General features: G+C 38.2%; 4 protein-coding genes across 5 annotated transcripts in view; 3 read left to right on the forward strand and 1 right to left on the reverse strand.

Moving 5' to 3' along the window:
- Positions 1-462: 462 nt before the first annotated feature.
- LOC121529282 (transmembrane protease serine 9-like) lies at positions 463-15,941 on the forward strand. Of its 2 annotated transcripts, none has more exons than XM_041817078.1 (14): positions 463-524; positions 4,728-4,748; positions 5,945-6,116; positions 6,726-6,994; positions 8,631-8,776; positions 8,861-9,131; positions 9,360-9,531; positions 9,881-10,134; positions 10,263-10,360; positions 11,150-11,579; positions 11,885-12,056; positions 13,337-13,590; positions 13,737-13,834; positions 14,304-15,941. In XM_041817078.1, exons 1-14 carry the CDS (start codon positions 470-472, stop codon positions 14,640-14,642), a joined length of 2,751 nt encoding a protein of 916 aa, XP_041673012.1. In that variant the 5' UTR covers positions 463-469; the 3' UTR covers positions 14,643-15,941. The 2 variants fall into 2 exon arrangements, with proteins under 2 accessions (XP_041673012.1, XP_041673013.1); XM_041817079.1 differs by lacking the exon at positions 463-524 and adding an exon at positions 4,498-4,592.
- A 2,435-nt stretch (positions 15,942-18,376) lies between these two features.
- Positions 18,377-40,567, forward strand: fus (FUS RNA binding protein). Its single transcript, XM_041778031.1, has 15 exons — positions 18,377-18,531; positions 19,319-19,343; positions 20,314-20,483; positions 20,581-20,773; positions 21,043-21,266; positions 21,549-21,744; positions 26,835-26,869; positions 29,997-30,038; positions 31,855-31,964; positions 32,066-32,195; positions 32,717-32,815; positions 32,986-33,133; positions 34,001-34,098; positions 34,524-34,656; positions 36,153-40,567. Exons 1-15 carry the CDS (start codon positions 18,519-18,521, stop codon positions 36,190-36,192), a joined length of 1,656 nt encoding a protein of 551 aa, XP_041633965.1. The 5' UTR covers positions 18,377-18,518; the 3' UTR covers positions 36,193-40,567.
- Positions 40,568-50,375: 9,808 nt separating this feature from the next.
- Positions 50,376-66,744, forward strand: LOC121529562 (transmembrane protease serine 9-like). The gene is made up of 9 exons (XM_041817500.1): positions 50,376-50,430; positions 60,215-60,389; positions 60,911-61,179; positions 64,307-64,452; positions 64,538-64,802; positions 65,248-65,419; positions 65,588-65,841; positions 66,008-66,105; positions 66,340-66,744. Exons 1-9 carry the CDS (start codon positions 50,376-50,378, stop codon positions 66,664-66,666), a joined length of 1,761 nt encoding a protein of 586 aa, XP_041673434.1. The 3' UTR covers positions 66,667-66,744.
- Positions 66,745-70,174: 3,430 nt separating this feature from the next.
- si:ch211-198p11.6 overlaps positions 70,175-72,089 on the reverse strand; it is a 5,012-nt gene continuing 3,097 nt past the window's right edge. Inside the window, exon 5 of the mRNA XM_041778082.1 lies at positions 70,175-71,393. Coding sequence (XP_041634016.1) covers positions 71,301-71,393 — 93 coding nt within the window. The 3' untranslated portion in view covers positions 70,175-71,300. The remainder of the gene's footprint in view (positions 71,394-72,089) is intronic.

Genomic DNA, 72,089 nt, shown 5'->3' on the forward strand with positions numbered 1-72,089 from the left:
TGGCATAAATGAGCACACCCCTAGATTTAGCCTCATCACAGCATTCTTCCTTTCTGGGTAGAGTCCTTCAGTGTAACCTATCTCAATTTAGCAAAATTTGCTCACTCTTCCTTGCAAAAGTTCTCACAATCTGTCAGATGGCAAGTCGACTTCCTGTGCAGCGCCCTCGGGTTAACCAACAGATTTTCTGCAGGATTCAGGGCTGGAATCTGGCCAGGCCAGTCAAAAACATCTTTCTGCTTGTGATGGTGGCATTGTTTTGCAGATTTAGTTTATGACTTTGGTTGCTGTTAAGCGAGTAGATGATATTTGTCTTCGTCAGCTGTTTAACAGATGCCAGACAATTATGTGGTAAAATCCCCCCCCCCCTCCAACTTAACCTGAGAGGTGTGTTTGTGTTACAGGCAGAGAGGGAGGGGAGAGGAGGCTTATTTATGCCTGAGCAGACCCGGCCATATAGACTTCAGTTATGGCTGTGCACAAAGTGATCCTCACGACGATCCTGCTGGCTTTCCTAACAAAAGGTAAGGATTGCTGCCCTCACTAAACACACCTGAACAAATCTTGTTTGGGGCTGTTGTATGCTGGAGGACCTCTCACAAGGAAGAAAATAAGAGAAGCTTGGTGTTGCACAACTGTGACTCGTGAAACTCTGAGCTCAGAATTCAACTTTCTAAAGAATTTCACGGATTTAAAGTACAAAAGAAAAGAAATGAGTGTAACCTATGAAGAGTAAAACTAACAAAAAAAATGTTAGAAGTGGAGCTGATACAAAGTCATTAATTATAGAGTGATAAAAATGCATTTGAATTAAAAATGAAGTGATAAATTATTATTTGATTTGATTAATCTGAGGTCGATGCAATGAAAGTTGTTACAACAGATGAAAAAAGTTGCAAATTTCACCACTTTGTTTTTTCATACATGATTTATCATTTAGAGCTCAAACATTTTCATTTATCATTTAAGGAAAGAGGCCTGGTGGACGATAGTCATGATAAGTAGTAAAAATGTTTGTGAAGTGAAAATAAAAGTGATACTCCAGTAATTAAATAATCATTTTTATGCTAACGTGAAATTTTTGAGTTTCATTTTGAACAAAAAAAAACAGTGATGGAGAGTTTTTAAAGACTTTTGGGTATTACTTTGCACTAAACTAACTTTTGGGAATTTTTGAGGAGAGAAATTGATGTTGGTGATTGTTAATATTTACAACTGCACGAGTTTTGACCTTCAACTGGAAATGTATTCCGTCGTTTTCAGAGTTAAGAAGCTCTGGGTTCAGCCAGGTGACTGCAGGGCATTTCCAATCCATTAATGCCTGTAAAACTGAAGAAATTAATGGGCAAAAATGTCAATATCTTACCTAAAAATATGAACCAAGGTCTGAGTGATGAAATAATAACTAAGCTTTATACCAGCACTTTGATATATTTACAGTTCTTGTGACGAAAGCAGTAATGTTTTTACCAGGGATGTGAATCTCTCCTTGTCAACATGATTCAAATCTTGACTCTCGGCTACGATTCGACTCACTGACAATTAATTAAAATACAGAACAATTCGGTCCGATACAATTGGATCCAGTACAGTTATAGAATCAAAATAACTTTTTGCTTTAACAAAAATGAGAAAAAGGGGAAACAGGATAATTTCATAATAGTATATGTGTCTTTCAGCTCATTTATAAAGGAGACTAAATCCCAGGACTTGTGTAAACATTATGACTCACATGTATTGATTATGTCACCAGATCAATCACTCTCAACAACATGCTACAGTTGTAAACTCCGTGAATAAAATGTGCTGTGGTTACGGTGACAACTGAAGATTTCCCTGAGTTTTAACTAAGAAAAGTGATTGTTTTCAGGTCTGTTTGTGCTATGTTTAGCGTTAGCATCTTAGCTAACTTTAGCTCTGTTGTTTCAACAGGGGAGATTTACGTGCTGCTGTTGTACTGAATTGCTTTTCTCCAAAGCGTACATACAGACAGACATTTCAAAAGTTATCCCTCCTTCATATTTAGTCCACATGACTTGATTTTAGAAGGAAAGAACTGTAATTGTGATACATTTCGGTGACTACAGATGGCACACATCCAGCCAGCGAGTATCTATGGTGAATGTAACTCTCGTTAAAGGTAAAAGGTTACCGTGGGTTGCGCAGGATTAAAGTGTAAGTAAACCCCCAGCTCAGAGCTAACTCCGCCCACTTCATACTTTTAAAAAAAGCACAAAAAATGGGCAGCTTAGACTGGGTTTTTCCAGATGAGACAAGAGTGACAGTGACGTCCCCTTGCCAGAAAGTAACACAGAGTCCAGCAGCACTGCTGCCTCAGAGCGATCTTTTGAGGTGGGGGATTTTATACCCTCCAGAGTCCCCTGAAGCAGGCTGTAGTGTGGTAGTGGACCTGAGGACTACCTGTTTGAACCGTTGGCTCCAGCTGCGGCGTTACTAAAGCCGAGGCGGTAAAGAAGCAAGAGAGGATGGGAGTGGTCTCTGAATGGTAAAGCTGGTTATATAAAAGGTAGAATGTTACCGCTCTAAAGTTTTTGAAATAGAAACCTACCAATGCCTTTTCAGAAAAGATTTTTCAAAGCGGATGTCCGTTTAAGCTAATTAAAAGCCATAAAATGCAGATTTTTATCAGTTTGTATCAGTCAAATGTCAGAAATTACACCAGCATTGATGTGTTTTATCATAGTTTAATCAGATACTTCAGTGTACAGCTGAAAAAAAAAAGTACTTACATGTCTTTAGTCGCCATGTTTCACGTTATCCCTTGGTAGCTGTGCACGTGCAGCTCAATAGCAGTTACGTCACGTGTTTTTTTGCTCTGATTGGCCCGTAGAGATGTAACAGACAGAACATTTATCCAATCACACTCCGAGTTTTTTTCAAAACCTCTGCCTTTTCCCAAACGTCTCCTATTGAACCTTTCTCAGGTTACCAAAGATCAATTCATGCAACACTTTTACCGATCAATGGCTCCACAGACCGATGCAATCTTTGACTTTAAGATCGGTTAACAAGTCCATATCGGTTTATCTTTACACCACTAGTTTTTAAGGTTAGAAAAGCAGAAATATAAGCTTTCTGCCTGAGATGCGAGAGTTTTTGCTGGCTGCTGTGGTCTGAGTCATTGCAGGTCAGGAGACATCTGTGACGGGCTTGCTGGCTTAGTTCACTTGGCTTAGCCTGGAGCTTCCCAACTCTGAAAATAAAGAACAACTTTCAAACTCAATGTCAAAATTTGTGAAAATTTAAATGTTTACAATCACCAACATCAATTACTCACCTCAAAAATTCCATACAGGTAATTTAGTGATGAAAAAGTACCCAAAAGTCTTTAAAAAACCCCATCTCTACTGTGATGTTTAAGACATTTAAGTGCAGAGCTGAGCGAAAGCTCAAACTGGATCTCAGAAATCCCTTGATATTTTGATTTATGTGTATTTTTATGCTTTATGATTCAAATCACATTACATTTTCATCACATTAATTTTTTTTAAACTTTTCGTGACTCCCACCCTTCAGTCCTCCTTACTCCAATGATAAATGAAAATGTTTGTTAATGTTAAATAAAGACAAACAATCAGTTTTAATCATCAGCTTCAAACGAATCAAACCATATTACAATTCATCTCTTCATTTTTGGATTCAAATGCATTTTTATCACTTCATAATTCAGTTCGAGTGAGTGTTTATCATCTCCACTTTTATCACTTAATCTTTTCTTAGTTTCAACCTTCATAGTGCCGATAATAACATGCATAACTAGTTTTGTTGTTTTGCAAATATTTTCCGTAGTCAACACGCATTCCTCTCCTTATTTCTCTGCGACTTTGTTTAGTGCTGCTTCCTCCTCTGATACAAGGGTTCAACTTTTGATAAATCATATAGGATAATAATTCAGTGCCCCAACATCATCAACAAGTGTTCATTGATTAAACATTACGAATAAATAAAGAATAAAAGAGTCCCAGTTGTTTTTAAAGAACAGATGTTCTTGCAAACCTTCCTATGAGTTGCACAAAAACCATTATCTTTAATTCCAGGTGAACTCAAACTGATCTGTCCCTCAGTGCGTTGTATGTACAAAAGTCAGCTTAAAACCTGTCCAGGCGCATACCCCGTGTGTTTACATATTTGTCGAAACCTCTTTTCCTCAAAGCTCTTATGCAACAGTCGTGGGAGACTTTTTTGAGGTCGCCAAATGAGTTTCAGAATTTCTTTGCAACAGTATTCAATGAAACATTGATGTCTGCAGTAAGCATTATAGGGATTTCCATGCTGTGTGTACTGTCTGATGTGCTCTTCTCCTCCACTGGTTCCCATCAGGACTTTGTCCTCTCACCTGTTTTATACATCCTGTAGACAAGACTCCCAACCAGGAAGACATAATCTGACGTTTGCGGATGATGCGGTGATATATATACGGTGATGTCCATTACAGAAGCAGGACCCAACACCCAAATCAGTGTCGGATGATTTTATTCAGTGGTGTGATGACTCCTTTTGAAACCTTAATGTCATAAAGACCAAGGACGTGTACTGATTTTAGAAGGAACTCAAATACAACACTTCTATAAGTAAGTTTTATTGAAAAAACTGATGTAGTTTACAAATATCGCAGCAGCGGCTGCACTCCAGGTATTTGTGAGAAATATTAATCTGAAACTTTAATTTAATTTTTTTCTTATTTATTTATTTATTTTTTTTTTCAGAGTGTCACTTACAGGAAGATGGTAAGTCTCTGTTTATTACTTCTGTCTTTTGTTTCATTTTAAACATGCTGCTTTGACTATTTTTATGTTGTGATAAGTTTTTGTTATCACAGTCATCAATGAAAAATCCTATGGAATTCAAAGCCATAAAACAATTCTGAAAAGCACTTATTAAATTGGCTCAAATTCCCAATTTCGGGTAATTGTATCAAGGCATCACACTACTCGGCCTCCCTGGAAAAGTTTACTCTAGGAAAACTACCAGAAAATGGTTTGCTGACTGTGGTATTACAGTGTTTGATTGACCAGACAACTGGTCTGACATGAACCTCGTACAGAATCTCTGAGGTATTGTCAAGAGGAAGATGAGAGACACCAATATAGACCAGGTCAGAGTTTCTGTATTGTAAATCCTTTTTTTGACTAGAGTTTTGTGATATTCTAATGCTGTGATTTTTTTTTATAACTATATAACCTTGTATTAGATGAATCCAGAGTATATGTAAGTTCCATCTCTTGAATTAAATCACAGAAAAAATAACCTTTTCTTGATATTGTAATTTTTTAGATGCACCTGCACATACTTTCTATTTCAAGCCATTAGGAACGAAAATTTCCAGTTTCAAAATCATTCATTAAAAGTTTCAAGTGTGTATTTTTGACTTTTTTTTGGTTAAATCTCTCTCTCCTCTAAAGCCTTAACTTGTATCAAAAGTTAAATAGAAAACTGCACAAAAACCAACAATGCATCAAAATCTGTTTTGGTGCCATTTCTTTACATATCCAAGATTGTGATTAAGGAAATTTCCCATCACTGACCAAATCAATATCATTCTCACAACAAACTACAGTGACATCATTTAATCAAACCTATATTTAAAGTGTTGAAATCCAGCAAAATATTTGATAATTTTGATGAGGACTGAAGCTGATCGACAGATTTTTACCCACGCAACAATGGCAAAAAATATACATGATAAGATTGTTTTAAGAAGTAGACATATTTTTTCTTAATGTTCTTAACACACATAATAGAATTGATACCAGAGGGGCAATCCTTATTAATAGGCATGTTGGCTCTGCCACACCTTTAAATACCCAAACGCAATCCTAGACTCTTATCTGAAAAACAAGGTCAAGATTAAATTCTTGCGGTGCAAACATAATGCCAACTCGAAAAAAGGCTTAGTCACTGTTTGTCTCCTCTGTGTCTTTAGTGTGTGGGAAGCCTCCTCTCAACACCCGCATCACCCGTATCGTTGGGGGACAGGTGGCCACTGAGGGCTTCTGGCCGTGGATGGCCAGTCTGCACAAACTCAACTCTCACTTCTGTGGAGGGTCACTCATTAACAGAGAGTGGGTGCTTTCTGCTGCTCACTGCTTTGAAAGGTAACAGTAAATAATGGTCTTCAGTGTTGGAGTTACAGGGCAGTGTTGATACACCAGTGTTAGTTCAGCTCTGTAGAGTCAACTGATCTGTGATTTCAAATCTAGGGGGGATGTGGGCAGAGTTCCCCTTCATACCCTTTGTAGTGTTTATATGTGTTTTATATGTTTATTTGTGTCCAGATGTTATTGTTGTACAATGATCCCTGTTGGAATCCTTTACGTCATTTTTCTGGTTGATTGTTGTTTTTGATGTCACACATCTGCACCATGAATGACGTTATCCACAGAGTAAGAGTTCCCACTTGTGACTCTAGGAAGCCTAGTGCATCAGCTTACCAAGTGAAGTTTAAACCATGCCTTTTGTCCATGCTTCGAGCAGGAAACAAACACAAGTCCAGCATGAGCAAGCATTTGTCAAATGTTAAGGATAGCGCCTGTTTTACAGACAGAAACCTCAAGCAGGATCAGACTCGTTGTTTCTGTTTTAACTTTTTATCAGTGGAGGAATTGAAGCAGAGCTTCATTGTTTAGACAGTTGTCTTGCAATGATGCTGCACACTACTGTTTTTAATGTCTCAGCTCTGTTTTCTTCTCTTCTCCAACCTGAAGCACCCTTGCCAGTGATGTGACCGTGTATCTTGGTCGGCAGAGCCAAAAGGGAGACAACCCCAACGAAGTTTCTCTAACAGTCACGCAGATCAACAGTCATCCTGACTACAACAGAATTACTTTTGACAATGACATTGCCCTCCTGAAGCTGTTTTCACCTGTGAATTTTACTGACTACATCCAGCCCGTGTGCCTGGCAGCCTCGGATAGCACCTTCTTCACCGGAACTGACACCTGGGTCACTGGCTGGGGCGTTACCACTGAAGGAGGTGGGTCAGAAAGCAGTTTAATGAATTACTTCACAGGAGAGGTAAGATAGGACAAAACAGTTTTATTATCTGACCCTTTGTCATCATGAAGATCACTCTGTTTCAACAATCAAAAACCACCAATATGAGTTCTGGATTGCCTTGTCTCTATAATGTTGGATACTTTACCTTTTTATACAATTCTACCATGCCATTGTGATGTTAACATGGTCCATTTCTTCCATTTCTCTTGACATTGTTGAGTCAGCTGCTCCATGAAAAATATTTCATCCAATATTTTTAACCATTCTTCTTGTGTTGGTGGGTCAGATTTTCACTTATTTGCTGCTAACAGGATTTTCAACAAAAATCTGTCCTGTCTTCACAGGACCTGTCTGTCCTCTCTTAAAATCTCTTGTAATGAGACCAAAGTAGAGCATCTTGCATGTCACAGGTATTACATAACCCAGAATTCTCTTTACAATCAACTAAATATTTTTCCCACAACCCACAATCCTCAGACAAAGCCAAAATACACGCGAATGATTAATTTTCATAGCCCCACAAAGTCTCAATGTGGTACAAATTAATACTTTCTCCTAATCTTAGGTGTGACATAGAACCTGGCACAAGTGTTAATTTTGATCCTTATATTCAATTTTAGTCTTAGTCTTTAGATTAAATACCTTTTATTTTTATTTTTACAAAAATTCAAAAATGTTTTAGTCTAGTTTCAGTCCATAAAAAGTGCTCGTATTTTAGTTATAAGTTTTAGTCCAACCAATTATTCTATAGCCTAAATCTGGTATCATGGTAGTGTGCTCTATGAACGCTGCCAAACCTGGGGACCCTGCTTATACAGTGTATTTTGACAGATTTACCCACAGTTTAAAATATCATGGATTCTAAATGTCTGACAAAAACTTAATTACATTTTAGTCTAGTTTTAGTAATCTTGATGAAAAATAAACTTGCTTTTACTCAGTTTAAGTCATCAAAGGTCTATTTTTTGGCTAGTGGTAGTCTAGTTTTACTCATGGAAAAATCATGCTGTTTATAAACATTTTCAGTCTTAGTTTTAGTCGACAAAACGAACACTAAAACTCCTCACATTTTAGTCTTAACTTTTAGTCCAACCATTTATTCTTTTGCCAAAATCTGGTACCAAATCATGGTAGTGTGTTCGATGCACCATGCTAAACATGGGGTCCCTGCTTTCTACAGCTGAGAGGCAGGATACCTACATATGCATTGTATTTTGACAGATCTGATGGATTTTAAATGTCCCATGAAAACTAAATTACTTTTTAGTTTAGTTTTAGTCATTTTGACATAAATCAGACTTACCTTTTGTTAGTTTCATTCATCAAAGATCTATTTTTGGGCCAGTCTTAGTCTAGTCTTTCTAGTGGAAAAAGGCTGTCAACCAACATTTTTAGTCATAGTTTTAGTCGACGAAATAAATACTGGCTATTTCCTCTGTGCTTGGTTACGTTTAACTGAAAAGTAGATCTGTTGTCTTAATAAGACTCGCACGGCTAAATAAATTTGATATCAATTATAAAGATTCTATATTTGAATTTGACCTTTGGAATACTTCCATGCATCTATATGACATTTTGAGGTGACTTATCCAAACATATTTTTGTGTCGACAGGGTCCCTTCCTTTTCCAGGAAACCTAATGGAAGTGGAGGTGCCAGTTGTAGGAAACAGACAGTGCAACTGTTACTACGACGTGGGTGACATCACAGACAACATGATCTGTGCTGGATTAAAAGACGGAGGCAAGGACTCCTGCCAGGTGATGATTTTAAACACCAGTATATAATATTATATCTGACAACCTGTGAGGACAGTCTTCCTAAATGTGCTTCTCTTCACAAAGGGAGATTCAGGAGGTCCAATGGTGAGCAAGCAGAACGAGAGCTGGACCCAGGGGGGGATTGTGAGCTTTGGACTAGGATGTGCAAGGCCTAATTTACCAGGAGTCTACACCCGTGTGTCCCAGTACCAGGCATGGATCAATGGTGAAATCACCAACAACCAACCAGGCTACATCACCTTCACATCCACTGGGACGGACAGTGACCTAAGCGTCAGCTGTGATGGCCTGCCTCCACTAACAACCAGTGCCCCTCAGATTACTACACCCAAACGTAAGTGCCTGTTTCACTTTATACATGTGATTCAAGCCTAAAGTACTGAACTGAAAAATAAGAATAATATTGATGAAAACTCTGTTATCTGGACCAAAAATAGGGATAAAGATAGTTACTTTTGAAGAAAGTTTCAAGATGATGTACCTGCAACATCTGGTCAGATTCACAAGATCAAACACTCAAAAGAAGAACCTTTACATGTACACTTATTCCTCTTTTTTCCAGCTGTGGTCTGCGGTCAGGCCCCAATGAAGTCACGAATTGGGGATGGTAGCTCAGTTGCAGCCGCTGGCGAGTGGCCATGGATGGCGAGCCTGCATAAGAATGGGAAGCATGTGTGTGGTGGGACTCTGGTGGCTGAAGATTATGTGTTGAGCAATGCCAACTGCTTCTCAAGGTGAGACAGCTAGAGTGATGTCACTCATGGTGCAGTGCAGGGTGGGAGGGGGACTCATTTTCAGCCCTGGAGTTTTATCGGTCAGACCAGCGCAGTTTAGTTAAAGTTACCTGGACAGGATTTTGAACTGCAACCCTAACCCTAACCTAACCCTTCACTGAAGTTTCACAAGAGCACAGTGGCCTTCATTAACCTCAAATGGAAGAAGTTTGGCGCAACTAGGACTCCTCAAAGATCTGGTTGCTTGACTAAACGTAGCAATCAGGAGAAAAGGGCTTTAGTAGGAGAGGTTATCAGTGATTCCTAAAGACTTCTTTATATTATAGCACCTTCTTTTTATCTTGAACAGTTCCCCCACACCATCTGAATGGACCGTCATTTTAGGTCGTTTGAAACAGAACGGATCAAACCCATTTGAGGTAATACTGAATGTGACAAACATCACTCTGAGCAACTTGACTGGGTCAAATGTGGCAGTGCTGCAGCTGTCACCAAGACCCACCCTGTCGAACTACATCCAGCCCATCTGCCTAGACGATGGACGGACCTTCGCTGAGGGCTCAACCTGCTGGGTTGCTGGGTGGAGCTCTGGGACAGGGGGCGGTGGGTCTAAATTCCCTGTGTCAGTTAACTATAAGATAAGAAATTCAGATGTTAAAAAATTAATCAACTTCATGCAGTATGTATGATAATTAGATATGCTAATAGTCCCTCTGTTTCACCATTGTTAGAGGAACAAGTTCTGCAGGAATTCCAGACCTCAATCAAAAATTGTGGAGACAGTTCGTCAAGTGATGTGATTTGTACAGGAGTGTTCTCATTGGGAGAGGTGAGTAACAAAAGCAGGAAACTGCCAAACTTTAGTTTTTCAATGGTGCAGCACACACAGTACATACAATACCATACAATATGGTAAATATGATTCATTATAGTATGATATGAAGTGATTATATATGAAAGCTTTGGTGCTTGTAATATGATGTAAACAATACATTAGTTTACTCAGTTTACCATATTAGATTATACATTAGGATACCATATGATTTGATGTAATAAAATACACTGCAATAAAAAGCAGATACAATGCAGTATTATACTGCTCAGTATATCGCAGTACTACATTGAATTAAAGTACTTTATTTTATATTAGAAGATACGACAGAAAGATATGATAATACATGATACAATGAAGTACGATGCAACATGATAGAATAGGGTAAGGTAACAAACAATACATATATAATACAGATATGATACAGTACAACACATTATGGCATAAGATGAGATATGACATGACATTATAGGATGATATACCAATGGTATCTAATATCTAAAGCCCATCTACGCTTTGCTGCTCCCTTTGCAAGCTTCTTTTTACAACCCTCCTCCACCCCAGCTCCTCCTGTTTTATACCTCTGACTTCAGCAGTGTCATTCTGTTGTCATTTATGCCTGTTCTGCTCTGTTTTTTGCTGCTTCTCTCCCTGCCCCAGGCTTGGCTTGTAGGCACAGGAAAGGCAAGAACATGTGGTGTTCCTGTTTGATGCTTTCCATGTAGACTACTTTGTACTCAATCTTCATGCTAAACATTAGCATGTCCATCTTTCCTTTATTTTAAGGGGGATTCTGGTGGTCCTCTGATGTGTGAGTTGGATGGATCTTGGTACCAGGCATCTGTGTTATTGTATGAAGACGACTCCAAGAGTACAGCACGAGAAGATTCAATAATGGTCTTATCCAAACTGAGCCGCCATCAGGACTTCTTGACTAACTCTGTAGGGACATTCTTGATGCCAGCCTCCATCGCCAACACCACCAGCAGTACTGACAGCCCAGACAGCACTGATAGCACTGACAGCACCGCCAGCACTGCCAGCACCACCAGCACTGATAGCACCCACAGCACAGACAGCACAGACAGCACTGATAGCACTGACAGCACTGACAGCACCCACAGCACTGACAGCACTCACAGCACCCACAGCACTGACAGCACCCACAGCACTGACAGCACTGATGACAGCACCACTCCGCCAGCCTCATCCGACCGTGAGTGCCTGCTAAATTTACCCATGCTGAATCCAAGCCTAAAATCCTGAGCTAGAAAACTACTGTTTGGGATAGTTTTGTGTTCATTTGACAGCAACTTAGTCAAGATCTTGTCACTTCATTGAAACCAAGGACTCTTTTGTGACTGCACCATTTCATTTGCCTCACTGTTCCAGATTGTCTTACGAAATAACATCTTCAAACATACTTTCATCTCTACCAAAAAGTCAGGATAAAGATAGTGACAAGATCTGGCACTCAATAGACAAGCCGTTATATGCAGACTTTTTCCCCTTTTCTTCCAGCTGTGGTCTGCGGTCAAGCCTCACTGAATTCACGTATAGTAGGGGGAAGCTCAGTTGCAACAGCAGGCGAGTGGCCGTGGATGGCGAGCTTGCAGAAGAATGGGAAGCACGTGTGTGGTGGGACTCTGGTGGCTGAAGATTATGTGTTGAGCAATGCCAACTGCTTCTCAAGGTGAGACACCTAGAGTGATGTCACTCGTGGTGCAGTGCAGGGTGGGAGTGGTCGTCATTTCGGCCCTGGAGTTCCATGGGTCAGACCAGCCCAGTTTAGTTAAAGTTACCTGGACAGGATTTTGAATTGCAACCCTAACTCTAACCTAACCCTTCACTGAAGTTTCACTGGAGCCTATCCCAGCTGTCATTGGGCGAAAGGCGGGACTGGTCACCAGTCAACAACAGGGCTAAAAACAAACATATCAAACGTATTTATTGCACATAATACATTTTAATCTCTAACAATATCATATATACACAGTATATTATATAGTTTACCTATAAAGATCTATATACAACCCCAATTCCAAAAAAGTTGGAGCACTGTGTAAAATGTATATAAAAGCAATGCAATGATCTGCAAATGTCAGAAACACGTATTTTATTCACAATAGAATGCAACCAACACATCAGATGTAACTGAGACATTTTACCATTTCATGAAAACATATCAGCTTGTTTTAAATCTGATGGCAGCAACACAGTTCTCAAAGTAGGGATGGCGCACCAGGTCCAAAGAATCAAGAGAAATCTCTGTAGTCAAGGAGCAAAGCCAAAGGTCAGTATATGATGTTTGTGATCTTTGGCCTCTCAGATGGCACTGCATTAAAAACAGGCATGATTCTTTAACTGGAAATCACTGCATGGGCTCAGGAACACTTCCAGAAATCATTGTTAATCAATACAGTTCACTGTGCCATCCACAAATGTAAGTTAAAGCAATATCACACAAAGAAGAAGCCATGTGAATGCAATCCAGAAGTACTTCCACTGTCTCTGGGCATAAGCTCATTTACATGGACTGAGACAAAATGGGTAACTGTTCTGTGGTAGGCTGAATCAAATTTGAAATTACTTTTGGATGGAATAAAGGGGAGAGGGACCATCAGACTTGTTATCAGCACACAGCTCAAAAGCCTGCATCCCTGATGGTATAGGGTCACATTATGCCTATGATGTGGGCAGCTTACACATCTGGAAAGACACTTTCAATGCTGAAAAGTAGATCGAGATTTTGAAACAACATATGCTACCATTCGGACAGGATCTTTTTCAGGAAAGGCTTTGCATATTTTGGCAAGACAATGCTAAACCACAACAAGAAGAATCCAGGTGCTAAATTGGCCTGCAGTCCAGACCTTTCACCATCTTTGAGAATAGTGTAAAAGGGCTGTAAAGGTTTAACCCCTGAATTAAAGTGATCAGTCAGTCCTAATGACTTCTTTCTACCTCCAACAGTTCCCCCACACCATCTGAATGGACCGTCATTTTAGGTCGTTTGAAACAGAACGGATCAAACCCGTTTGAGGTAATACTGAATGTGACAAACATCACTCTGAGCAACTTGACTGGGTCAAATGTGGCAGTGCTGCAGCTGTCATCTAAACCCACCCTGTCGAACTACATCCAGCCCATCTGCCTAGACGATGGACGGACCTTCGCTGAGGGCTCAACCTGCTGGGTTGCTGGGTGGAGCCCTGGGCGAGGAGGAGGTGAGTTTGAACCCAGAAAAAACCTATTCCTTATGTGGATTAGATATTCAGACACTGAAAGATTCATAAAGTTCATATGTTTGCCCATGTGAGGTAGTACTGCTGTTTGATTCACTTCTAACAGTTTTTTGTTTCTACACTTTTAGGGGAACAAGTTCTGCAGGAGTTCCAGACCTCAGTTGTAGATTGTGGAAACAGTTCATCAAGTAATGTGATTTGTACTGGAGTGTTCACACTGGAAACGGTGAGTAATTGTTATGACCTACACCTTTAACAAGCTGTTGATCAGCATTGGGTTTTTGCTTATCCTAAATCTGAAGCCATACCATACCATAGCATACCATACCACATTCGATACAGGACACAAGGTAAATCCTATACCAGGTGACATCACCAGCCCACATATTTGCCCTGCCCAAATTAAACCCAGACAAGAAAGGGGCGAAAAACTTTCTAACAGTCTAAATCCAAAATTTTGTCACATGTAGATCTCAGTGTTTTCACGTATTTACAGCAACCTTATTCTAACATATCTAGTGTGTTAAGACGCACATTTTGGATTTCACTTTACAGGGTCGTTGAATTCAGCATGATTATCTATTGCTGTCTCATGAGGCCTGCAGACCAGACCTGCAGCAAAACGGCAATCAGTGTGAACTTAGAACTCAATTTCACATTGAAAATGAATGTGCTCATCTTTCCTTTATGTTAAGGGGGATTCTGGTGGTCCTCTCATGTGCAAGTTGGATGAGTCTTGGTTCCAGTCGGCTGTGTTATCCTTTGAAGACAACTCCAGGAGACAAGCGCGAGAAGATTCAATGATGGTCTTTACCAAATCTAGCTTCTTTCGGGACTTCCTGTCCAGCATCATAGGGACTTTCTTATCTCCAGCTGCCTCCTCCTCCACCCCTGCCAGCCCCACTCCAACCGCCACCAACCCCACAGCTACAGACAGCGTTACCACCAGCAGCAGCAGCGGCCCTGCTCACTCCTCTTTCTTCATCCTTTTCCATCTTCTCGTCTTATCGTTGTGTCTCCAACTCTTTATATAGAAACCTCTTCCTTTAGATAGTGATTTGCATGATGTGACTGGCACAAATGAATGTAAAAAAACTTTAATACGACAGCATTTGTTGGCATTTAAGTAATTTATTAGTATATTGTGTGAATCCACTCTATGTATATGTATGTGATTGGTACACAGCTCAAGTTTACGTCAAGGTATGCAAAAGTGGCAAACTGAGGAAGGTAGAAATGTGCTGTATAGTGTTATTTGATTATCCAGAAAATCCATTGACTGCACCGAGGGAGATTTAATTATTTAAACATAATTTTAAAATCAAAACTTACCATTGACAGTATATCTGAAATAGACACTATTCAAGCCTTTTGAATAGCCTTTTTCAGTGCAGTTTAAGAGTGGCAATATTTGGAAAAATGGCTTGAATCTGAGAGATAGCTTTACTGTTTATACTTAAATTGTATAGTCCCACACAATCTGGCTTGGAAGTGATCCCTTGTCAGCTGAAAAAAAGGTTTATAGTGATCTAATCTAAGGGCAAACAAGTCATTATAAGGACAAATCACGACCCAAATCCCAAGAAAACAGCTTATTAATTGCAATAAAAAGAGGCAAATGATTTTAAATATTGTTAAAACATTTAAATGTACCCAATTTCACAGTAAAACTTGATAAATAAAAGGTATTGATGCATGCCCACTAAGTACGTAAGTACTTCATAGACTTTCTGCTACCATTTTTCTTTTTTTTTTCTTTTTTTTTTTTTACACGACCCACTGAAAACTCCTCCGCAACCCACTTTTGGGTCCCAACCCACCTGTTGAAAACCACTGCAGTAGATGACATTAACTTTAAGAACAATGATCCAGGCTGCTTTAACTTTCTATAGCATCAAAAACACAATTCTGTTTGTTTGTCTTTGATGTGACACAAATGTATGGTCATTAATTTTGTCTAAAGAGAAACTATGGATGCCGGCTGCTTTAAGTCTGATGTGTCAGGTGTAAAATGAAGAATTCCTGAAGCTGCACGGAAAAAAATGTTTGTATTATGTAGCCTATCACTTGACTTTTGCTGTTATTGAAGCCACATATATCATAAGAATATAACATGATATTTTTATATTTTTTTACTGATTGAATTTTTTTTTTCCATACAAAGAAGAAAATGAGAGCAGTTTTATTCAACAATAATGTGAAAAACACATTTTGAAGTGCTAAAAACACGTCTACCTGGTTCTGTCTGCAAGCTGCTGTACCATGATACTGTTTTGACTCAGTACTGATGATGACACAAGGGCGTAAAGCTGCTCATTACATAAGTTATAATAAACTGGTTTAAAATAAACACTTACAATTGTCCTTTTTCCAAGCATTGCTATAAAACAGTTTTCACACATATGTAACCATACTGAACACATTAAAATAAACTGCTCACAAATAAAGTGAACATTATTTAGTTTCCCCCTTTTATTTTGAAAAGCCTGGAACAAACTTGGTAGCAATTTTAAGGGAAAACAAATAGATCATATTTTTCTTAACTAGCTATGATTGCAAGAAAATGGAGAAGACACTCTCTTTGTTTTTTGGAGTTTTTTTTTTTTTTTTTTAGCATTATTGAAATCCTAAACATTGTTTTTTTTTCCCTCAAAGATTTCTAACTTTTCAGTGGCTAAACATGCTACAAAACCCATAAAATTTGGCAGGCACGTCAGGCCTGGTGAAGAGTTTGATATTTTATGGGTTTCTAGTAGAGGTGGGGAGAATTGGCTCAATACCACCCCCAACAACTTCAAATATGCCAGCCTGCTGAGCAAGTTTCACCTAAAAAGATGCGATTTGGTTGGTATATCAGGCATCAAAGTCCCAAAAAGGTAAGTCTAGTCATGACATTGAATTTCCAACAAGAAGAACACCATTTGGGAAAATTGTATGATTTTCTCCTCCAAGGGGTTTAATCAAGTCTATTTTTAAGCCAACTAAAGAAGGCCTCACTGATTAAAAAGTTTTTTGGCTTATGTACAGTACTCAAAAGGTGTGACCATGGCTGCATTCAAATTTGCTTGATGTTCAAATAAACAGTAAGTAGTTTTTATCTTGGCTGCATGTAACAATATCTGACCCAAATTTGACCTAATCTGAGTAATTCTGCATCAAATCTGCCTCGAGAAACCCAGAAGACATTGGTCTTGCTGTTTAAGATCTGTGAGTTTACATCAGAGGGCGTAGACAAATTCATAAATAAATTTCATGTGTTTTCATGAGAGTTCACTCACGCCTGTTCGAGCAAGGACTGCAATGAATGAGACCAAGTCCAGCAAGACCGAGGTCAAAGGAATGAGCCAGTCTGTCATGCAGTCAGGGGCATAGCTAGGGATTTTTGGCCCCAAGAAAAAATATTACACAGGGCCCCCCTTAATCGTCTAGCCAGGCAGCAAATGTCATTTTTACAAACATCTATGCATTTTGATGTTTTTTTAACCATTATTTCCCCATTTATGAGCAATATTTTTACTATGGTTAAATTTAATTTACTTGCATTATTTCACAGTGCTGGACTACAACATTTGGACATTTTTAAGGGAGGAGCAGGGGCCCCCAGCATTTTATTTTATTCTACTTGATACAAATTTCAGTCTTTTGACCAATTCATGTAGTGGCTTTGGATTCAATAATGACACTAATTACAAAGAAGAATAAATGAAAACACACTTTTTATTGCAGAATTCTCAGGGGCCCCAGCACGGGTAAACAGTACCCTTTTCCCTCTTTGCTACACCAATGTATGCAGTAAATGCTTGTTGACAGATCTTACCTCTGATATCAAAGGGTCGTATTGGCACATAATCTGCCAAACAGGTAACAGGTGTACCCACCCACACGAGTCTCACCAGAGCTTGGGCTGAGCAGGCTCCCTTGACATCTCAGGTATATCTGAGTCGAGGGGGGAAAGTTACGCTCCAGGTGCCGACCCCTCATCACTAGCAGCAACGTTCAGAAGTACTGCATGCTGGAATTATTACAGTCCTGAGTGTGCCTGTGCTGTTGATTCTTGATGACTGAGCCACAACCGATAGTCAATGAATGAGCAAAGACATCTTGATCTGCAGGACTTGAGCACACCTGGACAATGGGTCAATGTCCAGGCAGTGACTCCTCTCAAAGATGAGCAATGGTTCAAATGGCTGTCAGTGGACTGCCTTAGGATGGAGGTTCTCCTTATCCTGCCCCCATGCAAACAACCTATTAAGTGTTTCATGGATGTAATTATGTCCAGAAGTCTTATATTGTTTCAGACAGAGGAATATTTGTTTCAAGGAGGAAAGGCATCAGGAGGTGTGTTTCTGTATGTTTGATACAAAACTTGAGTTAACTATTATTAATAAATTAATTAGTATTTTTGCTATGCTTTTCTATGAATGTATTTTACAAAGTACTAAGATTAAAAAAAACATTGTAGATTGAAAAAAAAAATCTTCCTGTAGAAAGCAAAGTGGAGTTTTGAAAGCCAACTATCTCCCCAAGTTGTCACTAATAAATAGTTCATAGAAAGTATAAGGACACCCTTCATTTTTTAAATGTTACAGCTTGATGCTACAATTGTTTACATTCATTTCTTTTCTTATCAATCTTCACTCAGAACTCCACCATAAAGAAATGAAAACAAAATTGTTGACATTTTTTGCAAATTTATCCAAAAGAATTTCTCAAAAATGTGTTTTGAAAAAAAAAAAAAAAAGAAGAAGTTTCATGATGTTGCCCGCCATCTTCCGGTCGCGAGAGGAACTGCATCAGCGGGACACCGGCGCCCCTTCATCCATCTTCATCTTCCTCCTCCTCGGTTCAGCAGTCCGTTAACAACACGCTGATTCTGTGCGTCGTTCACGGCTATTTCACCGGCCGTCGAGATGTCGTCTGGCGGTAAGACAAATAATTAGCTTTTCTTCAATGTTTGATAATCGCTATGAATTCATATCCCTAGGAAACGACTCTCTAGTTTGCTGGAATTACGACGTAACGTCACCGGCGTGTAACGTTAACGGTTACTCGCTAGTGACAAGACGCTAGTTAGCTAACGGTTAACACGGTAGTCGACGAATGTCACGTATTAACTCGCAATTCAGATGTATTTTTTAATCCCAGTCAAGGCGGGAATTGGTGTTGAAATGTTTTGCTGTTATAAACGGCTCTGGTTATGATGCAGAATGCCAAGGCATGAGGCACCGGTAAGCTAACACGGACAGGTTAACTGTTAGCATACTGTAGCTAGTGGTAGGTCCCGTTAACTTACTGTGAGGCTAAAGGTGCTCCGTGCCATGAGCTAGCAAGGTCGCTTCTGTGTTACTGACCCAGTTTCTGAAGGCTGCCCCGCCCCTCAGCTCACACATACTGATGATGGAGATAAAACTTTGTGTTAGAGAGATGTTAGTTCTCACGTATTTTGTTTCTGTTTCTCATAACGATCATATAGTAACAACACAACGTGTAACTAATTGTTGTCCCATTGCATACATGCGTCAGAAGAGGCTGTTATAGCATATGGTATGCTAAATTAGGCAAAATTTCTGTTCACTTAAATTCCAGTCTGGATTCTTTTATACCTACACTTCTAAGTTTTAAAGCATCTGGATCACGACCATTAGTTAAAAAAATAGAAAGGTTAGTTTTTTAGAAATAATACTAATAATTGGTTTTGTTTATTCCACAGATTACTCGCAAACATCTGCCCCAGGGTAAGTACTTTGATTTAGATTTTCATTATACTCTTTTAGCATAGGTTTTGTGACTCTGGACCAGTGTTAATTTTAGCAGCTATTTTTAATTTTAGTCTTAGTTTCAGTCTTTAAATGAAATGCATTTTAGTTTTAGTCACATTTTTGTCATTTCTGTCCATTTGAGTTTTTGTCTAGTTTTAGTCGACGAAAACTCTAAACATGTTAGTCTAGTTTTAGTCCTCAAAAAGTCCTCACATTTTAGTCTTAACTTTTAGTCCGAATCGTGGTAGTGTGTTTTATGCACCCTGCCAAACCTGGGGTCCCTGCTTTCTACAGCTGAGAGACAAAAGAGCTGTAGATGCATTGTTTTTTGACAGATTTACCCACAGTAGAGAAATATCATGGATTTTGAATGTCCGACGAAAACTAAATTACATTTTTGTTTAGTTTTAGTCAATTTGACGAAAACTAAAACTTATTTTTTTGTCAGCACAGATCTATTTTTGTTAGTCTTAGTCTAGTTTTTGTCATGGAAAAAAAGCTGTTGAAGAACATTTTTAGTCATAGTTTTAGTCGACAAAATTAACACTGCTCTGGGCCTGTATGACTTATTTGTGGTGTCAGCAGTAACTCGCCGTTCATTGTCTGAGTGATGCATCTGATTGGCTGGGTAGCTTCATGTGTTGCTACCGTTAAGATGAGATAAGGTTAAAATACATCACCATAAATGTAAAAAAGCTGCACAGGTTGAGATAGGAGTGCTTGTCAGAATGATCTAACAGGTATAAACAGTTCTGGAAAGAATGGCATTTGAGTCTGGATCTGACCTGCTAATATGTAACTTCAAGTACTATTCTGGCACCTAAAATAGAAATGTATATCATGGACAAATTAAACACCAACTTGCCAGCCACATAGATTTTTAAATTTTGTTGAAGCCAAAATAATTTTCTTAAGGTTTAATACATTTGTGTTTCATTGTTTTTAGCTATGGGTCCTATGGTGGAGGAGGTGGAGGTGGTGGTAATCAGGGTTACAGTCAGTCCTCCGGCCAGGGATACGGCCAGCAGGGCTATGGAGGCTACAACCAAAGCTCTGACAGCAGCTCTGGCTCCTATAACCAGGGAGGATATGGCAGCTATGGTCAACCTCAGTCAGGTAGAGGAGGACTTGTTTAAAACAACACAGATTTATCAGCGAATGATGATAGTATTGGCTTGAAGTTCATGCCTTATCTTCTCTGTTCTCCCAGGAGGATATGGTTCACCATCTTCTAATCAAGGTGGTGGTGGTGGTGGTGGTGGTGGTGGTGGTGGTTATTCCCACTCCACTCAATCCTATGGCTCTGGAGGGTACAGCGGAAACCAGTCCTCCAGCATGGGCTACAACCAACAGTCATCTTACTCTGGGTACAACCAGCAGCAGCCCCCTCCTTCATCTTCTGGAGGGTGAGACAATATGACTTTCTGCTTTTCAATTTATAAGCTTTTTGTAAGGATGTATGTCATGAATTAGGGGCAATGCTGCTTTGTTTCTACTCTATTGTGCTGCCTACTAAACCTCTCATATTCTGCTGATTAATTGTACCAAAATTTGACACCAGAACATACCGTCTACTTAAAGACAACATGTTACAGAATACAAAACACTGAGTTCAATTGAACTAAGTGTTGATCAAATGAAATGAAATTGTGCTTCTATTCTTTACCACTGACAGCTATGAAGGAGGCTCTCAGGCTTCAAGTTACAACCAGCCCCCAAGCGGTGGACAGAGCGGAGGTGGTTATGGCAGCAGTGGCGGTCATTCTGGTGGCTATGGGGGCACTGGGAGCCACCAGCAACCACCACAACATGGAGGAGGGCACTACAACCAGCCCCCTAACTACAGCTCCCCACCTCCACAGAGCTACAGTCAACAGAGCCAGTATGGCCAGGGTGGAGGTAAGGCATCAGTTTCTGTTAACTTTTTATGTGGAACCAGTATGTTTTGTTAATTGTTTAAGGAGAGCGTTGGGAAGGCTTCAAATTTTGCATGTCATGATAAGTAAAAGACCTTTCCTAAGGCCTATGTAGACTATTTCCCTAGATGCAAATTGATTCATAAACAGTCAAAACACCAAATATAATTTCTGTTTTTTAATGTATAACACAACATTGACTGCCAGAGCTTTTTTAACACTCTGAAAGGTTTAAATCTGTTGACATCTGTCTAAACTCTCTCAGGTTATGGTGATGAAAGCCCTCCAATGAGTGGAGGAGGTGGAGGGGGATATGGTGGTCCTGATGGAGGGTATGGAGGACAAGATAGCCGTGGTGGCAGGGGCCGTGGAGGTGGATTTGGAGGTCGTGGTGGTGGAGGATACGATCGTGGTTTTGACCGAGGTGGCAGAGGTGGACCAAGAGGACGAGGAGGCATGGGGTGAGTGTTGATATCGGTACATCTGTTCATCTTATGAGAGTGCCCTGAATCTGATCACTTTGATGCTCTTTAATGGTTTGAAACACCCATGTTGAACAGTGTAGAAGAAAATGGAATGCAAGAGTGAGAACTTCCATAATTGTAGCAACACTTCAAAGCAGCTGAGGTGAACATGTTGATATGTCAAAAATAAAAATGAGTCTGATAAAGTATTAAATTCACACATAAAAATTGAAGTTTTTCTGCCAGTAAACAACAAATATTGTTTTATGAACTGTTTGCCAAGAAGGCAATTTTCTTAGGTGAAATATATACATACAAAGCAGGAAACCTGTGTTTCAAAACATCTTTATAAGGGAAATGAATTACGTCTGAATTTCAGGTGGGTTGCTGCAACTCTTGATATGTACCTGATAGGGGTGGCGATTAAGACCCGGTTCTGAATTTTTTTTAAAATCAATAATATTTTACTTTATTGATTCTGCTGTACAGTCTTTAGGGTCCTGTAATGTGATATCTCCAGTGAAGTCATGCAATTTAAATCAGATCACTGGTGCACAAATGATTGTTTGATGAAGTTTTTAGATATAATTGAATTGATATCCAACAGGTATTAAACACACCAGTGCTGTAACTCAAATTAAAAATACAGCACCTTCAGTTGTCAACTTGAAAAATGAACAGTGAATTCATCCACTGCTGCTGCTGGTCAGTCAACCAACTTAAAACAGCCTTGGCAAGATCTTTCAAAATTCCTGGTAAATCCTATAAAGTTACGAATTAGAATCCATTGTTAATATCAGTATCCAGTTCACAGGATAAAAGCAAGTTTGCCTATTGAACAGGGTGACGTAAGGCTACATTATGGTGTGTTCAAGTTGGGTCGGTTAGATCAGTATTATAGCAAGTTAAACTCTCACCACAATGTGTTGAAATGTTGCCTCCAATAAAAGAAATTCAGGTTTCAGCAAGAAACTTGAATAAATACGCTTGTTCCACAGTGAAATATGTTTGGCTTCTTAGCAGTTCTGTTTTAAAAAGCTCATAAATCTACAGCCAGTCAAATGTTTCTTTAAATAGAAAAGTATCGATAGTATATTGAGAAGGACTCTGATCTTGGAGAAGTATTGACAAGCTTATCAATGTCAATAAAAGTTAACATTCCCAATCCCTAAGTCTCCGGTAGAATATCATCTATGCTTTTTTATTTATAAAAATACTAATAATGCAAAGGAAAGGGCTATTTTTCATTTTGTTTTGATGAATAAATCGTCAAAAGCTACTTTTGATGAATTCGTACTTTTGCTAAATGATCTGAAAAGCTTGTAATGAATCCTATTTAGTCTAAAATAAGTTACCCACAGCATTTTAGGGCATGAGAATTTATGAAATATTCTCCTTTTACAAAATATTAATGTATCTGAGGTTGCACGACCAGGTTACCTTCAGCGCTAAGGTCCATTACTACTTATATGCTGTTGAAATCACCATAGCAATATTTTAAAAAATATATACATTATTTTGGGGGTACCTTTATGTGTAAAGAAGCACCTTCTGACACCCATTGAGGAAGGTTTGAAAGAAGGGTTGCCTGTAATAACAGAAATTTCCGAAACATTCAAACTCACTACATCATAACACTAAGAAAATGTATTAGATGTATTACCTACAGATGTAAAACATAAAACTTGAAAAACATCTTGAAGTCTCTGGTGGGAGGGGGAAAGCAAGATAAGCCTGGAGAATTGTACAACAGAAAACTAAATGTTCTGAATGTGGTTACCGAGCATAACATTAAGGTAGTGTTTCAAATGTCCAGTAGAACTTGAGACCAGGGTAAAATTTATAGTTCAAAGCATATCATGTTGCAGTTTGCTGGACCAAGTAAAGGTGTTTGTGGCTGAGAACTGGTCTGAAACTACAATTTTAAAGTCAGCATTGACAAAAACGCAACAGGAAAGAAGGGAAACCTGAACTACCTGAACGACTCATATGATGGATTGAAAATGGATCATTAAATGATGGTTCTAAAGCTGCTCAATGTGTTGGGTGCAGCAGTCAGTTCAAGAAAGGCCTTTACCAGCTGAACTGGCTGACCATGGCTTAAAGATTTTGGCATAAGGAAGAAGTTAAAGTATCCAAGAAGTTTATTAAATATGTTTATTAAATTTTAATTACTAACAAAGCTCAATCAATGCCTTAATGTGCAAATTTATGAAAAAAATCCACTAAACAAAAACATCTAACTGAAATGCAATATATATGTAAAGATATGTTGCTGGTTTTATTGTTGGTTGAATGTATGAGGTGAACGGTCGGGTTGCAGAAAAAATAAATAGGAAAATTAAACATTTGTCTTTGAACTCTTGAGAACATTGACACATTAGTCAAAAATGAATACCCCTCTGACAAAGAGACAAGCGGTGTTTATTCAAATTCATGAACAAACGGCCGATATACAAAATATAGTTATAATGTTCAGCAGAATATTAGGAAGAGTTGGAAGTAAATATTTATGTGAAACAGAAAAGAGACAAAGCACAGGAAAAGATCTTACAGTACAAATTATCGGTGTATACTAGAAGATATGAAGCAGAAACTTATATGGTAAGTTGATTCTTGTTTTTTTTTTCTCAGGTTGAAATGTTTCATTTACTTCCCTATCACATAAAATAGTAATGGATTTATAGATAGATAAGTTTTTCCATTTCATTAAATGCTCTCTCATTGTAGATTGTAACAAATCTACAATGAGAGAGCATTTCTCCTTAAATTTTGACAGTATTTCTTTAAGAAGATGATTGTACTGAGCAAGACTCAGCCTCCTGTGTTGTAACAAATCATTAAATAATAAAGATGTAGTTTACCTTCATGATTTAAAAAAGCTGAAATCGTTTTAAAATAGTTAAAAGTTTGTAAACAAAAGCGGAGGAAGCAGCCTATGCCTGAGCCATTACCCACCTTTTAGCATGTGTATACGTAAAGTGAGTGTTTTATATGATGAAATGTCTACCTTTTTAAAAAAAACACGCAAACCAAAGTGTTGGACTGTAACTTAAAGCAGAGCTTCAAATCTAAATGAGATAAGTTGTTCTGAATATCTCTACAACTAATGATCTTACTTTGAAGTTGGTACCATAATTATTGATGAATGTGGTAACATTCAGCTCAATTAGCCTGGCCAGTGAGCCTTTAAACAGCATAAAGAGAAAGTGGTTTCTTTCAACAATAATTCACTGAAATGGCGACTTGGCTCTGCCCACTGACTTGTGTTCAGACCTAAAGCAAAGGTAATTTGTGCCAAAAATGACTGAAAATGCTTTGACCTCAGTATCAAACACGCTGTGTAGACAAAGCAATAACAGGGATTTAAACTCAATTTGGCAATTAGATGCCAAGTGGAAATCCTTAATGCCTTATGTGGTCATACCTCAATACATACCTTCCATCCAGAATGCTCAAAATGCATATCGGCGTGCTCTGGGATGTCTTCATCCAGATTGGATGAAGACGTGTCAACACAAGTACTGGGACCCATTAAAGACTGTCCCATCAACTGATGTGATTGGCAGTATTACAACAGTAAATAAAAAGCATGGCTTTATTAAGGTTTATACAGCCTTATTTTGAGTGATGGGAATGCAGCTCACTGTAAAGATCCTGACTGTTCTGCTCAGTGGTAAAAGGAACCAGTCTTTCCATTCCCAAACTCATCATTTGATTCCATTCTACCTTTTTCCACCTCAAACGGCAAAAATTAGAAAGAAGGAAACAGTCTTTCAACCGGAGCCAGTTCCCAATGCTCAATAATAATGCTGAAATCTGGCCTGTAGCTTTTTTCCTGAATGTCATTCCAAATATCCCTTTCCCCAGGTTGTTTATTATTCACAGTCCAACCTAAATAAAGGCATAAAAACAGTAGTTCTAAAAAAAAAAAAAAAAGCTTGATTTGGAATAGTGTCCCAATAAACTATTTGCAGTCCCCAAACTCACTGCCTCTTGTAAATGAGGTTGAAACTAGGCAGCAGACAGTCAGCTGCACCTGCAAGCAGATATTGTTTTGACAAGATTAACTAAAGCTAAATCGTCACCAGGTGACTGCTGATGGGATCAAGGATTGCATGACTGTCAGTGCGTTTGCCTCCATCATCCTCAACTCAAACTGTTTATTGCATACAACCAAAGTCTGTTGCAGATCGTACCATTTCTGATGCAACTTGATGTGGTATTGAGAGTCTCAACAGTGATATGCTTTAGCAACACAGGTTCATGCAAATTCTTGCTTACGTAACTCAACTAGAGACGTGAATCACTGCATAAATGTATGAAGAAATTGCGTCTCAGAAAAAATTTGTCTTTGCTTTAGGTCTGAACATACTGTCAGATGCTAAAATACATTACCATCACCTGCCCTTCTCACCTGCCACCCACCCCTTCCAACCAGTCCCTGCAGGATCACTGTGTCATTCTCTGCTTTAATCTCCTTTGAATCTTCTCCTAGGCTTTACCTTCTCTGCAGTCTGGCTTTCCACTCGAAAGCCATCAGTTTGGAAAATGCAAAATGGGGGAAGTCTACATACATTTTATAGCCTTTCTGAAGCTACAAAAATGTATGACTGATAGGAAAAATACAGAAATTGGGACCTGATCAGATGAGTTTTCAAAAAACTTTTAACTTTGGGTTTTCCACAATTTGTATAAAAAAGGAAAGGTTGTCCAAGACAGAACAAAACCCAACATCCATCCAGGGGTCAAAGGTGTTAATGTTTGGGTCGGTTAAGTTAAGAAAAATAAATTTCCATCATAAAATGGGTACATACAAGTCACTCAAAGACTTGATATTACTTAATGGTAAAAATGTCAGAGTTTCAGCTGCTTGTGAACACACTGACAAGGTCTTTAAACTGGCCTCTTGTCCTCAATGTGTATCCTGGAAACTCTGAACAAAGCTGAGTATGGGTACAACCAAATTAAGAGGGGTGGGTTTGTCTGAGAGATTGTGAGAGTGAAGGTTACCCACAACCCATTGAGAGAAAGCCCGGTCAGCACCATCCTCCAATGCGTGTCGTTTCTCTCTTCCTCCTCATCAGAATGGGCGATCGTGGAGGATTCAATAAGTTTGGTGGTAAGTGACAAGAAAAACACTTGAGTAAAAGGTTTTGTGTTTGAGGTGTGTAAGCTTAAAGGAGGGGGAGAAAAGTATAAATACAGTATTAAGATGGTAGAATATATAGTAATGTAAGTGATTTAGAGAAGTTAACTTTTGCTTGTATAACTGTGTAGGTTTCCCTGAAAATTACTCGATAGTACAAACTCAAAGAGAAAAGAATGAATTCGGAAAAATGTAACCATAAACCTCATTTTAAGAGTTACCTCAAATTCTGAAATACACAACAGAGAATGGGATGTGTATTTTCGAAGGCACAGCCCAACAGGTAAGAACAACCTTAGTGGTTTCTAGGTAAGATTTGAATGGTTGACAGTCTGTTAAAGGAAAGGTTCTCTCACAGTAGTTGAAAATGTCCAGCAGGGGGAGATAAATGGTACATAATGTTTCTATATGTACCTTTGTCTGGAAGTAAGATCACATTGTGGTGTCAAATTTTAAAATGAAAGACTTACTAAAGAGCGAACAAGTAGGACACATAAATGCTGGTTGTGTCGCATGAAAAAAGTGTTTGTGTACCTGAGGTGTAAGTATGGATCCAAAGAGCAGTGGTTGAAACTGCAGGAGGTTTCGTTTCTGCTTTGCAGAGACAAGAGTCAAACAGTAAAAACTGGTTTGATTGCATAGCAGTGTAATGCCAGTGGGCACTGTCAGTTCAATGAAATAAACTACTCTCGGACTCAGAGATCACAACATTATGCCAGACCTCAGATCAGTGAAATAAACTCCTGTAGAATGTTTATTTCTCCTAAATCTACCTGCATCTCCTAATCACTAGCACCCTGGAGGCAGCCTTACTCTTACCTTCTGAAAAACTTGCATCCTGTATATTTCTGTCTCTCGTGGACAGATTAGATGGCTACAGTCTTTTTCTGGGCACCTAAGTTTTGCACTTGTCAGATCTAAAAATGCGATACTTGAATCCCTTTTCTATAACTAAGCTGTCCAGATAGAGTGCCATTCTTGTATGCTCTATGCGCCCTTTTGAACCTGGAATTCCCACTTTCTGCACTGTTGTGTTTATTGAGCTATTCCTTTCTAGGTAGCCTGCTTGCCTCTATGCCATGGTATTAAAATAAAATACTCCCTTCTACATTCAGGAGTCAAATGGGCTATAACTGGCCAAGCTCTCGTGATGACTTGTTTCTCCCATTCTACTCCGAGGAATCTCCAAAGAAAAAAATTCTAAGGACAGGATTTGTAGAGGACTCCCTTTGGCCCTGAGGCAATTCCTCTGAATGCCTTACTGCAGCCTGAACTTCCTTCTGTTTGGCTGCCTAGTACCCATCATAAACTTGTAAAAAAAAATTGCTGTGGTTAAAGTGCAACAGAAGCCAGCGATGGAGATACAAATCGGAAATGTTTCAATTATTGTCTCCCCAGTTATCTCCCCACTTAAAATCAAAATGTTAAGATAACATAAATGAGAAGACTAAGGATATAGGATCACCTATCCTGATGGACTGAGGGAATAAAGGTTTCCTGGATCTGATGTTGTTGGATGTAGATGCAGAAGAGTCTTCTGCTGTGGTTGTGAGGCTCTTGTGTGATTTACTTGCTCTGGATCAGCACGGTGTATAAACCTTTCAGTGTGTTCGCTATGGATCTGGTGGTTGACCAGTCTCTGAGAAGTCACTCTTTGGATACTGTTCTATGAATTATAGTCAATCTGAAGTACCTTTGAAGGACTCATTTACTCACCTTAAATAACCTGAAAATCAAACAAAATCAAGAATGAAACTACAATGGACAAAACGGCTTTGGTTGGAAACAAAAACAGGTCTTTTTTTGCAAGACATTGCAGTTTATAACCTTTGTAAAAGTTGAGGGGAGGGGTGCCATTGTATTTCAATCTATTCAAATCTATACAAACCACCTATCACTTGATATAAATAGGCATTGTGCATTAACTTAATTTATCAAGAGTTGTCATTGTGACTTTGGCAACTGTAATAGTCACTATCATAATGTCAGGGGAAAAGTGTTTCACTATCAAACGTTCTTTAAACAGTCAAGAAATTTCCACTGTGCCAAGGTAAATACTGTTGGAACAACATACTGAGAGATGTTCAGGATGGTTCATTGGGTAACTTCCTGTGATTCTGTTAAAAAGGAGGTTTGGCTGGTTTGACAGTCATGTCTTAACAGTTCAGTCAAGCGGTTCTAATGATGTGTTGATGCAAGGAATTTGGACTGAGTCTGCGATTACAATGCAAAGATTTTTTTTCAAGAAGGGACGCACTCACCAGTTCCTAATGCTCTGGTTTATCAAGCTGTCGATTACACAAGTCGGTTGATATCTGAAACTGTTTCAGGTCTTAACACACAAAAAAATGTGGAAGTGTTTAGGTTAACCTCAAAAAACCTCACTGTCAGAGTCTGGCTTTATGAATGGGTGAAGTGTGCATAACTGTTGCACTGAATATCAAAATCTTTTGAATCTGTCAAGCTTGGGTTGAAAACCGTGGTGTTCCTTTTTAAAAAAAAAAAAATTGTATGTTGAGATCTTTCCAAGGTGTGTGAAACCAAAGTTGACACAGTAATAAATGACATGTATTACAACAAAGTGATCAGTTGGTTTATATAACAGAGTTCCTGTAAACTGAGAGTTGGAAATGTTTGAAAGGAAATATTCAAACATTGGCTCCAAATGATGTGTCACAGAATGGTTGGGTTTCCATATCAAAAAACAAATCAAATGGTTTTCTGAAGAATGCTTGGGGTTATTCCAATGCTGAAAATCAACATGAAGGCAACCTCGATATTCTGTGCCCTAGTTTTAATGCTGTTCCTGTAGAAGTCCATGCACAAGTGCTGTGAAATTTGGTAATCATCAAGTTTGATGAAATGATGACAAGGTTTTAAGACAGAACTGATGGTCAAAATTTAGTTTGGTTGTGACAAACATACAGGCTGTGATTGAAAACACATTGATCATACTTTCAGGTAAAGAAAGATTAGTCTTACTACTCTGATCCAGTAGCAGGGAATAAAAAAATTCTGTTATGTAATATCTATTGTATATGGTGTAAATGTATGGTTTATATTTTTCCAGTATTCATTTCTGTTTTTTTCCCTCCTTAAGGACCAAGGGACCCAGGACATGGACATGGTGGACCAGGCTTTAGTGAGTTTAATTTTGTTTGTTTTGCCATGCTAGCAAAAATACACAAAGTTAGTCTGAAGCACGCTTCAGACCAAACAATCTAAAACTTGCAAATGCTTGCACTTGCAGCTCAGCAACATCCTGAAAGCCTGTCAGTTTACATCACTGCATCTAGGGGTACTAGATGGTGTCCATCTTCTAACTGTACATAACTTGAAGTGTATGATATGAATGAGGACGGCAATAGTGAGTCACTTTTTATGGTATCAATTCTGCTTTTGTCAAACTGAGCAAAAAGATTTAAAAAATAAGAGGATCAAGCAGAATACCCAGGGGGGTTACACCAGTTAATGCTGTGAGCTTGATCTTCTTTTGTCAGTTCCTCCCTGTTATTTCCAGAGTAGCTTTGGTGTTTAGAAGATCTGGAAGAATTGGTGTCCCAGCTGATCATTTGCAACTTTGTAAATGGAATGACCAGCTTAACTCCTCTCTGGACTCCAAGGAACTGACTGGCTGTTGAAACATAATTTATATTCAGAGCTAGCTGTTGATGACTTGACAAACTTAACTGGGCTTATTTTTTTTTTCACAGAGTATGTCAGTCAAATTTTAACTAGTAAAGCTGCAATCCTTATTCTTTCTTTTTTAGATTTTTCTAATTTGTCTTTTTTTTTTCACTGAAGTTTTTCTCATCTTGTCAAAATGAAATGGGATGAACTTGCTCCATTTTCAGTCATTTTCTTCTGAAAGATAGTTGTTTTTAACATTTGTCATGGATATTTCCTGTCAAAAACATGGTTTTCTTGAGCCTCTCTCAAGAACAAACATATTTTAAGAAGAGATTAAATGACCTCTTCGTAAAGGTATTTGTTGTTCAGTGGGATGGATTTCTTTTTGCAGGGGTAACGCTTGTTAAATGGTATTTTTTCTGACCCCCTCCAGTTGATAATATCTGTCTTGAATGTAGAGTTTTAACAAACCATTTTTTTAAGATTTATTTTTGGGCTTTTTCCTGCCTTTATTTGACAGAGGAAGGACAGTGAATAGATTCAGAAACAGGGACGAGAGTGGGGAGAGACAGAGGAAGGACAGTGGATAGATTCAGAAACAGGGACGAGAGTGGGGAGAGACATGCGGTAAAGGGCCACAGGCCGGATTCGAACCCAGGCCGCCTGCATACATGGGTAGCGCCTTAAACCACTCGACCATCTGCACTCCCCTTAACAAACTATTTTGATAGACAATTCTAGTCCAAGTTAAAAGGTTCTTCTTAGCATCTCTCATATGAAAGTAATTTTCCAATACTTTTTTAAAAACTTCTCTAGGAAAAATCTTTTGGTCATCACTGTCTAAAAAGACATTTGTTTTTTTTTTTTTTTTGTTTGTTTGTTTTTTTGTGTTTTCTTTACCACCATCCATTGCTTATTTTGTTTGTCAAACAGAGATTGTTTCCTAGACCCATTCTGGACCAAAACAGATGTTTGCTCAAACTGCAATGCACATATTTTTTTTAAGATATTGATGATATTCTTCCTAAGTAGATGCTTATGGCCATTTTCCATGGTCAGTAGATTTTCTGGAACACTTTCAAAGATGTCCAATAAGAACATCTTTTTTACCTAATTTTGAAGAGATTAAATTGGCACATATTGAAGAACTAATATTCTCAGGAGCTGCTTGACCCACAAGCTAAAAGTGGAGCGTTATTTGAGTGTATTCACCTTATAAGAACTCTGATTGGATAATTGTGTTATCTAAATATTTTATCTTGATTGTTTGCCTTAAAAGGGGATGATATTTCATCAGTTTTTTACCTCCTTCATTTGTCTTCCAACAGTGCAAGACCAGGATAACTCTGATAATAACACCATCTTCGTGCAAGGTTTGGGTGACGACTACACTGTTGAATCAGTGGCTGACTTCTTCAAGCAGATCGGGATTATTAAGGTAGTTCTCCATCACTGCTTACACTGAAGTTAATAAGTTAATGTATGTATTTTGTTTAGTTAAATCATTGTTCTTGCTGTCTCCTTCTGCCCCTCCTTTAGATCAACAAGAAGACAGGCCTGCCCATGATAAACTTGTACACGGACAGAGAGACTGGAAAGCTGAAAGGGGAGGCCACAGTTTCATTTGATGACCCTCCATCTGCTAAAGCTGCCATTGACTGGTTTGATGGTGAGCTGTTCTTATTCATTAATCTTTTTCTTGCAAACAACTCCAACAATAACAATAACTCCAACAATAACCTGTTGTACTGCTTAGAAAAGTAGGATGGCAGTCAGAGTCAGAGTTTGTAACACTGTGGTCATAGTGGATTAGTGTTTGATCTTTGTAAATAATATAACAAAGAGAACAGTCTAGGCCTAGCCTTTTTTGAGTGTCTGACATAAGATTTGGTATGAATTGCTCTACAAATACAGACTGATTAATTGACTGAAAGAATTAAAGTGTATTGTACAGTATTATGGTGGAAAAAAGCGTACATTATTAAGCATCAAGAGATTAAGTTGACCAGCACTGATTAGAGAAAGGCTTCTTGGTTGATTTTTTTTTTTTTCCTGCACTATAACTTCAACTCCATCAAAATTGAAAACATTCTACGGTTGTGTTTCAGGTGTTTTTGGTGTAAAAATGTGCAGACTTCAATGTTTTCATTTTTATGTATAAGGTATATTAACTTTGTCTTTCTTCAACAGGTAAGGACTTCAATGGAAATCCTATCAAGGTGTCTTTTGCCACCCGCAGAGCTGACTTTGGAGGCAGAGGTGGCATGAGGGGCGGTCGAGGACGAGGAGGTGTGTTTTTTTGTTGGAGACTAGTAGCAGGAAAATTTGATTCTCTTTAAGAAGCCTTCTCTCCCCTTTGCAACTGCTATACTGTCCTATTTGTAGTCATGAGTTTCTGTTATAATCACAAATTTTCCAGGATAGAAGGTTCAAGTGGTTTCTGTCCATGCTTTGAATAGGGCCGATTGGTCGTGGTGGATTTGGAGGAGGTCGAGGTGGAGGTTTCCCAGGAGGCAATGGGGGTGGAGGAGGAGGTGGAGTTGGGGAAAGAGGAGGTGGAGGAGGAGGAGGACAGCAGAGGGCTGGAGACTGGAAGTGTTCAAACCCGTAAGTCAAGACTTAATTACTGTAGATTGATCAAAATAGAAAACAGTTTTCAAGCCTGCTTATTTCTTCACAACTTTCATACCTAAGAATCACAGTGGGATCTTCTTCTACAGGCTAATATATAACGTTCATATATAAAGATTTTCCACTGGTCCTTTATATTTCTCCCTGTGTTTTCAAAAGAGATTTAGTAAGACTGTATTGCTGTATAGATATATTTAAGGTAATGTTGATCAAAAAATGAAATAGATTCTTGGCCTAAAACTCAGTAAGAGTAGGTCAAACAGCAAGGTGCTTATTGACTGCAAGATAATCCAGTTAAATGTTCATTAAAAGGGTTAGGGGTTAAGTTACTGTACTGTTTGACACCACAGACCATTTAAATCAGTGTTTTCCAATCATTTGTAAAGATTTTAACAACTACAATATACTTAATGTTGCCACTGTTTTTGTACAGTTTATGCTGTTTGTAGGAGTGTCTCTGTGGTTTTTGATAATTTATTTTTAAAAATGACCAGCATAGGGTGTCTATGATGTTTATTTTTGTTGACATGGTTTGAGTATTTTGCAGGGAAAAAGCATGCATCACCACAAAAAAATTCCTGATATGACTTTGTCCATATCGTCCTGCCCTAGATTTTATCTTTCATTCATGCTTTAGCAAAACAGAGGATGTTTTATCATTGTAGATAACAATGTAAGTCTATGTAGATGTAGATAAAGATGTTGTAAAATTTTAGATTTACAGCTACTGTGTATTAAATTGTGCAAAGACCTGTGCATGAAGCAAGTTAAAAGTATAAAGACAATGTGAATGTATGGTTTTCCATTTCATAATTTACATTTCTTGTACATATTTGTCCTCAGAAACTGCGGCAACCTGAACTTCTCATGGCGTAATGAGTGTAACCAGTGCAAAGCCCCTAAACCTGAAGAAGCTTGTGGAATGCCCCCAATGGAGAGAGGTTTGACCCCTGCTCTATTTTATGATTCATTCACTCTAGTAAAGCTTTAGTTTTCTTGAGTTTCGTCCCTCTTACAGCTGTCTATTAAACCCTCTTTTTCATTAATGATTTCATGAGGCATGACGTACCAACAGATATTAGTCTTTATATAATATTTCATATCGTCTATAGCCTTGTTTGAGTACATGAATTGAATGCACATTATAACCTGCAATCACACAATGGGAAAGTCTTTAATTACATTGAGTCATCAGTGTACATTGGGCTAGTGAACAAAGCAGCAGTTTATTGTGCAATGTTTGGCTGCTGTAGTGACTGCATGTTTCTGTCCTGCTTGTTTTATCGCCCCTGGGTCAAAAGTTAGAGTAGAGGCTTTCTGGCAGCTGTTTACAAATTGTCATCAAATCCCTACTTCCCCTTTCTAGGAGGGTATGGAGGTGACCGCCGTGGGGGATTTGACCGTGGTGGATTCAGGGGCCGAGGAGGGGATCGTGGGGGCTTCAGAGGCGGCCGTGGAGGTGACAGGGGAGGATTTGGCCCTGGAAAGATGGATGCGAGGTCAGATGCACACATACTGAAAGCACTCATAGGCAAAAAAGGTGGCTTGTCTCGACTCAGACTAAGTGTTTCAACATTAAACATACAGAATAAAGTGTGGCTTTCGTAGTGACTACACTTGTGCAGCAAAACAATTAAAAATCGTTTTTTTAAGCCTGTATCAAAACAGAAACTAACACAACTTTTGTTCAGTTTAATCCTTCTGCTGTCCACACTGGTTGCTAAGAGATCTGTCCTTAACAACCCTTTAAACCTGGTGTACGGCTTCAGCAGCCTGCTTAAGACAATACATGTGGGTATCTGTCATAGTGTTGTCATTTAAGAACAGCATTCACTTCAGCACTTTTAATGGCTGATTTTTGCCGCATTAATAACCCATACCATTGGAATCACCAAAAATAACACTATCTTATCCTGATCCTTTCCCAGTAATTGTGGCCTGTTCCAACAAGCTTCAAAAGCTGTGGATTAGTGGTAGAGTCAGTTGCCTCTCACCTGACAGGTCAGGGGCTTGATCCACAGCTCCTGCAGTCACATGTCAAAGTGCCCTTGAAGAAGACACAGAAAGCGAAATTGCCCTTTTAAAAATGTTAAGTATGTGTCACATTTTTCTCTTCAGAGACTTTTCTTGCTATTGTATTATTAAAACCCAATTGTAATGATGCACACTGCACAATCAGCTTAAACAATATGGCTTTGCTCTTTGTTTTGGTATGGAATGAATACAAAGTCTTAGCTGTCATCTGGCCAGCAACATCTTCAAACATCTTTAGAATTTGGTATGTTTTTAACATGTATGAACCCTGCAAATGCAATCTGCAAGAATCAAATAAAGTGGTTATATTGATGTTCAGCCAGTTTCTCAAATTCTGTTGGATCACTGAGTGAAACGGAGTTATGGGCTATGGCTGAGTCATCTGGAGGATCTACTTGCATGGAGGAAAAAAGTAAAGAGTCACATCATCATTTTGAAACTGTATAGACAACCATAAACAATTTGAATTGGCAGAGCAGGCACACAAAGGATTGGTGAGCTTGAGTGTCTCCAATACCATCTAGGTTGACTGAGGTTCTTCTATCAGAGTATGAACTGCTCCTTCACAGAGTTGAACACTTTACAGAGCAGGATCCTGCAATAACACTGTAATAAAGCTCTAGTCGGTGATTCCACGTAGCATTACATGGTTGCAGGTGGGACAGCTGAAATCTCTTAGCTGTGTAAACTCTCTGCACCAGCCAAATGACCAAAAACGTTTCCCCTTTGTTGGCCTCGTGACATAAATCTATCAATGATCAGTTTTTATTTTACATAATGAAAGAGGCACATAAACAAACTCTCACTCCACATGTAAGGCTGCTGAGAAACATCTCTGAAAGGCCCCTTGTATCAGCATATCATTTGCATCCGCCATTACTCTTCACCTGCACACTTGTTCGCCCTAACCTGCCTATTGGTTGTGTGCTGATGATGCCATCAGTGTGTTGTTGTTTTCCAGGGGTGACCGCAGACAGGAGCGGCGGGGCCGTCCTTATTGAAAAATTCTCGGAGGACAAACAGTCCCACCTGGGAACAAAGGCCAGAGTGTTTACCGCCCCAATCTGGACCCAGCCTGAATCTTTCACACCTTCTGTCAACTTCTTTTCTGTTCTTGTTGACAAAAATGTGGCTGTCCCTGTTTCTGCTTTCTCTTGTTCACGTCACTCATTTCTTTCAAGGTATTTCACGTCGTCTATGTAGCAGGGCCTCAATTACAAAAACAATGTCAGGATCAAATTTCATCTGAAGAAAAAATTTTCCTTATTGCCATCTGTCAGAATGCTTGTTATAGTCTCCTGCTTAGTAACTGAATACTCACAGACTAAAAGAATTCAACCAAGAAGCTAAACTAGTTTTTACAGCATACTTGTGTGGGACGTTTTGTCCTTTTTTACCTGATTGAAATCAAACTTAGGATTTATCTAAATTTCACTTCAGACCAATAGAATGTTTTTTTTTTTTTTTTATCTGGAGTAGTTCAAGACAATTTCTCACTAATGATGTGAATGATAGAAACCGGAATTTTGCATTATGATTGGGATTTTCCAACAGAAGTATGAACCAAACACTTGCTTTTTTCAGTAGTTAAAGAATCTGAGACTTTCAAGGCACACAAAAGGTCATTACTTTCAAACATTATTGATAGACCATGTTTTCCATGACTTTGCCTTTGCAAATATTCTTCATCCAAGTTCACTTTTGAAGGATCTTCCTGTATTTGACTTAACTCAGTTATCCAATTTATTCCAAAAAGTGCATACAAATATTTATCTGATCTTGACCAAGCTCATAGAGGATGAGTGAGACACTGGTGGACATTGATATTATTATCATTAATTATATGAGCCTTTCCCTCTACAAGCATAAACATTCAGCTAACAAGGTAATGTAGGAACACTTGTCTAAGAAATTGGATTCATCACCTAATTTATAAAAGATAAGATTATTTTTACAGCCTTATATTATTACTACTTTATTAGAAAGCATTCACAGCCCAGTTTCTTCTGAAATTTCATTCTCTAATTTTATAAATCAGTTTTTATTCTTAATCTTATTTTGGGGTTTGATCACTTAATCTACACACCTTTAGGTTTATTATGCTCACACACATCTACCCCTTCTTGCCTTCTTGTATACAGTTTCTCTTCTCTCTTTACCTGTTTGTGTGATCTTTAACCTAAGACAGCAGCCTCTATGCTTGATAGATTTCTTCATTTACCACACGTGAAGTGTTTCTTTCATGCTTATCGTGATCCACTTGAGGACAATCCTCATTCATGTCAATCCAGGATGCAGAGCGTGTCAGACACTTCTACAACTCGCACAAAAAGTTTGCAGAGAAACAGGGGGGCTTATGGATGAGTTAATTGATCACAGAAGGTGGTCATGACTGTAACTACACCTGGATGGGCTACGTAGGAGCTAGCTTGCTGACATCTGCAAGAGAAATACTACATTCATCAACAGCCACCTCTGCACAAACCCATGTGTGTGTTTATGCAAATGAAGGGGAGAGATCATCAAGACTTTTGTTGCTCATTCTGTGGTGCCCCATTACTCTTTCCCTAATCATCCTTTTTCAAAACATTTGCTTTTGTGACATAATGGGGCACTGTTAAAAATCATCGTTGGTTTGTACATTTATGCAGGCTTTTACTGCATTGTGAGAGCAAAACTTGTGTAAATTGTATATCTTGGGTGTGTTATCCACAGTCCCATGTCCAAATCCAAGCCAGTACTGGAGAAATTAAGTTAATACATTCTTAAACCCTCATCAGGAGGGAGTAGCGTAAAGAAGCCGAGGCTCAGAGCGAAATAGGCTCAAATGCCACAGCAGAAAACGCGTTCTCAAGACCGCTGAAGTAGGAAAATGCTGAATTGGCCCGTCAGTGTACTTGGCCTGATGTTAGTTTAACTGGGCGCACCCAAGTATAACCTATGTATGTGAAATGGGTGTAGCATATCATCATACTTAAAGATTATTACACAGGTGTGCTATGCTGCTCACAATAAAAACCCTTTCTAATTGGTGTTGTTAAATCAAGCAACACATGGCGTTGTGTGCAAAGAAACACTCCAATTATTTTAAACATTGTAATAAGAACACCTTTTTTCTGTTTGAGTATTTTCATGTTTATTGTATATGTTGTTACACATTTATGTGAGAATTCAGGATTCAGACGCTGTTGATGTCAGATCTGCATCATTTTCAGACATTGACCTGCTGTATTATACAAACGTCTTTGAATATAATGGGTGATAAATAATGACACATTTGGTGATGTGATTTAAAAACCTGCTTGACTGCTAATGTTCTGTCACTGTCAGCCTTCTTTAATAAACGCTAAGACAGCAGCAGCGAGACAAGACGATAATGATGATGGGAACCTAGATTGTTGTATAATTAACTGTACTAAGTTTTATCTCAAAATCAAGATTGTCAGTTTTCTAGTTTGTGATTCCTCTAAACATCCAACAAATTAAAAGAAAGTTGTGGACCTGTCATTCAAGTCACATACGGAGATTCTTAGATTTTCCATTGGGCTTGTAAATCACAGTACATGAGAAAAGAGAGGGGTAATCCAAATTTAACAGTAAATTTATTTGAGAAGTTAACTGCCTGTCTTTGTTTTAATATTTTAAATTTGTATTCAAATACAGTAGCAAATCATACAGTGCAGAAAATGTTAGGTTAATCTGCAGATTATTTCTCCCTAACAAGTGATGTCTTTAAATACCTTTTGTCGTATGACTCATAGTATGAAACCCAAAGATTTTCAAAAGGCTTTAATGAAACATTAATGTAATATGTTCAAAATGCTGGAATGACTATCTTTAATTAGAAGTTAGAACATATAAAGGATTGAATCTACTTTCAGAATTGTTATACCATTTAGGTTTAATCCCTTGTGTAACTCTCTAACCCATTTTTATGACTCTAAAGGATAACTAAACTCCAAGACCACTTTTTCTCAGCTCAAAACTCTATTGATGGCAGTATTAAGAAGTGTTTCTGGTAAATTTAGTTTCAAATCTCAATATCTGAGGATCCATTACTTAAATACTGCATATTTTAGTAGAAGATAGAAAGGTTTCCGTTCAAATCCTTTGTAATTTAAAAAAAAAACAAAAACACACAACCGTTAACTTTAGTGGCAGCAGTCAACAGCTGAAAATTGCAGGGGCAGCAAATATTTTTATGGTAACAGCGGGCTGCACCAATCGGCAATGTCGCTGTTATACTTTAGGATTATGGGTAGTGTGGCTGTATGTATGAATATATACACTCAAGTAGCTTGTGGTAAGTCTACCTTAAATGATTAAAATATTATGGCCCAATGACAGCTGGGCCATAAAGCTCACACTGGTTCTCTATCAGAACCAGTGTGAGCTTTTCAACAACTAACCAACCATCCTCTGGGGCGGTTTGCATCTTCAACCACTCAAAGACAGTCCCTCACCTCCTCTGCCCCAATATGTCCTTGGCATTTGCTGTCTTACTGTCTGTGACGATGGTTCAAACAGATAAAGCTCTAGACCGTCGAGATTATGGCCTACAGGAGACTCTGGGAGAGAAAATGACATTTTTGTTAGAATATTGTCCTTGTTTCTCCACAAGTGAACCTCAGTGAAATTCAAGGATTTAGTTACCTTTTAAAGTCCTGGAGACCTCCATCTTTTGACCTTACTTAGACAAAAAAAATCTTTCAGCATCTTTGTTCATGGTAAACAGGTCTCTGTACGATTTAAAACCAGACCTTTTTCAGTTTGGTTTTATATATAAGGTCAGGACTGACAACTTTTCACTTAAGAGCTGCTATACTCTAAAACACAACACTCCTACTAAACAGATGGTTCTATGAAGGTTGGGCATCTGTGGTTATTGATGAATCCTAATCATACCTTAAACATCATGAAAAAAAGAACATTTAACACATTTCAAGACAATAGCTTTTTTTCTGTTTTTCTTAAACAGCGTTGTAAACTGAAACTGAGCCAAAGTAAATCCTACAGCTCCTTCACATACAGGAAGCAAACTGTAAAATTAGTCTGTCTTTTACTGGAACTTCAGCCAAGTGTCAAAACTATTTGGACTTGTGCCAGTATCACACCTGTCAAGTCGAAAACTGATCAGTTGAGATGCTAATTTTGCTCTCGATATATTTGCTTTCCATTTTGCCTCTGGTTGTAAATGTTTTACTCTACTCTGTATCTGCTCCTGTGAAAAGATCTTATCATGAAAATGCATTTTTGTAAACGAGGCCTCTGTCTGGGAAGATTTCTTCAGTATTTTTGTTTCTGTCGTGACATTACTCTAATAATGTGTGTATTATTTATGAATATTTGTTATTTCCCCAGTGAAGTTTAAATGAAAGTGTTGACAAAAAAAATTCTGTCTGTTTTTGTATTTCACATCCTTTTTACATCAGTCAGGTCTCTCATTATACAAGGTGTTTATTGTAAATGAGGTTTGCTCTAACAGTGACATAAAGTTTTTCTTAAACATATACTGAATCCTTTAGGTGTCAGATCGAACAAATGAAAGAAAAATGAACAATTTAGTTTGCAGCGAAGGAGTTTCTTTCTTGTCTACAGGCTGCTTGGTTGAGGCATTCACTGTTTGATCAATGTGACAGCTACTCCTGTTCACACTTGGAAGCAGTCCAAGCTTACTGACTCAGCAGTATTTTGGCATTTACCATCCCAGGTCTTTGCATTCTGGGAAAAAAATAGAGAATTCAGCAAAGTTTAACAGCAATTTCGATGAGGACTGTCAAATGATTTAAAGATTTAATAGCGATTAATCCCAGATTTTCTGTAATCACATTTAATCTCAGTTTTTCCACATTTTTAATTCCACTGTTTGCTTTTTAAACTGGTTTTGTTCAACTCGGGATTTATGCTCTTTCATCAACTTAGGGTAATTAACTTCTTGTTTAATTGCTTGCTTCTTTGGTTGCTTTTATTTTGAAAGAAAAAAGGAATTTTGGTGAGACTGAAGATTTTTGCATCAATTTAACAACGTAAAGAGGAACTTGTGATGGAGTGAAAAGGAAACAAGGTAAATGTCTAATAACCCAAGGTCTAGATGATTTACTTGTCCACTAAACTGTCTGAGTTTTTAGAAGTGAAATGAGACATTGAGGAGTTTAGACGTTCCAGGAGCCACACAAAATGTGATACATGTATGCCAAAAAATAACATCAAATGTAAAAGTTTAGATTGTTCAAATTGATATAAAAAAAAAAACTCCACACAAAGTTTTTCTTATCAAGAGACCTTTTCATGATTTTAGTAAGTGCAACCAAATCTATTTTTGGCATCCTCAAAGCAGACAGAGCTCCCCGGACCGCAGGTTGGGAACCAGTGAACTAGGCAAGCAAGACAAACGTAATAAGAATGAGACCAATTTGGTAGCAATGTCTTGGTCCACACACTCAAGATGGTTTAAAAAATGTCAAAGGCCTTTAATTCACAGAGCTAGAAGCTTTGAAAATACATCAACATGAATCAGCTTGCACCTCCTTCAGAAAAAAAAAATGTTTGCATATTTTTCAGCACAAGGTGGATCACCAATCAGTCTTTTTTAAGAAAGTACCATTTCTTATCACACAGCGTGATGTGGGGTGTAACAAAACTACATTAAAATAGTTCCTGTTGGCTGCCTTTGCATGCGTGCTTCCTTGTAGAGTCTGCAGCCAACAAAGGACTCTAAAGCCTCTGACTCCACACATTATTTGCATGTTGTTCCAACTGCAGGTGAGCAGTGAACATGAACTCAGAACAGCAGAACATGAAATCACACCACTGCATATAAAACCAGGGTAGCTTTCCAATAGAGTCAGTTTAAAGCAGCTATTGTTGTTTTGATAAGTGCCTGTGGCATATTAAGATAAGTGAGTGATTAATATCACAATGCTCATATTGTGATGAGACTTATGAAGGCTTCACTCTTACTGATATTTTGGAAAATTTATATTGACAAAGCTTTCATAATTGGTTATGAAACTCATTGGCAGAAACATAAATCAGGTGTATTTTGATTAAAACAAAATGCATTTTTCTCTTTTCCAATCTGTTTTGATGTTCAGCCCTTGCTTTTTTTACATTTGAAATAAAGGGACATTCTTTTGTGAAACTATTTGTAATTTCAAATTAACTTATCACAGTTTTCGCTGATCTAAAGTTTTGCAACTTTTGTACACAGCAACTTTTTTGTGGTTTGAATTGGATTTCTCGGCTATGTAGTGGATTACATTGAAATTTTGTTCATCCTGTCAAATTCTTTATGTCTTTGTCTGGGTTTTTTTTTTTTATGGTTCTTATTTATTTGTGCACAAATAAAACGGTTAAAATGAGATGGAAATATATCGTACATGCACACATGAAATGCACAGGTAGGACAAAAGAAACCCTGAATGGCTTATAAATGGATCCCATTAAGGATTTAAGACAAGGTGTCTTGTTCTTTATTTGCATTGGATAAATATTACCTAGGGACCTCTGGTAGTTTGTCATGATCACGCAGGATGTATTTGTTTTTAATCCCTGTAATTTGCAGAGCAAAAATTCCAGGGCAAGTGACCGACCATATTTCAGTGCACACAGAGATCCAAAGGTAATTCTAATCCAGTTCGAACAGGCATCTCTGTAATTTAGGGTGGTAATATTTTTATTTTTATTTTTTACAGTCCAGGAGGCTTTTTGTGAACTTCACTCTAATTGAAAAAAATGTCAGAGGCTTACACAGAGGCTTATGTGTAAAAATGTCTATTTACTCAATTTATGCTGTTCAAATTTACATGCACACACTGTTGATCTGCAGCAGCTGATCTACACGAGGAAGGTTGTTGTGGATGTGTAAAAAATCCAAAATGAATAGAGCACAGAATAACACCAAGTGCATAAAACTAAAATCACAGCATTTTTTCCCAACTTTTTAGGACACATGATGTGTGCTTTTTCCAGTTGATCTTGTCATTGATGATGCAGTAAATACCCACATTATACTAATTGCTTTTTTAAAGCTTGCTAGTCTTCTATCCTAGCTAAGGTAACAATAGACCTGCCTACTTTAAGTTAATTAAATACTTTATCATTTCACTTGGGTAGATTTATAGAGCATTAATTTAACTTAAGTAAATTTTAACAACATAACTGCGTTTACTTGAGTACAGTAGTCCTATACTTTTTCCACAAATGTTTATCTCAAACCATGGCTCTTTTCAAGCACATGTGTTTTGGTCTTTATCAAAACTATTAAATTTTTATGACAGGGGTGTCACGGTGCTACCTCGTGCCCTCTAAACCGAGTACAGCATGCATGCATTAATGTAACAGCCTTTCTTTCAATACATCAAGCTGGCTGAGAGGTCTGTGTCATGTTAGCATAGCATTGCTAGCAAACAGCTACTTAGTTTAAAAAGCTCTTTCTGACAAACTAAAGCATATGAAACTGATTCAAGTATTGCTTGTTCAAGTCAAATAAACAGACATGAATGCTGTTTTAACCCAAAAACACATTTATTCATAACTAGGGATGTCGAAGTGGATATGTTTGTTCACCTATTGCTCCATGTGTCTTCTTGTGCTTAGATACTGAAACTATGAAGTGAACAGAATAGAAGCCTGCCTTTGACTTATATAGAGGTGTGCTGGGTGTAAGGCACCAAGCGTGGTGGAGTTGGAGGTGTGTTTTTATGGCAAACAGAAGTAAATGTCTTGTTTTAAATGAAATGTGAACATGTAACTTACCTTTGGTATTGTGTATGATAATATGAATTTGTTTGGTAAATGTTTATTCATTTAGCAGTCGTTCATTGTGTCTAGTAGAGTTAACTGATTTCAGCTTAGTCCTTTGGTATTGGTACCTTCCCCTCACTCCTATATAAGAGGAGGCTGGAGGCCTTCTGAGGTCGTTGGTCATCGGTGGTTGGTGTCAGAGCTGTTGGATTGTGAGAGCCATTTAAAGTGAAACAAAGTGTGTGCAGAGCTGCAGCAGAGCATTGTATAGAGCTCAGTCTTCTTTTGTGTTCACATTTTTTCCTCTTTGCAAGTTTTTAGAATTATTTTTCTCCATGCTTGCACTGTAAATACCAATGCACATTTTTTCACTGTAAACAAATTCACCTGGACTGCATTTTTTGGAACCTTTGACTCCTTTTTGAACCTAACCCACTAGGCCATCCTTACAAGGGGTGTCCAGACTTTTTCCACTGAGGGCCACAAGTATATAAGGATGTTGGAGCCGCTTTTATATACTGCACCTTGAGGATATTAAAGTTATAAACCATATAATGTAGATTAAGATTTTCTTAGTGATTGAGTATGCTCACATGGCTGCTTAGTGGTTGACAAGGCAAACAGCCAATCAATTTAAGAATTTTGGGAAGGCCAGTCAGATATCAGGCATTATAAATCAAGATAATGTTATTGATTTGGTTGCCAATATGTTCACCATTTACAGTGTAGTCACAAATAAAAAGAACATCAATAAATTCTTCTTATTAAAATGTTTGTGTACAGATTTAGCATGGTTGCACTGCCTGCACTGAACTAAGAAGTACAATAAAATCAAACAAAAGCTTCATGATCTAATGTGGGACATATTTCATTTTATATTCATAATTTGCCGTGGGCCAATCAAAAGTGGACCGTGGCCTCATTTGGCCCCCAGGCCATAGTTTAGACACCCCTGATTTATGAGCAAGTAAATGTATACGCTCATACTGATGTGGTTCACAAAGCTAATCCCCAGTTCAGTTTATAGCAGAAATTCTGCTAAGACATTAAATGTCTCTTAATCCTGATATTCTGTGTGTTTTCTTTTGGTCAGCTGTTGAGGTGCAATTCTAACAGGAACTATTTATGGTTCTTGCAGATAAAATGTAAAATTCTGGGGCAGTGGTTCCTAGCCTCTATTTCCCTTGAAGCCCTCTCCATAATTATCTAAAACAATGGAAAAATGATCCTTGTATAAACTATTTTTATTTCATGTTTTTAGTTGATACGTGCAAATAAATTTTGTCAGCCTCAGAACAGACAGAGCCTTGTGCCCCAGGGGACCTTTTAATAACCTAGACATGTCCTTGTCTTGTTTTTTTTTTCTATCTGATCATCTGTCCCCATCGGTCTTACTGGTTAATCCAGCTTTCATTTTGTTGCCTTCAAGTCATTTCCCGATGCCGTGTTGATTCGATGACACATAGCTGTACTTTAACGGTAGGAGCTGACTTCCTCGATGAACTGAAGAAATTTTTGAAGTCTTCAACTTGAAGATCCGGTTTGCTGTGCATACGAAAATGCCTTTCCCATTCCTGGAAAAAATGACTGATGAATTGTCACCCTGTGAAAATACCCACATGCACAGGCGTGCACGTAGGTGTAATCTAAAATAAATCAAACACACCATACCTCATAAACATACTCACTAGACCTATGTTAAATGTTGACCCCCTTAGAAGTTTTTATTATTTCTTTGTTCTTTTGAGTTACAGGACATTTATTGACACTGATCAACAAAACTTAATTGTAAAATTAATACAGATTGCCTAAATAAGATTATTTACCCACCTTTATTGCATCCAGGGGCAGGAATCCAGACGAGAGTGTTACCAGTCCATTATATTAGCAGGCATATACTTTTTTGTATTCAACCATCTCTTAGACTTTAACTCTGCTTTGGACACACTTTTGACACTGTAGATCATGTCAGAAAGTTTTTTTATTATTATTATTCAGAAAAGGCAACTCTGTCCTGTGGTGTAGCTCAAGGATCCATCTTTGGTCCCATCTTAATTCCACTTTACATGCTTGCCCCAGGCCATGTTACCAGACAGTTTCAGGTAGTCTCTTATCATTGTTATGCTGATGATACTCAATTGTATGTGTCTTTAAGCCCAATGAGATTCACAAATGCATCATTTTTCTCATCCGTCTGACTGGCAAAAAGGATTGGTTGAGTGACAACTCTTCAATTAAACACTCAAAAACAGAAGTCCTTGTCATCGCTCTTAACAGCGTTGCCTGCGGGGTTCTTAAGTCTGAGAATCTCTTAGCTTCTGTGTAATGGAATAAAAAAAAACACCTTTTCAAATTGACTTTGAACTAGTTTGATTTTTTGAATCTTCAAAGGGGAAAAGGTTTAATTGTCCTGTGTTACGATTTCCATTTCTTTCAGCTAAGTCCACAGCTTTCAGCTCCTGTACAGCTGTGTGGCTCTTTCAGTATCATCTGTTTTTACTTTATAGAGTTTGCACATCTACTAGCTACAGTTTAGTAGTTTAGCTCTTGGTCTCCGGTGATTAATGTGAGACAGTCGACGAATCGCTCTGCCATCATCCACCTAACAGAGAAGAAAAGCGGTTAAAAAGTGGCACCAATTGTTTTGCTTATTGGAAGTAATCCCCAAAAACTTTCATGTACTTTTTCAACAACTTATAGTGACTATTTTAAGAGACTATTTCAACTTTCCAACCAGGCTGTACTTCTAAACTGACAGGCGCACAGACATTAACCATGACGTACCTTTTATGGTTTCTAAAGTTTTCCTTGTTACAAAATAGTGCCTATCTGATGAAACTGACAGTGGCCTGTGACTCATCTGAAGTACAAATGTAGTTTTACTAGTTTTTCTTGAGTAGAAATCTGTCCTCATCTCCCGCACTCCTCACTGTGTCCTTTCAGAAACAGAAAAAAAAAAAAGGTCGAAGGCGAGACCGTGACAGTCAGCTACCCCGGATCACTTCAGCTGTGGCGTACGCCTCAAAACTTTGTCACAGAAAAAAGTCTGTATCGTCATAATGAATGGTGCAGTGATGAATTCTGATCATGTCTGTAGGTTTTTCCAAAGTGCTGACCTTATTCTTCCACTTAAAATATCTTTCTGTTTTATGGCTAAGAATCTTTTGACTTGATTTTAAAAGACACTGAAGTTATTAAACTGCAGTATTAAATGTTGATGAGTCAAAATGACTCATCAAATTACCTTTCTTGTAAAGAGTTCTAGCTCATGTGATTTGTCTGGGAGCATTTAGATGTGGTTAGTCCAGTTTTTATTGAGTCTTGGCATTATGCTAAAAAAACAACAATCTGTCAACCAGATGCCTTCCTGGAAACGATGGATGGAAAATTGGTTGTGGTTTAGCCACTATCAATAAGAAATAATCTGCTTGAGTCAAACAATTTTTAATGTTTAACATTTATCAAACATTTTACCATGCTGCAAAATGTAGTTTTTGATAACCCAAAATTAAACACATTAAAGCTGTTTGGTTTGTGGTTTCAAAACAGTAAAATTCTAAAAATTTCTATGATTGAAATAATGGCTTGGTAAGGATAACCTTTAAACTAATTTAAAGGTGTGGAACTGAAAATATGAATTCTGGCATGTTAGAGACGTTTGACAAATACAGTGCCGTGAAAAAGTATTTGCCCCCTTTCTGATTCCTAATTTTTTTGCATTGTTATCACTCTTAAATGTTTCGGACCATCAAACCAATTTTTATATTTCACCGAGACAACCCAAGTAAATACAAAATTCAGTGTCTGAATGATTTTTTTATTTATAATGTGGGGGAAATATTCCACACCTATCTGGACTTGTGTGAAAAAGTGCTTGCCCCCTGAACCTAATAACTGGTTATGCCACACTTGGCAGCATTAACTGAAATCAAGCATTTGTGATAACTGGTGATGAGTCTTTGGCATCACTGTGGAGGATGACCAGTATACTTATTAACAAGCACCTCCTTTGACCCAGCTTCAAAGTATCAAACTTTCACTTCAAATCCTTGTATGAAAGTAAATTATTCTAACCCTTCTAACACCATAGTTTGAGACTAACCAAAAAGTGTTTTTGGTAGTGTTTTTTTTTAATCTTTATTCCATTACAAATTCACTTAAAATCTATAAAAGTATTAATGGAGGAGATGCTAAAGTTCAAAGAGATTGCATTCAAGCTTTAAGGATGAGCCAATGTATTAAAGCCCCATAAATATTTTTAAAACATGTCAGGAAGTGGAACAGGCGGTGAGTGTCAAATTTGAGAAGACCAGTGCAAGAATGTCACCAGGTGAGACGCCATGACTGTCAGTCTTGTTAAAGTTTGGGGGTGGGCACTGTGGTTCAACCTGGAACTTCATCTTTTGGACCAAAACCAAGTGCTGCCTTAACCATATCTGTCTGTGGAAACAGGAAAGTCTGGTCAACATTAACCTTTGTTCAGGTTTGTAAACAAAAGTAGCTAAAATAAGAGTCTGTTTCAAGGTAATCTGAGGAACTTTTAGTTTGTGTTTGCCCCTGTAGACAAAGCGGTTTAAGGCCATTTAAACGCATCAGTATGGATTTCATTCTGTTTCATAATAAGCTAAAACACTTCACATGAGCTTTAAAGCAATATTATGTCATTTTCACCCTGAAATAACAACTTAATGCACATTCTGGTAGCTCTCTAATTTCTCATTGCAGGAAAAGGTGTCTCTTATTCTCCGAAGTGAGACAAACACCTGTCTGTCATTTAAATATGTGGTGTGATCTGTTGAGAGAGTTGCCTCAGGCTTTATGACTCTAGGATTTACCTGTCTCACTACAACGATGAACCTGAATGATTTGTTTGTTTTTCCAGAAGCATCAGCATCATTTGACCAGAGATGACCTGAACAGGTTTCTCTCCCTCTGATGACCGATTTGAGCCAAGATCAACTTGAAGCTCTTGTACGGAACTTTGAGAGGCAATTTGTGGTTTCACTATAGATGTACTTTTAATCTCTTTACTGATCATGTTTTTTACATGTGTTAAAAAAATCTCATCCTACTTTCTACAGATTGACTGTTGGTGAGATATTAATATCTCAGTGCTGTTAATGATTTAGCTCAATTTTTCTTCCTGGTGATGTTCCTGGAAGAAAATCATGTGGAACTTTGTCCCAAGATGATGACCTACTTGGAAAAAACAAATGCAAGCAGTTCTTTTATGACTTTGACTTTCCATTTTCAAATCCTCCACATCTTAATTTAATACATACTGTATGTAAAGGTGCTAATGACTGCAAAAGAACTCATCAGTTGAGTATCTCCAGCTTCATAAGGATAGTTTAATAGTAGAAGTATAAAATTCACCTCTATTCTCAACCTTGTGTCGATTTCTGAAGGCGGGTGTAAATAAGATGCCATTTGAAGAAAGGGCTGTACAGGTAAACTTTTGTTGTAAGCTTGAAGTAGATCCACTAAGTTTCACCTCTGGCTTATATGAATGAGTTCAAGATCACTGTTAGTATCTAGAGATACACCCTTCATTTTGTATCTGTGATTCTCAGTCTTCCATGTTAACCAGGAACTGGCTAAATGTGAACATGATAAGATAAGATAAAATATTCCTTTATTAGTCCCACAAGGGGAAATTCCAAAAAATATATGAAATATATTTTATAAATATAATATATATATATATTTTAAAAAATCAATAATAAAAAATAATAAATATATATAAAAATGATGTATGTTCTCGTTGTAGACAGTGGGTTTCTGACGTTTCTCCAGATTTTACTGTCAAGTAGGACGGCCAGCAAGGGCAGTCTCGACAGTGTGCAGGCATTTGCCTGCAGTTTTTTGAAGTATTTCTTCGTCTCTGATGCCCCTTTCTTGTGGCAAGATGTAAGTTTTTGTACTTCTCTATCGTATCCGCCATTAAGATAATAGGGATTGTATTGAAACATATGATATTGAAAAGTATCAAAAATGTTAACAGTCTTACTACAGTATGCTCTGCTTCATGTATTTTAGTGTCACAGTAAAAGTACAATAATATAACCTTTAAAGTACTATGTTGTCCATGGGTTCATGTTTTTGCATTATTGAGTGAAAGTACATTGCTATTCTAAGCTTCATGAAGTTAAAGTGCTGTTTGTAGAGTAATTGAAGGAGAAAGAAGAAAAGTTTTGATTTAGTAATATCTTTTAATCCAGTCTTTATTCTTCCCATGAGAGCACTCTTTAATAGAAGAGAGGAAGGCATGTGTTTGACTTGTGGTGAAGATGATAAGCAGTGAGGTGTTGGGTGTGTCATTGAACAGGTGACTGCGCTTGTCAGTGAGGCAGAGAGGTGTGTTTGTGTTGGAGGCAGAGAGGGAGGGCAGATGAAGCTTATATATACCTGAGCAGACCTGGCGATATGGACTTCAGTTATGGCTCTGAACAAAGTGATCTACACAGCAACCCTGCTGGCTCTTCTCATACAAGGTAAGACCACCCTTAACACACCTGTAGCAATCATATTTAAGACTGCTGTATGCCAGTGAGACTCACAGGAAGAAGCAGAGCAGACAAGAAGAGGAGCTTAGGGGTGTATAGTTGTATTCCATGTGCAAACTCAGGCGTCAGTTTTAAGGATAAAAAGTACAAACCAAAGAAATCAGCGTTACCTGTGCCTTTGATGTAAAAAATGCATAGATCTGGTGTTTGAAAATAAGCAAATCAAGCTGAAAAATAGAGAAAATATTTCTGCCTGCTACGTTAGAAAGACAAAGAATTTAGCTGTAAAAATACTCAAGTCTTTAAATCATTTTTACTCAAATATGCTCTAAAGTGACCCAAGGGTGAAACTGTTATCCAGCATACGATTCTCCATCATGACATGTAATTATAACTGAATTTCAAGCGGCTGATAAATGACTGTTGGCACTCCAGTCAATCAGTGTACTGATAATGCTTTTAGAATTTTGTCACAGCATCCTCAGCCTATAATTATAAACTGTTATAGCACCATAAAACCAGTCAGGTTGAATTTATATGTAAACTCCCAGTGGCTTTATTATCTATACCTACTCAAATGCTGCCGTTAACGTAGACATCAAATCTGCCATATGAGGTTCACAGGTGCAGCTCACACCAAAATTTCAGGAGTTTTTCAGATATTTTTAGCATATGTCAAAGCGGCTATTTCTATTTTTATATCCAGCTCCTTTTGGCCTCTCTATATGGTGTCATATGGGTCATTTTGCCTTGTTGGTGTTGGAAATTGTATCATGGGAAGAACTGAGTAAGGAGGGGGGTTGCATGTGGCCCGTGGGCCACCGGTTCCCACTGCTGCTGTACAGTCCAATAATATCCTTCAGCTTGTTACATTATGACACCTTGAGTCTGAGCTCGGGGACTAGGACTCCCTAGCGGAGTGTGAGGCTCCTCTGCTGTGGGATCAGATTTGTGCCTATTCACTCAAATCATCATGGCACACTTACTTGATGTCTTTTGGAAAGATCACATGGTTTACTCTAATCAGATTTATCAATGAAAGAACTGAGAATATATATGTTAACTTGAAGTTAAAGCAGAGGTGTAAAAACATTATTCACTGAGGGCTGCATTCAGAAAAATACCCGAGTGACGGGGCCGCTTTAATGTAGCTGCTTTAGTGTGTTAAAGTTTGTAAAACCAGTCTTATATAGTTTAATATGCTCAAAAACTGACTAACTTGAAGAAAAATAACAGCCACATCAACAGCTGACAAGAAATACATACTCATTGTTAAGGGCTTTCAGCCAGCTGGATCGCCACATTCAGAGCTAATTGCACAAAGTTGCCAAATTTCTTTGGACTGTTGGTGCTTGAAAAAAACGTTATGATAACCTTTTTCAATTTGACCTTGAGATGGACTTTATGAGCCTCAGCAGCAAACAAGACCATCAGCATTGCTGAGTTTCCACACTAAACAGGATTTTTTTGTTTTCACTTAAATGTTTAATCTATACAAACTGCTTTTTACCCTCATACCCTTTTACTCCAAGCGCATCGTCGACGACGTGCTGTTGAAGCACACTTTACATGACCATAAATGCATGACTGTTTGTGCTATTGGAAAAATTCAAACAATTTCTGAAAGCTAAGAAACTGTGCTTTACAGCCAGCATGCGGTTATTTCTGTAATTTCCCCTTTTCCCACTAAGATTCTAGCATGAAGTTCCCCTGTTTTTTGTGTTTCTTCATTTTAAACTGTTAAAACACTTAACATGCAGTAATATGTAAATAACTGCCATATATTAAAAGTTCTAAGTATTGTGGAAAAATGGGAAAAAATAAGTACTTACAGGATATTTTCTGGGCCTTTTATAGTTAAAATAAGAAAAGAGCCCAGAAACTCAGTTTTAATTTAAACAGCTAAAAAAACACTTTTTAAACATGCAGTACATTGTACACAACTGCCAGGTAATAAAGTACTCTGGAATAATGGGCAAAAACACTTTCTGTGCCATTTAAAGTTAAAAAAAAGAACGTGTCCAGAGGCTCAGGAGTTAAAGGGTTAACTACAGTAAATTAAGTGTTGAAAACAGGGAGCATTTGTGTCCTAAAAAAAAGGAACATTTGTGTTGAAATAAAGGAATGTTTGTGGTAATAATGGATCTTTCTATCAGACATTACAGCAACTTAAAAATGCGTCAGCTCAGATTTTTGTCATGGTTGGTGGTTTAAAGTTAAGGTGGAGCCACACCTCGTCATGTTGTTGATTGCAAAATGTTGACTGAGGAAAGCATCGACCTTAAACATTTAGGCAATCCAGCACCAGGGCGAGACAACATTCATATTACAGAAAAAAACACTACTTCAAAATAAGAAGTCCAACAGGAACTAATAAAAATGCAAATGCTGGGATTCCAAATCCAGAATGTGTCTATTAAAAAAGGTTTAACACAAATGAAATGTAGGGCAGTGATCACACAGAGGGTTTTGCTTACTTAACAAAATGATATTAGGCTATGATCAATACAAACATTAATTGTACATCAACTCATTTGCCGCAAAAGAAAGACCGTGGAGACAAAAGGAAAGGATAAAGAAGCAATGTCAAAGGGAAGAAAGAAAACAGTCAACATACAAAGAAAGAAAACAATAAAGACATAATGGTGGAAAAAAGAAAGGAAACAAGGTCAAAGGAGAGAAGACAAAATAAAGGAAGAAAAAGGAAAGAAAATAGAAAAAAGGATGAACAAACAGGAAAATAGAAAGGGTAACAAAACAATGGAAAAACATTAGTAAAGAGGAAGAAAAGAAGAAAGGAAAAATGAGGAGAAAAGAATAAATGAACCTTGCCTACATTACTGGTAAAAAGGCAAAACGTTGAAGTGCTCCAAAATGATCAATGCATATAGACTGACGAAACATTACAACAAATGTAAACAATAAAACAAGATTAAAAAAAATGGCAGGGAAAAATCTAAATAAAAGAATCCCAGCTGACTTACAAAATCGACGTTCTTTCTGCAAATAGGTCAGGCAAAAACTGTTAACCTCTGAGTCCAGGTGAACTCAAACTGATCTGTCCCTAAAAGCCATGTTCTAAAGTCAACCTAAAAACCCGTGTGGGTGCATACCACATGTGTTTACATATAGTCTTTACTTAAACCTCTGAGCTCCTTTCTTTAAAGCCCTTATGCAACTCTCCTGTGATATTGATGACTCATAATGGCTTAACATGTCATGCACGTATGAATCTTAACTATGGGGAAACCAGACACTAAACACAACAAGATTCCTCAAATGTTTGTCTTCCACTATTTCCTGAATTCCATAATCTCATGAAAGCATACTAAAAATGATTTAGTGTTGTCAACACTCCAGTAGCTTTATGGCTTTGCTTTTTCCGTGATGATACAGCATTTAGTGGATGGATATGTTCAGAGCATGTGCAAACAAATCATAAAGGCCTGATGTTCTCATCACTCTGATGCTGCTGACAACCATTTAGAAGAATGTGTAGCTGTTTGGATCTTGACAAACCTGATCAAATATCACTTTTTATCTCCATCTCCCTCCCCTCTCTGACTCTTACTCTTCTCCTGCATTTTCTTTTTCTCTTCTTCTGCATCTCCGTCTTTGTGCATCTTCCTCTTCACTTTTATGCATCTCCCTTATCTTCATGCATGTCCCTTTCTTCTGCATCAACCTCTTGTTTTTTCCACATCTTCCTCTCTCTCTCTTTATGCATCCACCTAATCTTTCTGAAATCCCCTCTACTCTTTTCTGTGTCGGTTCTCCTCTTCTCTTGTCTCTGCATTTCCTCTTCTCTTTCTTCTGCATCTCCCTTGCCTTTTTCTTCAAATCACTCATCTCTCTCTCTCTCTCTCTCTCTCTGCATCACTTTCTTATCTGATTATTTTGCATCTTTCTAATATCTCTTTTCTACAGCTTCTCCTTTTTCCACAACTTCCTCTTATTTTTTCTGCATCTTCCTATTCTCTCCTTCTGCATCTCCCTCTTTTCTCTTTTCCACATCTCCTTCTTCTCTCTCTCTGTACCTCCCTTTTCTCATTCTCGGCGTCCCTCTTTCCTTCCTCTCTTTATCTTCCTCTTCTCTTTGCATCTCTTTTTCTCTGCCTTTCCATCTTCTCTCTTGCTGCATCTCCCTCTTGTTTTTCTGCATATTCCTCATCCCTTTTCTGCAATTTCTTCTGTCTCTCTTTATCTCCCTTAACTTTACACATCTCCTTAACTCTTTCTGCATCCCCTCTTCTCTTTTCTCTATTTCTAAATCCCCATCCTCTCTCTTTCTGCACCTACCTCTTCTTTCTGAATCTTCCTCTTATTTTGTTTGTGCATGTTCTCCCTCTTCTCTTTTTTCTGCATCTCTCTCTTCTCTTTCTGCACATCCCTGTCCGCTCTCTTTCTGCATCTTCTTCCTGTCTTTTTCTGTATCCTAATATCTCTGTATCTCCCTCTTCTCTTTTCTGCACCTTCCTCTTCACTCCTTCTGCATCTCCCTCCTCTCTCTCTCTACATCTCCCTCTTTTTTTCTCACACCACCACATTCTTTCTCCTCTCTTCCCCTGCACACCTCTCATCTTTTTTTCTGCTTCTTCCTCTTCCTTCTATCTGGACTTTGCTTGGCTTGAGTTTTATGCCTGCTAGAAAAAAAGTGTTTCCTTGTCACTATGACTTTGCTAAATGTTGCTTGTTGCTGAGTTTGTAGTGTATTACTGTCCTTATAAATAATTTAAGAAAAGAAAGAATATGGTCTAGACCTGCTGTCTTTCAAAGTGTGTTTGGATAATATTGGTTATATGTATTTGTGCTATGCAGATAAATATTTACTAGCTGGAGTTGTTGCAAGATTAACAATCAGTACAGTGCTGTTACTTAGACGGCACCACTGTGAATGATTTATCAATTTTAATTGCTAATTAATTATTTATTATACTATTGATATTGCTTTAAATTTTACGGTTCTATGTTTTAAAAAGAAAGAAAATAAGGAGCAAGGTTGTATAACTTTTATTTTTTACTTCCCTCCTATCTTGTGACAGTTGTGTGTAAAAAATTCATAACCCTGACAGACATGGCGAGCCCTCCTCTAAGCTCTGAGACATCTGTCAGTATAGTGCCCCCCTCTGCTGACACTCCCCCAATCATCCGTCATTATGATGGAAGCAAACACACATAAAGAGCCTTTTGAAGGAAAATGATGGATCTGTGCTCTGTACAGTTGGTATTCACTGAGCTTGAGACAGAGCTGGCACGTTAACAATCCGGTCAAACCAGGCAGTTAAACCCGTCTGATAGCATATACACACGACACACCACCACACAGCAGGGAGATCTTTTAGAACAGCAGTGAAGTGTGAAAAAGACTAAAGAAGAAGGACACTCAGAGAATGGTGAAACCACCCACACATATACAGTAGCACATTTACTTTGTCAGTGCAGGAAGTTCTGTCATTAAGGCCATAGAAACCTTTTTGTTCTACTTTTAAAGGAAATTCTGTAACGTCGGGCTTTAATGACAGGTGCTGTCGATGTTCAGAGACACTTTTTTTCCAGTCTCTGAATGATGAATGACTTTACCTGCATATGATTTTTCTTCAACTTCAAACCCATGACTCAGGCAGAGGGTCACCTTAGGTTGGTGACGTACTGGGACTTTTTTACATGTTTGTTTTTCCACTTATAAACTTTGAAATATCCTCAAGTCTAACAGAACAAAGCTGTGACACTCACTGATGACTCTAAAGCAGGGCTCATTAACTCCATCCGCACAAGGGCCAGCTTATCGTGGCAGACGCTGTGCGGGCCGGACATTGAAATAAACTCAACTAAAATTAATATTTTGCTCGAATTAACATATTCTTGTAAAAATATTATTTATTTTAAAAATGAATGGCCATGTCTACTTAACACCTCTTATATACTCACCTATACTGAAGCCAGCCACAAGGGGGCGTTTTAGATATTTTACCTATATATTTCTGGAGCCCATCATTGAATTTGATGCCAATAAGCTGTGCTGTGATTGGTCAAATACACATGCAGGAAACAGATCTTTTATGTAGATTCTCAGAATGAAAAATTGTACTCTAAAACAACAATGCTCAACAATAGCATGCTATATATTTTCCTTCTCAAATGTTCTAAATGTAATTATCCTCTGAGGGCCACATGGGAAGCCATGGGGGGCCCGATGTGGCCCCCTGCCTCCTGTTGATGATCCCTGGTCTAAAGTCTATTGGCCAATCAGCATCCATCACCGTTATGCTACCAATAACTTTCTTTATTTCCATATTTCACATACAGTGCCTACAGAAAGATTTCACCCCCTTGGATATCTTAACCTTTCATTGATTTTATAAATCAGTCATGGTCTATACCAGTGGTTCTCAACTGGTCCCGCCTCAGGACCCACAAGTCTGTCTTATAACAGATCACAACCCTAGTTTCCAAAAAATGATAATAAGGCATGTGTAATTTATTAGATATGTTTTAGTCTGGAGCATGATTAGACCAAAACACCTGGTATAAAAAAGGAAAGGGACAAAACTGACAAATCTTATAAGCTCTTTCCCCAGAATTATGTGTCAATTTTTGCCAATTTTCCAGAGAACTTGTGAAAATACTTCATTATCAAGGGAAAAGCAGCCATTTATTGCAAGAAGAGAAGATAAAATAGTAAAATAGGGAAAAATTTCACAGTAAAACAAGGTAAAATAAAAGGTATTGATGCATGTCCAATAAGGACTTCTGGATTTTTGGCACCATTTTTTTTTCTGGCCACTTAGTTGGACTGACTGAAAACTGCTCTGTGACCCACTTTTGGGTCTGGACCCACCAAGTGAGAACCCCACAAAAATACAAAACATCTCTAGTGTCAAAGTGAAAACCGATGTCTGCAAAGTAATGTCATAAATTTTCACCCCCTTCAAAGTGACAAACCTTCAACAGAGATCCAGCTACTTGCTGCTAGTAGTCTCACTGTTAGTGAAATTGGTTCACCTGAGTGCAGTGAATGTGTCTCAAGTGATTGCAGTATAAAGACACCTGTGTCTGGAAGGTCCAGTCACTAGTTAATCAGTATTCCTGGCTACCATTACACCATAAAGAAAAAAAGAACACACAAGCAATTTCGAAAAAGGGTTATTGAAAAGTAATAGGCTGGGGTGGATACAAAAACATTTCCAAAGTACTGAATATCTCCTAGAGTTCAACTGAACCCATCATCAAGAAATGGAAGGAAATGGCACGTGTGAATCTGCCTAGATCAGGCTGTCCTCACAAACTGAGTAACCGTGCAAGAAGGAGACTAGTGAGAGAGGCCACCAAGACACCTATGACTACTCTAAACTAGCTCCAAGCTTCAGCAGCTGAGATGGGAGACTCTTCATACAACAACGGTTGTCCTGGTTCTTCACCAGTCAAAGCTTTATGAGAGAGCGGTAAAGAGAACGCCACTGTTGGGGAAAACTCGGATCAAATCTGGACAAGAGTTTACTAAAAGCATGTGGGAGACTCCATTGTCAAGTGTTACTAAGTTCTTTGGTCTGTTGAGACCAAAATGGTGCTTTTTGGCCATCAGATAAGACGCTATGTTTGGCAGACGCCAAACGCTGCACATCACCGCAAACACACCAGCCCCACTGTTAAGCACAGCAGTGGCAGCATCATGCTGTGGGGCTACCTTTTGTGGCAGACTGACTTTAGTATCATTTAACTGTTTCCAGTTAAACAATCCATTTTAAAGGCAAGACATGAAGAAAAAAAGGTTAAAGACATCTAGATATCCAGAAGCAACACAAATAATCCTTTATTGAAGGTGGGAGAAAACAATCACTTATACGCAGTAAAAAAAGAAACTTTTATTAAATCACACGAAATTAAACTACTAGAAAGTGATTCCAGTGTGTGCTAACAGAGGCGATGGTGTTGAAAGTTTTTCTCTTTCATAAACAAATCAACCCCATCTCTTGTATATATTGCTGATTATTTTAGAGAAAATATCAATCTAAAACTGCTATCTAACCATTATCTTTCTTTTTTTTTCAGAGTGTCACTCACAGCAAGTTGGTAAGTCATCTGTTTATTACTCCCTCTCCTATGTGGCATTTTAAATATGCTGTGTGGGCTTTCATTGTGTTGCTACGTGTTTTTATTATTATTATAACCTCCAATGAGAAAATTGGCTGTGATTTAAAACAGTAAAACAATGTTTTTATGTTGGTCTGACACCCTTTAGCTTGACAAAACAATTAAAGAATAAATGTGAACAAATCATTATACAGTGTAAATGCAATGCTGTTAGCCAGACTAAAGAAAACAGATATTTAAAATTTTATGTTGAATGTAAATGATCAACTTAAATGCCGGAAGAGGCTTTCATTTTCTTTTGTCATTTTGTGGCCTGAGAGTGTCGGAGGCCTCACAGTTCAAGTGTGAAGCAGACCGTCTTGTTTTGTTTCACTAGTTTTGATGGTGTTGGTGCAAATTGATTTTTTATTTTGTATATTTTTAATCTACCCATTTTAAAATTCAAATTCAAATTTGTGTCTATATTTAACTGTGTTCGAATTTATTACCCTTAGTGATTCCCACTCCTACAGGTTATACGGAGCCTTAACAGAAACAATATGTCTGCATTTTGTGAATCACTCCATCTAGAGATATTAAGAGAAAGGATTAATCTCATTAGTTTTCTTTATATATACAGAGGTGAGCCTCTGTTTACATTAAAACAAGAAATAAAAACAGAGCTGAAGACGCTGAAGCCTCACTACCCAGAGTGCAGTGCAGACTAAATTATGGTGGTAAAAATTGCATTTAGAACTTCACGTCAAAGTGCAGATATCAAGTGAGTTTTTTGTTTAATATAAATATAAGGAATACAAGTAAATCCAGCATGGGGAATTTATCTGACTTTTAAGCTCATTAAAGACAATTATGGCCACTTCAACAAACATAAAAGAATATCTTCAGTATTTTTAACCAAATTTTGGGGTTAAATCTTTTAAAGGGGACATATTTTACCCCTTTAAGACAAGTTTATATCTGTCTCAGAGGTCCTGCAAACATGCCTGTGAAGTCTGTTGCTGAGAAAAAACTTGAGTATTGGATTTTTGCATTTCTAAAAAAAACCCCTCTGTTTCAGCCCTGCTCAGAACGAGCCGTTTCTGTGTGTGTTTCTTTAAATGTCACTAAGCTGTCTAACTCCACCCCTGACTACGCCCTTCTCAGGAAATGGATGTGGCACTCTTGATCCTCCTCAGCTGGCAGATGAGAGGAGGATCAGGAGAGGAGGGTGGCTCTTTCTTCCAAGGGTGGAGGGCCAACTGAACCTGGGGGCGGGGCTAAAACCCCACATGACATCATGAGGGGAAAATCTAAGAACGGCTTGTTTCAGCACACAGTTTCTGAAAGGTGGAGAAAGAGAGGAAGAGGGAATGGATTTTTCTGGTACTTGAGGGGATTGTGGCCGGCCAGGGGCACATATTTTTGTCATTATCAACTTCAGCCTGAATCAAAGCTAACAAATATTTAAACATTATTTTACTTTGTGGAAGTAGATATTTTTACCTCAAGGTATTAATATATTTTAAATTTGAATCAGACACTGCACAAACCTTATTAATGTGTCAGAATCAATTTTGTTGCCCTTTCATCAGTGTGTGAATGTAGAGTGAAACAACAGTGGCATTGTTATCAAACTGGCTTTTTAAGAACACCATTTACACTTCATGCTAATGCTCATCATTTGTCTCCTCTGTGTCTTTAGAGTGCGGGATAGCTCCTCTCAACACCCGCAACACCCGCATCGTTGGAGGGCAGGTGGCCGCTGCAGGCTTTTGGCCGTGGATGGCCAGTATACACGGATCTGGAAACTTTCACTTCTGTGGAGGGTCACTCATTACAAATGAGTGGGTGATTTCTGCTGCTCACTGCTTCCAAGGGTAACCGAGAAAAGGAAGGAAGACTTCCTTCATACATGATTTTCAATTAAACAAAAACTTCTGAAACCACAGAACATGCAGCATTTATTCTGAGGTGTTGTCAGCCAAATCAGGTTGCTAAATGTGCTACCAGGAGTTTAGGCTACATTTAAAGGCTTCTTTTAGCTCTAGTTAGCATGCAAGGACGGTATTTCAGTGGCCATTAAGATCTCTTGCATGACAAAAATGAACATATCCTACAGACATCTGCGGTGTAGACCATAGCCTCTTTCCACATTTAAACAGGGACTAACCACTATTAGCAAGCATTTGGCAGCTGTTAAAAGAAAAGCTCACTTTGAACAGGCAGAAACCTCAAGCAGGACCAAACTCACAGTGAACACCCGTTTTAACTGTATGGGTGGAGAAATATAACCAGAGCTTCCTTTTTGCTACAAATTAGAAAGTTCACTTACAATGATGTTGCACACCACAGTTTTCCATGTCTGAGCTCTGTTTTTTTCCATTCCCCAACACTCTAGAACCATCCCGAGCAGTTTGACTGTGTATCTTGGTCGACAGACCCAAGAAGGAACCAACTCCAACGAAGTGGCTGTAGGAGTCTCACAGATCATCAATAATCCTAACTACAACAGTGCTACCAGTGACAATGACATTGCCCTCTTGAGGCTGGCCTCAACTGTAACTTTTACAAACTACATCCGGCCCGTGTGCCTGGCAGCCTCGGACAGCACCTTCTTCAACGGCACTGACACCTGGGTCACCGGCTGGGGTAACATCCAATCTGGAGGTGGGTCAGAAAACAGCTGTTCTTGAAAGAGCCATGGCCTTTTATATGTTTAGGTATAAAACTGTAATTTCTTTTTAAAAGTGGGGCAAAATAGTTACATCCCTTTGTATTACAGCCTACAATAAAAAATGCACTCTTCAGATTACAGCCAATCACAGCAGAGTGAGGCTTTGCTGTATTGGGAGAAATAAAAGCCACAAGTCTTCATCCAGTAAACTAAACAAACAAAATAGAGTCCTTGGTTAAAAAAAAAAAAAAACCTTCAATATAGAATATTACCTGGGGGTAGCCTTAACCAAAAGGGTCCCTTACAATGAAACCTAGAAAGTGTGGCCAAATACTTTTTGGCCAGAGAGTGTAGCTCAGACTCACATAGAGGTGGTCTGGGATGTCTTTATTTAGATTGGATGATCTGATCTGAGCCGTTTTCTGCTAGTACACAAAAGCATGGCTTTATTTGTGTCTGTCCAGCCTCCAAAAGAATGATGGGAATTGCGGCTCTTTTTCGAGAAGTAATAAAAGCTTTTCTTGGCTCCTAAATTGCCTTTTTATGTCTTTAAAACAAAACAAAAATTAAAAAAGAAGGAGACTGTCTCTTAAACAGGAGCCTGCTCCCATTGCTCACGAATGGTACATCACAACTCCATCGTAACTTGTCATCTTGAATTAAGTTGTGATTTCAATCCATGGTATCCCACATGTTTTATTTGCTAAACAGTTTAACACAGTTTCTATTAAAGGATGTTTATGGTAACATGGGGGGAAAGAAAAGCCATTAAAGAGGCACTGCTAGCTTCTTAGCTAGAAGCTGAATCCCCTTCTTCTCATTTCTTTGTTGATGATCCTGATATATACTGCTGTGCTCATATGAAATAGCTATGACTATTCAATGCTATGACTTGTTCTAAATGCAGAGTTCAATTTAAGAACAGTTAAAATAACACTGTGTGAAAAAATGTTGCCTTAAAGACCCTGTAAAGTGAAAATGAACCTGTATGTAGGTTTGTTGTATGACAGGTCAATGTGTTATAACCAGTGTTGGGGAGCATTACTTTTGAAACTAACTCGTTAGATTACTGCGTTACATACTGAGAAAAGTAATTTGTTACATTACCGCGTCACCTTCTTTGAAAACTAACACATTAGAGTACTTTTGTGTTACTAAATATTAAAACCCTTCAGCCACTCGTTCCACTCAGCGGTTGTAAAAAAGACAGATAATAACCACACGTCTGCATTTAAATGTGCAGACTGTAATGCCAATGTACAGCGTAATTTAAAGCCCATAATCTGTATCTCTGCAGCCTGAGAACACCACTAACAAACAGGAAAACCTTTATATCTTTTTAACATGCTCACAATCTGACAACAAGCTGAGCAGAGGCAGACAGAATCATAACAGCGCATAATTGGAACGGCTGAACAGCTGATTCAATGAAAGCAAAAGGAGCTTTTAAACTTACGTTTCACCAGGATGCTGTCCTTGTCCCTTTCATCCAAAAGTCCATCATAATGGGGATAATTACACAGTGGCCTGCTGTCCTCTCTGTAATCTTGCTGGCTCAACAAGCTAACAATGCACGCGTAATGGCACAGAATGTTTACCTTCTGCTGGCACGTGCCAATGTGACTACAGGAAGAGAGAAGGACAAACAGAGCAGATGCTTCAAGGAGCTTCTTTTTTTTCTTTCTCTCTTTTTTGAGGCAAGAGGAAATTTGGGATTTTTCTTTCAGTGACAGATTACTTTAATAAAAATGTAACTAATAATGAGATTACTTGAATTTTAAAACTAACGCGTTACGCTACTCGTTGCTCCAAAAAAGTAATCTGAGTACTCTAACTGATTACTTTGTAACCCTTTACCCCCAACACTGGTTATAACCCCTAAATCAAATTTCAGTCAAATAAAAAAATCTTTAAATTTATAAAATTATGCTTCAAAATCATGAAAAATGAGGCAGTAAAATCTGCTCCAGGATGGTGTGGGCATGTCTGTTGAATGAGCTGAAGCCACGCCCACTCAGGAGAAATAGGATCCTCTCAGATTTAAAAATGTTACAATCTGATTCATGACCTTATGATCAGAACGGCTCTGTGCCAGAGAAGAGACAAAGTCTGTTTTCTGGCTCAAATCTCTGTTATGATACTTTAAATGACCCGTACGCTACCGTAGCTGATAGATTCAGAAAATTAACAATGAGCAAAAAACAGCATTTGACTGACTTCACTTTCAACCAAGGCAGTGGCATCAGTGAACGACAGACTGTAGTGAGATGAGCCACTCTGTAGTAGTATTGTTTGTATTGTATTGCAGTGTTAGAGGAGTGGGGTCATATTTTCCCTGCCCAAATTAAACCCAGCCAGGAAAGAGGTGGAAAAACTTTCGAATGGTCTAAATCCAGAATTCAGTCACGTTTACAGTAGGGCTGAACGATTTGGGAAAAATGTCTTTTATTTAACCTTTATTTAACCAAGATTTATTCCCACTGAGATACAAAAATCCCTTTTTACAAGGCGATTTTTTTACCCAATATTGCAATTGCAATTTGAAATGCGATTATTCCTTAAGTTCCTCATCTTGTGTATTTTCCAACAAACACAAGCAATCAATTATTCTATATCACAGCTAACCCAATATTAAACTAAATAAGGGCTGAAAAATTTTGAATAAATAACTGTTTGTGATGATGTTGACTCATATTGAAAACTAGATATGGGTTGGTGTATTACCATTCTCATATTTGATAAGAAAAACAAATAAAAATGAAGAGAGTAAGATTTTTTTGTAGACTATTCTAAAAAAAATACACTTGAATCATTGCATAATTATGTCATGCATAACATCTCTGCCGCAAAAAAAGTTTTACACTGGTATTTTGACATAAATTTCAGGTTAAAGAAATATTAGACCTTTTGGGATTTGAAAATTGCTGCAGGCTATATTGTGATTTAATCTAAACTAGTTTCCTAGTTTGCAGCAACCTTATTCCAACATATCTAGTGTGTTAAGATACGAACTTTGGATTTGACTTGTTGTTATTCAACAGTTGGTTATACTATGGGGCTGTCACAAAACTACATATCATTTTTAAATGACTTATTCAAAATTAATTTGTGTGTCAACAGTGTCCCTTCCTTCTCCCGGAAACCTCATGGAGGTGGAGGTGCCAGTTGTAGGAAGCAGACAGTGCAACTGTAACTACGGAGTGGGCACTATCACAGACAACATGATCTGTGCTGGGTTAGAAGATGGAGGAAGGGACTCCTGCCAGGTGATCATTTTGAACTCCAGTATTTATGTCAGATTTGAAAAGCTGTGAGGACAGTTCTCCTAAAGGTGCTTCTCTTTACTCAAAGGGGGATTCAGGAGGTCCAATGGTGAGCAAGCAGAACGGGCGCTGGCTCCTGGTCGGGGCTGTGAGCTTTGGACGAGGATGTGCTGAGCCTAATTTCCCAGGAGTCTACGCCCGTGTGTCTCAGTACCAGACATGGATCAACAGCCAAATCGTCACCAACCAGCCGAGCTACATTACCTTCACATCCACAGGGACCGACGGCGATTTAAGTGTCAACTGTGCTGGGCTCCCTCCAGCACCAACCAACCCTCCAACCACACCTGCACGTGAGTGCCTGCTATCAGTTTATACACACTGATTTAAGCCTAAAACTTTGAACTGGAAATCTGCTGTTTGGGATATTGTCACATTTATCTGGCAGCAGCTTAGTTTGTCTTTGGCAGGATTTACAAGGCCCAACACTCAGAAGGAAATAGAAAGCTCCAGATACCCTTGTAGTTTAGAAAAAAAATGTATTAGACCAATGCATTATTTTAGCTTAAAGCCTTCATCAGGATCATCCAGAAGCACATTGCAAACGTCCTTTAAATATAGTAGTATTAGAGTAGTAGTCAGTCTAATAAAGCTGTTCATGGAGATTTCTGTTTTCTTCAAGACTTTATTCATCCTCCATGCACCTTTGAAGCTTTGAAGTTGTGCCAGAAATACCTACGTCAGTCTACACTCAGAAAGAAAACTTTATTTGCATATTTTGCTTTTATTTCTTTCTAGCTGTGGTCTGTGGTCAAGCCCCATTGAATTCTCGTATAGTGGGAGGAAGCTCAGTTGCAACAGCTGGTGTGTGGCCATGGATGGCGAGCCTGCAAAAGAATGGGGGCCACGTGTGTGGTGGTACTCTGGTGGCCGTAGATTCTGTCTTGAGCAACGCCAACTGCTTCTCAAGGTGAGATACCAACAGTTTCACCACTCAGACCAGCCAGCCCAAAACTGGTGATGTAAAATCTAGCCTTACGAGTACAAAAGTCTAAAATAGTGCACCAAGAAGTGCTATCTTGCTGAGCATCAGTAGGTCATTAGGTCAGTCCTAATAACTTCTTTCTACCTCCAACAGTTCTCCCACACCATCCGAATGGACCGTCGTTTTGGGTCGTTTAAACCAGAACGGATTGAACCCGTTTGAGGTGACGCTGAATGTGACAAACATCACTCTGAGCAACCTCACTGGGTCGAATGTGGCAGTGCTGCATCTGTCATCCCAGCCCACCCTGTCAAACTACATCCAGCCCATCTGCTTGGACAATGGACAGACCTTCGCTGTGGGCTCAACTGCCTGGGGTTCTGGTTGGAACTCTGGACGAGGAGGGGGTGAGTCTAAAGCAGAGTAATATTGATATTGATCCTTGTATCACTTCATCTCTTTTCATAAGATATTTAGGCATTGAAAAAAACCATTAAGTTGATATATGCTCATTTGAGGTAGCTACCAGGGTTGGATTCACTTCTAATAGTCCTTTTATTCCTCCATTGTTAGAGGAACAAGCTCTGCAGGAGTTCCAGACCTCAGTTGTAGATTGTGGAAACAGTTCATCAAGCGATACAATTTGTACAGGATCATTCACGCTGGAAGAAGTGAGTATTAAAGGCATTTTATTTTAACTTCCTGTTTTATCAAGACGTTGATCATTGCGTTTTTTGCTCATATTTTGTAAAATATCTGGAGCTTTACTTTGCACCTTACTTTGGGTGGGTTATTCCATTTTTGCCTTGCAAGGTCTGCTGGGAAATGATGCAAAACAGCAATTAATGTGAACTGTGTACTTAATTTTTAAGTTCTCCACATTTCCACCTTTCCTTTATGTTAAGGGGGATTCTGGCGGTCCTCTGATGTCAAAGGTGGATGGATCCTGGTTCCAGGCGTCTGTGCTATCATTTGAAAATAACTCCACCAGAATCGTGAGAGCAGATGCAGTGATGGTCTTAACCAGACTGAGCCACTTTCAGCAGTTCTTGTCCAGCACTATAGGGACTTTCTTATCCCCAGCCTCCTCCACCAGCAGCAGCACCACAGCTTCAGCCAACACCATTGCCACCACCACTACCAGCAGCAGCGTGGATGGCCCTGCTCACTCCTCTTTCTTCATCTTTTTCCATCTCCTCGTTTTATCGTTGTGTCTCCAACTCTTCGTATAGAAACTTCTTTCTTTAAACAGTGATTTACATGATGTGACTGGCACAAATGAATGTAAAAAATCTTGGATTTGAAGGACTTTGTTGGCTTAAAACTTAAAATAATTTATTAGTATATTGTGGGAATGCACTGCATCCATGTATATGTATATTATTGATACACAGCTAGTGTTTATTTAAAGGTTTATTAATCTATTACTATTTAATTATGCAGAAAAATCACTTTTTCTATTGGAGAGTTTTTGATAATTATTTTAAAATAGGAATTTGCCATTGACTGCATATTGGAAGTGGACATTTTTTGAAGCCTTAGGTCTTTGATGGTTATCGATTAACAAACTTGCAGTAATGTTGTGTAGCAGAGTTTACAATTGCTTGATTTTTTCAGATTTATTTTGGGCTTTTTGTGCCTTTATTTGATTGAGGAGGACAGTGGATAGAGTCAGAAACAGGGGTGAGAGAGTGGGGAGAGACATGCCAGAAAGGGCTGCAGGCTGGATTCGAACCCGGCTGTCCATACCCCCAAAACCACTAGGCCATCTGCGCCCCACAATTGCATGACTTTATACACCGGTGGCAAGGAGTCTGATTGAAACCCCTGAATTCTAAAATGAATAGGTGAGGTCAAATACTTTTGTCCATATACTACAAAGGAGACACTTTACTGTGTGTTTGTGAGGTTTTGAGAACGAGATAAAATACACGCCATTTTTAGTACCTTTACCTCATGTACATTTCTGACCATTATCCTTAGTTATTACTGTAAATTTAAATGAAACTGTAAGGAAATCTAAATTTCTAATATTTTTCTATAAAGATTCACAACTCAGATCTTTGAATGTTATATGTAGCCTGCAAGAAATGTGATTGGCTCATGGTGTTAGAGGCATGAAAAGCTGACAGCAGTTAGCTCTTTTTTTCTGTCAATGTCCTTGAAACTTTGGATTTACACCATAAACCCATTGGAAAAAATCTCTTTCCTAATTAAAGTCACAAATCCACTTAGAAACAAGGTTTTTCCTCCAAATCTTCCTTAAAATTGCTCCATTATCAGCAGGTTTATAGTGCAGCTAACATCCACACAGGCTTCTGCGTCAATATTCAGACCCAGGCTTAAAGTTCACTTCTATAAAGCAGGTTTAAATTACCTTCTTGGACAGTAACCTCCAGACCACTTTACCTCTCTATAGTAACAAGAAAACATGATTCCACCTGTCTGTGTTTACCACAATACTACTGTCTGTTCACTTCTTTTGTCTATAGAGGAAATCATAAGTGCTGGCTGCCTTGAGTCTGATGTATCAGAAGTGAAATGAAGAACTCTTTAAGCTGCACAGAACAAATGTTTTTTATAGTTTATCTCTGTTTTTGTAGGGTTTTGTACGTGTCAAATATCACAGGAATTTGAAGCGAAATCTGTATTTTTTTTACTGACTAAAGAGGATTTTGGACAAACATAGAAAGGAAGTTGTGAAACAGGAAGTGCCTTTCTTAAATGAAGAAAAAAATATACATTTGAAGGTGTAAAGAACACGTCTACCTCATTGTGTCTGTGAGCTGCTGTACCATGATGCTGTTTCTATCAGAAGTGATTCAGCACTTATGTGACCGCATAGTCTCTGCCCTGCAAATGTTTGAACTGCATTTTGCATGTCATAGTAATTAGTAGCCTTTTGCACCAACTATGTGTAAATTACGTATGAAGTTATGATTCAAAGTCCACATTAAACTGTACTATGAAAAGCCCTTTGAGCAAACATTTGACATCCATGATATCAACTAGTTTTTCACTATATTAATTTTTGGGCACTAGTCCATGACTAGGCCTTACTAGTAAAGCAAAAGGTCTTACTAGTAGTACTAGTAGGGCCAAAAATGTACTGGTACTATACTAGTAGACTGCGATTTTGCCTTATTAGTGGGATTACACTGTAAAGAATCCAACTTGATTCACGTTGGGTTAAAACATTATGGATTATTGGGCACACTTTCCACACTAGTTTGAGTTTCTTTATAACTGCATACCAAGTGAACTCAGATTTAAGTTGAGCCAAAATTTTCAGGGGGCTCAACTTTAATGGTTGGGGCCAGTTTTTTAGTTGAGCCAACTCATATATTTCCATATGAAAAATTTTCTGCCAACTCGATTTTTTTTTTCCTATCTCATCTGGTGCAACATCTTAAATATTAGTAGAGTGTGAACTTAAACATAACTGGTGCAACCCCTAGCTGGTTTGAAAATATAAATATCCGTCCTTATTTTTCCAAAAACAGCTAAAACATACAGATGTGATAGTGCCAAAAAAATGAGAATAATAAACTGCAAATAAATGAAGTAACAGTGATTTTTTTAAAAGGGTTTTTGTCTAGTGAGAGTTTTTATTGTCAAAGTCAGCACAGTGATACTGAGTTTTTGTAAATATTTTCAGAATTAAAAAGAAGCACAGAAATTTGTTTTTTTGTTTGTTTGTTTGTTTTTTCTCTATTTTCTTCAGCACACACTGGCATGTTAGCCAATTACAAAACTGGTCAGGTACACACACAAACAAGTCAACAAAGGATTTTACAGTTTCTGCTGTTGTTTAAGGTAAAAGTGTCAAGTGGAAAAGGCCTCAATCTCTTAAATATGGTAACCTGGCACGCCAGATGGATTTGTTTCACACATCCATCTGGAAAACCTTCAATAGACGGCGTTTGGGAAAGGGCAGAAGCTTTGAAAAAAAAAACTCGGAGGGTGATTGGATGAACGTTTTGTCTGTCTCATCTTTACAGGCCAATCAGAGCAACAAAACGCGTGATGTAGCCGCGACCGAGGTGTGTCCGTGCCCCTACTAAAGGAGTAAAACTCCATAGAGAACTGCATAACGCAAACCATGGTGACTGTAGACAACTTTATCTTTTCAAAAACAACTCGATGCCGTTCTTTGTTCCTGTTCTTTGTCGTCAAGTTCTGATAAAACTTACGCTTTAGCAGCATACACGCTAATGTCTTCTGACATAATTGCACCGGCCTCTTCTCGCTGCTTGCTTATGTCACGACTCTGCCACGCCCGAAAGTACTGCCCCTCGATGCTGATTGGTCCTGTCACTTTCTAACTTGGCCCAAACGGTTCAGACGGGAGCTTTGCAAGATGGATTTGCCATTAAGAAACACGGAAATGGGTGAATCCATATGCTTTGCAAGGTTATAAATATAGGGCATGAGTATCAATATTTGAAACACTGAACACATGATCCCTACTGCAGATTCCTACCTCTGAGGTGTAGCTCACCATCTGTGAGCTACACCAAATGGAGACTGCATGGCTAGGTTCTTAATTTTTTTCAACAGGTCTGAATTCAATAATTAACAGGTGTGTCCAAATACTTTTGTCCACATAGTGTATGGCAGTAGAGGCTTTGAGTTATATTGACACTCATAAGTTAATATGAAAGTGCTCACAGTTCACTAAAGCCACTCTACCCCATAGCTAAAGCACAGTTTCAGTGAAGACAGAGCTTGAGATGAAGTAAAAACTGATGCATCTGTGTATCTAAATAACTGAGAATTTAATAAAGCTTTCAAAAGCCACAATGTATAAAAAACAAAGAGCACAAGACAAGGAAATCATATAAATTCATTCAACAAAAGCACCAAAGGAGTACTACACCGCTTCTATTAATAGTCCACAAAAATGCTCTGCTTCCCCCCACTGGTTTGAGTAAAAACTGCAGCTTTGAGAATGACAAGACTGTAGACTGAAAGGCACTTGAGCACTGAAGATGCAAACACCTAGTGTCTTAGGAAAACAGAGCTGTACTGGAAAGTTTTTTGGCAAAAGTAAAAAATACAAACAGCCTTTCATATTCAGAGTCGCACTGTCAACACCAGGTACTTCCTGTTTAGATTTTAAGCTCTAAAATGCTGATTATCATTACAGATTTGATAAAAAAAAAGAGCTCAAATGAACATACCATAAGGCAATATAGATTTGTCCAATGTCAGAGATGTTTTCAATCCATTTGTACTGCATCAGTGTCAAGAAAAATGCACATTATATAGTCCAGTGCCTTAAATAATCTGACTGCAGAGCTACAGGAAGCTGCCTTTGACGTTTCCTCACAATGGGACTGTGAAGTCAGCAAAAAGTATGTTTTAAAGAGCAGACTTGGTCTTCTTGAGCTACAGATTTATCTACAACCTTGTACTTAAAACATGTATATATTAAATATGGGAGCTTGAAAATGACAGTACCATAGTGTGTTAATATCCACACATTAGTGTCATGATAGAAAATAAATAAATTGTGTCCTATCACGATAAATTCTGATATTGTGATAAACTCATATGAACTGTGGTGAAAGATTTTATCTTTTTTAAGCTACTACAAGTGAATACTGAACCAGTTTATCATTAAAAAGATATTTAAAGATAGCCAACAGAAGAAGACACACCCTCTAGAAGTAGATCTGACTAATTTTGTGAGGTATTAAGTCCTTTTAAGGAACAGTTTAGTTGTAACAGTCCAGTCATGTTGGTGCTCCATAAGAAGACAAAGACGTGTCGGTTCTCCAGTGGGGGTACCTCCTTCCTATGAAAGGCAAATGTTTTATAAGTCACTCTGATGATGCTATCAGCGCGCTTCCACCGTCTTCCTCTACGTGATCCTGATCTCGAAGCAGAGGCAGTGGCACGTGTCGCAGTCAGGAGATGTACATGTACAGCTGCAGAGGCTGCCCCAACAATCACACTGTAGAAAAACAAGAAATCACAGGGACAAAATCAAACATGAAGCCGGCTGCTTTGGGTAATTCATAGAGGTCAGTTTTTTGTGCTTACATGATGGATTTTGTTCTGTTTTGCTTCTTTCAGCTCAAAAATACATCCCATCTTCCCTGTCTGTCTGATGAAGCCTGTAGGGAGTCTAAACTGTTCAATGCTGATGGCAGTCAGAGCTCAAACCCTAACAGTAGGCGTTTCTGTTGAAATATTATGATCAGGACAGTCAAGCTTCTAACAGTGAGTTAAATGCTGCCTATAAATCACTGCTATGTAGACAATCCTGATAATGACAGACAGACCAGGGGCGGACTGTTGGACTTTCATCGGTCTTTATTGCTAACCTTAACCTCCTGAGTAGCGCACTTTTGTTTGGAATCCATTTTTAGTTTCTCCCACTTATTTGGGTAGAAGAGGAACCAGATAAGTCTTCCACTAAATGCTTTTTGAGGTCTTGGAAAATTTCCTTCAAAATTATAAGAAAAAAATTCTGAAACATATTTTACAAAAATTTTCTTCAAATATACCCTAAACATTTGAGTGAAAGTTTCTAAAAAAAATTATATATTTAAATAAAAAACATAAAAAAACACACAAAAAATTGGGAAACAATTCCCCCAAAATTTCAAAGCAAAATCCCAATCAAATTTCTAAAACTTTACAAATA

This window comes from Cheilinus undulatus, linkage group 21 (genome assembly GCF_018320785.1).
Source record: "Cheilinus undulatus linkage group 21, ASM1832078v1, whole genome shotgun sequence".
NCBI lineage: Eukaryota > Metazoa > Chordata > Actinopteri > Labriformes > Labridae > Cheilinus > Cheilinus undulatus.

Coding starts and splice junctions, on each gene's coding strand:
- LOC121529282 (XM_041817078.1), top strand. CDS start 470: ATGGCTGTGCACAAAGTGATCCTCACGACGATCCTGCTGGCTTTCCTA. Junction 10,361..11,149: donor GAGTGTTCTCATTGGGAGAG/GTGAGTAACAAA, acceptor CTTTATTTTAAG/GGGGATTCTGGTGGTCCTCT. Junction 11,580..11,884: donor TCCGCCAGCCTCATCCGACC/GTGAGTGCCTGC, acceptor CTTTTCTTCCAG/CTGTGGTCTGCGGTCAAGCC.
- fus (XM_041778031.1), top strand. Junction 21,267..21,548: donor CCAGTATGGCCAGGGTGGAG/GTAAGGCATCAG, acceptor AAACTCTCTCAG/GTTATGGTGATGAAAGCCCT. Junction 30,039..31,854: donor ACATGGTGGACCAGGCTTTA/GTGAGTTTAATT, acceptor GTCTTCCAACAG/TGCAAGACCAGGATAACTCT.
- LOC121529562 (XM_041817500.1), top strand. CDS start 50,376: ATGGCTCTGAACAAAGTGATCTACACAGCAACCCTGCTGGCTCTTCTC. Junction 64,453..64,537: donor GAGGAAGGGACTCCTGCCAG/GTGATCATTTTG, acceptor CTTTACTCAAAG/GGGGATTCAGGAGGTCCAAT. Junction 65,420..65,587: donor AACGCCAACTGCTTCTCAAG/GTGAGATACCAA, acceptor TACCTCCAACAG/TTCTCCCACACCATCCGAAT.